This window comes from Prionailurus bengalensis, chromosome B2, assembly GCF_016509475.1.
Source record: "Prionailurus bengalensis isolate Pbe53 chromosome B2, Fcat_Pben_1.1_paternal_pri, whole genome shotgun sequence".
Classification (NCBI taxonomy): domain Eukaryota; kingdom Metazoa; phylum Chordata; class Mammalia; order Carnivora; family Felidae; genus Prionailurus; species Prionailurus bengalensis.
The window spans coordinates 38,250,164-38,320,875 of record NC_057349.1 but is presented as its reverse complement, the minus strand read 5'-3'; the positions used below and the strand labels follow the sequence as shown (position 1 = coordinate 38,320,875).

General features: G+C 50.9%; 1 protein-coding gene, 1 long non-coding RNA gene and 1 other non-coding gene across 3 annotated transcripts; 1 reads left to right on the top strand and 2 right to left on the bottom strand.

Moving 5' to 3' along the window:
- The first annotated feature begins 12,614 nt into the window (after positions 1-12,614).
- Positions 12,615-55,068, top strand: LRFN2 (leucine rich repeat and fibronectin type III domain containing 2). The gene is made up of 2 exons (XM_043591321.1): positions 12,615-14,035; positions 51,487-55,068. Exons 1-2 carry the CDS (start codon positions 12,636-12,638, stop codon positions 52,463-52,465), a joined length of 2,379 nt encoding a protein of 792 aa, XP_043447256.1. The 5' UTR covers positions 12,615-12,635; the 3' UTR covers positions 52,466-55,068.
- On the bottom strand, positions 37,863-37,966 carry LOC122490686. Its single transcript, XR_006299223.1, has one exon. It is a non-coding gene; the product is annotated as a U6 spliceosomal RNA (small nuclear RNA).
- Positions 55,069-64,933: 9,865 nt separating the features above from the next.
- Positions 64,934-66,442, bottom strand: LOC122489487. Its single transcript, XR_006298925.1, has 3 exons — positions 66,250-66,442; positions 65,951-66,083; positions 64,934-65,589 (listed from the first exon to the last, which is right to left on the bottom strand). It is a non-coding gene; the product is annotated as an uncharacterized LOC122489487 (long non-coding RNA).
- Between the last annotated feature and the right edge of the window lie 4,270 nt (positions 66,443-70,712).

Sequence of the window (70,712 nt, the reverse complement as noted above, 5' to 3'; positions counted from 1 at the left end):
AGCCTGTCAGCGCTTAAGAAGGCCGGCACTGTAAATGGCAAAACCAAATTGAATTCATATTTACTGCCCTTGAATCTGTGGGGTTTATTGCTTCCAATGGATTAATCTCTCTCTTCTCTCTCTCCTCTTCCTCCTTTTCCCGCCCCCCTCCTGCTTCCTCCTTGTTTTTCTTCCACTTCCAAATGGCCTTATTATCTGCCAACTCATTGGGAAAGTTGACAGGAGAGAAGGGCACTCTTTCTGAGTGTAGATAATTTTCTATCTGCGCCTCCAAGTGCACTCTCCACAGCCCTGCCCTGCGGCCGGGGAGGCTGACCTGTGTGGCAGCTTCACGCAGGCCCCCTTGTTCTCTGGCTTCCTGAGTTTGGCTGCTGGAAGGTACCAGCAGGCGGTGAGAGGGCAGCATGGGAGAGAGGCCCTTCCTTCCTGGGCCCGCTCTGTCCCAGGCTGCAGTTTGTCAGTGAATGTGTCCTCTACACAAGCCCCACAACTCCTGTTGCCCGCCTCTTCTCCCATGGCTGTAACACATTCCTAAAACTGTCCCCTGCCTTTACCCCTTCAGGCCTGGGGGACAAAAGGGTAAAATCCTCTCTGTTGCCAGTGTCTGGGTGCTACACCACCCTTCCAAGTCTCCCCTAACCCTGCCCACACCCCTGTACATTGTCCCTTCACTAAACTCCCTTCAGGCAGCCCTTAGACTCTGTCGGCCGTTTCCTCCAAGGACTCTGAGGGATAATGTGTCCCTGCCCCTTGTCCCCAGAACTGGGAGGACACAGGAGAGCATCGTAACGAAGGGACAGGCAGGAGGACCTTGTTCCATTCCCTTATCACAAAGTGGGAGGAAGCCTTTTTTCTCTTAATGCCTTTTTCTTAGGCCTTCTGTCTGCTAGGGAAATTGTGGGGGTTATAAGACAGCAAAAGTAGCCCCGACTAAGAAGTCCTCTTGCTTTTGTGTGTCACTTTATAAGTCGAGGTTGGTCATCAGCTGAGGATTCTGTTCCAAGTGCAAGGAAAGACCAGACAGACCTTGGAGGTGAACATGGGATTCTCTAGACCCATGTTCCTCCTTGCGGGAAGCAGGCCTGTCCCCGCCACCACAAACAGGCAAGATGAAACAGGCAAAAAAAAAAAGAAAAACCCTCCCATCAAGAAGCCAATTTGATTGTCTAAATTCTTTCTGTTTTAATAATCAGAGGTGTTATTAGAAGCCCGAGATTAAATATGCCATGCTTGATGTCCTGGTGAATGCATAATAACAGGGCAGGGTAATAACCACAGGCCTTTGTAATGAGACCTTCTCAGAGTAGCCTGTGAACTTGAATGATACTCTGCCCGGGGCTGCCCGGCTGAACCCCAGCTGCCTACCCACCAGGCAGGGCTGCTTCTTGGAGGTCTGGCCTTCACCTGAGCCCCCAAGACTGGGGTGAGGAGAAGGGTAATAGAGGGAACAGAAGGATAATGCTAAGGCTAGCTTCAAGTCCCAGAGACAGAACTGTGAGCAGATGCTTGGGATAGAGACACTAAACATAGCCCTGCCCTCAGGAAACCCAGTCTGAGGGGGGAGACACAGCCTTGTCCTCAGGGAGCCCAGTCTGAGGGGGGAGACACAGCCCTGCCCTCAGGGAGCCCAGTCTGAGGGGGGAGACACAGCCATTCCCTCAGGCCAAACTGATTTGCCACCAAAGCTCCGGCAAGGTGAGCTGTGGCCCAAAGTAGATCACCCATTGTGTCCAAACCATCTCTAGCATTGATGACAGGGAATCCCAGGCCACCCCAGTCTGAGTAGGGAAGGCACAGTCTGAGGGGGGAGACAGAGCCCTGCCCTCAGGGAGCCCCAGTCTGAGGGGGGAGACAGAGCCCTGCCTTCAGGGAGCCCCAGTCTGAGGGGGGAGACACAGCCTTGTCCTCAGGGAGCCCCAGTCTGATGGGGAGACATAGCCCTGTCCTCAGGAAGCCACAGTCTGAGGAGGGAGACACAGCCCTGCCCTCAGGGAACCCCAGTCTGTGGGAGAGATACAGTCCAGACTCAGGGAGCTCCAGTCTGAGGGGGGAGACACAGCCCTGTTCTCAGGGAGCCCCAGTCTGATGGGGAGACATAGCCCTGCCCTCAGGGAGCCCCAGTCTGAGGGGGAGACACAGCCCTACCCTCAGGAAGCCCCAGTCTGATGGGAGACACAGCCCTGCCCTCAGGAAGCCCCAGTCTGAGGAGGGAGACACAGCCCTGCCCTCAGGGAGCCATAGTCTGAAGGAGAAGACAGCCTTGCCCTCAGGGACCCCAGTCTGAGGGGGGAGACACAGCCCTGCCCTCAGGAAACCCAGTCTGAGGAGGGAGATATTACCTTGCCCTCAGGGAGCCCCAGTCTGAGGGGGGAGACACAGCCCTGGCCTATGGAAGCACCAGTTCTGAGGGCAAAACATAGCCCTGCCCTCAGGGAGCCCAGTCTGAGGGGGGAGACACAGCCTTGCCCTCAGGGAGCCCAGTCTGAGGGGGGGAGACACAGCCCTGCCCTCAGGGAACCCCAGTCTGAGGGGGGGGAGACACAGCCCTGCCCTCAGGGACCCCTGGTCTGAGGGGGGAGACACAACCCTACCCCCAGCAAGCCATAGTCTGAGGGGGAAGACACAGCCCTGCCCTCAGGGAGCCCAGTCTGAGGGGGGAGACACAGCCCTGTCCTCAAAGAGCCCCAGTCTGAGGGGGAGACACAGCCCTGCCCTCAGGGAGCCCCAGTCTGAGGGGGAGACACAGCCCTGCCCTCAGGGAGCCCCAGTCTGAGGAGGGAGACACAGCCCTGTCCTCAAAGAGCCCCAGTCTGAGGGGGAGACACAGCCCTGCCCTCAGGGACCCCAGTCTGAGGGGGGAGACACAGCCCTGCCCTCAGGGACCCCAGTCTGAGGGGGGAGACACAGCCCTGCCCTCAGGGACCCCAGTCTGAGGGGGGAGACACAGCCCTGCCCTCAGGGAGCCCCAGTCTGAGGGGGAGACACAGCCCTGCCCTCAGCAAACCCCAGTCTGAGGGGGGAGACATAGCCCTGCCCTCAGGGACCCCAGTCTGAGGAGGAGACACAGCCCTGCCCTCAGAGCACCCCAGGATGAGGGGGAGACAAAACTCTGCCCTCAGGGAGTCCCAGTCTGAGGACAGAGATATTGCCTTGCCCTCAGGGAGCCCCAGTCTGAGGAGGGGAGACACAGCCCTGCCCTCAGGGAGCACCAGTCTGTGGGAGAGATACAGTCCTGACTCAGGGAGCTCCAGTCTGAGGGGGGAGACACAGCCCTGCTCTCAGGGAGCCCTGACCTCAGGAGCCCCCGTCTGAGGAAGGAGACACAGCCTTTCCCTCAGGAAACCCAGTCTGAGGAGGGAGATATTACCTTGCCCTCAGGGATCCCCAGTCTGATGGGGGAGACACAGCCCTGACTTCAGGAGCTCCAGTCTGAGGGGGAGACACAGCCCTGCCCTCAGGGAGCCCAGTCTGAGAGGGGAGACACAGCCCTGCCCTCAGGGAGCCTCAGTCTGAGGAGGGCGATTTAACTTCTACCGCTAGTGACCTTCAAGTCTGATATCCTCATCAGATATCGACCCTAAATTATGTTCTCCAGCTGGAGTGAACTTTAATGCTATCCAGTCATTGCCTACCCTATAGCCTGGATGGCTTGAAGAAGAAAAGCCAATTTTAATTTTAGCCTGAGCCAAACATAATGAGGAGAGTAAATCATGGTGTGAACCTTCCCTAGCCAAATGGAAATGAGTTTTGGATTATCTGCCGTTTTGAATTATCCACCCCACTGCTCCTTTCATTAGCCCAGTCCCAGAGAGGACCACACACGGAGGTTGCTCCTGGAGTGTGGGGACCAGGGAAAGGTCAGGGCTCTTGGGGGCAGGGTGCTGTGAACCCAGGGGTGCTCTGTGATTTACAGCAGGGAAGGATTGAAGGGTTAAGATGGCAGGGACTGGGTCCTTGGACATGAATTTGTGGCAGGGAGGCTTTGAGCAAGGGAGAGAGGACCAGACAGGCCCTGGTGCCCGGAAAGGCATCCCTGTGGATCCATACCCTCCATATTCTCCCTCTGAGGTACAAAAGGGGTGGTCCACCCAGCTTCCCAGAGCAGGACCCTTGCGTGAGTCTTCAGGTGACAGAATCCAAAAAAGCGTTTGGAATGGGGGCACGGGGTATTTTAGAGAAAACATCTCGAAAGTCAGGACTGAATCAAAAGCAAAAATCTCTCTGTGTGAGATGAGAGCTCCCACACACTCACCTGAGGGCCGGAATAGAGGCTGACAAGCAAGAACAGGGAGGGAGGTCGAGGCCTAAACTGATGCCGGGAGCCGCCAGCCCTGTGGGCTGTCTGTGTCCCCTAGGCAGGGACGGATCACCGGCAGCCACAGAGAGGGGCACATTTGCAGTGGACGACATGGCAGCAAAACAGCATTTGTTTCCATCAAAGCCGGACAAACAAGCTTGCTCCCTCTCCCTGCCTCGCATGCCATTGGCTCACAGGCAGCCTGATTCACATCCAGGCCCCCGTTCCTAAAAGCAGGCCCTCCTTCACCCACACAGCCCTCCATTCAGGCAAACACACCCGTTCCCTCACTCACTCGCTCACCTCCATTCATGCAGCACCCCCTCACTCACACACGAGGCGCCTGCAGGCGCCTGATCAGTCAGACATGCCAGTTCCCGCACACACACACCCCTCCGTTCGCGTTCCAACCCCGGCATCCACACGCCACACGCGTCCACCCATGGGCCTCCGTCATCCACGCTCCTTCACACAGTGGCTCGCACGGGTCTTGAGACCAGAGGGCTGGCCGTGAACACGCTGGGTAGAAGACAGGTGCCCTTCAACCGTTACCGCCAGTCCTTTGTGTGGGAGCTAAGATCTTCCTTCACCAAGTTGCTAGTTTTCCGTGTGTGTGTGTGTGTGTGTGTGTGTGTGTCTCATTGACGAGAATGTGTGTGATTTTCGTATCATTTTTTATTTCCATGTAGCTGACATTTCCACAGCGGCCCAAGCTCAGCTGGTACCTTATATATGAGAGTAATCACTAAGGAGTTTGCCTCGAGCTGGGTTCCCCAGAAGTGGACCCAAAACAAGGATTTGAATGTAAGTGCCTTATTTGGCTGGTGGCGTCAGGACACCCAGGAAAAGGAGTAGGAGGTGAGAGGGGGAAGGGAAGACAGCCAGTATCGAGTGAGAAGAGCAGGTGGCAGCAAAGGGCATCTGGGGCTCACCCGGGACCACTAGGGGACAGAAGAACGTGCCTCAGCATCATCCCACCCCAGGAGGGGAGGAGCCGAGGTATGTATCCTCCACCCCTCTCATGGGGAAGCATTGGTTGGAAGCTCCCCTCTGGGGGGCATTGCTTCTCCAGCATCAACAAATCAAAATGGACGGGGTGGCAAAGGTGCCCCGGGGTTCAGCTGGTCATGCTAGAGCACTCATTCATTCAGTCCACCACTCATTCATTCTCTCATCAAGCATGTCCCACATGCCTGCTCTGGGCCAGGTACTGAGCTTGCTCCTGAGGATTCAGAGCTGAACAAAATATGGTCCCTGCCAAGAAGGGGTTCCCAGGTGAACGGAGTATGAGACAGAGAAACACGTAATTACATTGCAACACAATAAAAGCTATCATGGATGCATTAACACGGAGGCATAATGCTGTCATTGAGAACAGAGAGGAAGCGGTTCTGAGCTTAATAACTTACTTATGCTAACAACTGCTTATCTTGCACAATAGAAGTTTAAACAGAGCCTAAATGGGCTCATTCTGCCCTTTTGATGTTTGAGACATTATTTCCCTCTTCCATTCCCGTTGCCTGTGCTATCGCAGACCGCATTTTAAAAATAGTTTGTGCAGAACTTTGGGGGTTCCGGATGTGGCCTCTGCCTCCATAGGTTTGCTTGGGGACACCGCGGCAAAGGATTTTGCCCATCCTGCGTGAGTGTCTTTCTGTAGCCAAGAAACTAGGACCTTCGGAGGGGCTCCCCTGGGATTTGGCTTTCTCTCTCTCTCTCTCTCTCTCTCTCCTCTCTCTTTCTCTCTCCTCTCTCTTTCTCTCCCCTTCCCCCCTTCACACTAGAAGCTGTGACTCCAACATCAAAACGGGCAGTGCTGCCTGAGGTCAAAGATGCTGCCTCTCCTTTCAGACTGGGCACTCTGAGGTCTCAGCTCTCTCCAGCACATACTCCTTAAGCTTGCTCCCTCCTCTCTTTCTCAGGATTCTAGAAGGATCTCTCTACAGGGCAGCATCAGAGAGGGGGTTTGGGAAATCAGCTCTCTAATGCTAACTCATTTTTCTTCTCCCTAGAAGAAGCCCCGGTCTGTTTTCCTGAGGGCCTGGGAGGTAGAGTTGCTGGAGATGGGGCTGACAGGGCTTGAAAGCCTCACACTGGAGCCAAACGCGGGGCTGGGGGCAGGGCCACCACCTGTCAACTCCTAGGCCAAAAAAAAAAAAAAAAAAAAGCAGCCCCATCAGCTCTTGTCTGGAAGTCAGGTTTCCTTTCCCCATCCCCTTGCTCCAAAGCAAGTCCCTCCAGGGCTCGCCTGGAGTGGTATGATTTATGGGGAGCAGCAGGTGCCCCAGGAGGGGGAGTCTGGGAAGAAGGTGCAAGCAGCGGCCTCTCCTGACAGATCCGAACCCCTCCCACTTTTATTAATTCACACTTTCCTGGCTGGGAGCACCCTGGAGGGGCCATTTCTTTTTACCTGAAGCCGAGGCAGGCATCTTACTTGATTTACAGGCTCCAGGGGCGGGTGGCTCCTTGGCTGGTTGCTAAGGTATCTTTTAAATGGAAATCAGGGTGGAGAGATATCACATATATCGTGCCAGCCATCTGCTAAATGTTGCCTCTTCTGTCTGGAACAGCTCGAGGTGGTTCTGACAGGGAGGCAGGGCCCAGGGGCCGGAGGGAGTGGGGAGGAAAGTCTGTGGTCTCACCATCAAGGGAAGGAACAGGAACTTTCCGTTTCTGCCGCCATGTCCATTAGTTTTCTGATTTCAGCCCTCATCTTTCTTTTTCCCTTTTGTTTTAAATATAAAATCCCATCTGGAGATTCTGATTACAAACCATCAGCCTAGTTCCACACGCTATATTTATTGCCAGTATATTTAAGCGTGTGCATGCATGTGTGTATGTGTGTGTGCGCATGTGCGTCCTGTGTGTGTGTGTGTGTGTGTGTGTGAGACCCACTGACGTGAAGCCTGACAGGTGGGTCTTTCTGAGCCAGTTAGGGCTCTGCCTCTGGGAACACCATCCCTAAGCAGGAAACACAAGAGCCCCAATTTAGTCAAACAGCTGGGCCGTCACAGGTTACTAAGCGATCCCATAGTGGCAGCAGCAGGATTCTCTATGTACACCAGGCACATGGAAGCCTCTGGAGGGACCTGCTCCACTCCAAGGACAGCCTAGAGCCTGACAGTCCTCAGTTCAAACCATGGCTTTGCTCAGGGTAGCTGGGAGAGTTTGGGCCGGCCCAAACCTCTTTGAACCTCAAGTCCCAGTGGTTAAAACGGGGATAGCAATACTTGAGGCCACAAGGTACGGGAGGGTGGGTTGTCTCCTGCACAAGGTTATCCAGCAAAGGGGCCCTACAAATGCCCTGCAAAGACACCTGTTCCTACTTGCACAGGAATACCTTAGGGACCAGGGGCAACACTCACCTTGCAGAGTTGCTGGGAAAACCCCCCGAAGAAACCCAGGCAGGGAGGAGACATTGTTCCTGCCCAGAGTTGTGCAGATTCTTGCAGGCACTGCCGGTCCTGGGTAGAGTGTTTCTCCTCCTCTCCTGGGTCCTCTGTCTGCGTCTCCAGGCAGCCCCTGCCCCGCCCCTCCCTCTCTTCCCCTCCTCTCCCCTCCCCAGGCCCAGGCTCATAGACATTCTGAGCAGAGGAGCTCTTGCTCCTCTGCAGATAGATTCCTCTGCATGAAGGCTGATGCTGACATTTGATACCAGCATCCATGTCACTGCTTGGCTTCTGATCCCCGTGCACCTCTCTCAGCTTTGCTCACAAATAATCCCATAGCCCCTCCTGACTGCTTTCATCTGCTCGCTCCTTTGTTCCTGAAACCAAATCTCTACTCCTAATCTCTCCCTCTCTTAGCTCCCCTCTGCCACCTGCCCCATCCAGACACGCTTAGAGGGACCTAGTGGCTCCTTCCAGCTCAAATCCCTGCTCAGGAGAGGGAGCCCCCACTCTGGGGGTGCGCTAATTACACGCATCCACATGTTCCCCTTGCCTCCCTCCCGACTTGGGGTTTAAGCTGCTTTTTGTTGGGCTATGGGAGTATTATAAGTGATGGTTCTCGGAATACAATTTTAATTAAGATTCAATAGTCACCTTCTCTGTCAGTAAGCTTCCATGCTGATTACTTAAAATATATTTACCCAGCTCTATTATGTCACAGATTTGAATTCATTAGGCACTTGTTAATCCTTAACAAACTTTTAAAAAATAAGGTTTGGTTAACATAATTTACAAAGACAAAACTGTCTGAAACAATGGGTCCTGTGCAGGGTGCACATCCCAAAGTGCCCGGGGCTTCCCTGCTTGGGGCCACTGCCACCCTCTATCAGAGGGCAGGTGACAGGACCAAGGATGGGCAGGCCCAGAGGATGCCGTAGGATGGGGTGGTCTGTCCACATTGCACTGATGCAGCCCAGACAGCAAGCCTTCTAGGGCACAGGGCAGGGTCAGAGAGGGTAAAAGAAGGATCCAGAGGGGCAAATCAAAGAGATCTAGCACAGGCCACCAGCAGGCTTGGCCCTGGACTCATAGGAACCTGACAGACATTACCACTTGTATGTACGCCGTGTTGTGTAAATGTTGGAAGTGCTGCTTAACCTCAGGTCACTTCAGCGTTTACTGACAAGAGCTTATAAAGAGGAAGCCTTTCTCTTGGGACCATAGGCTTGCAGCACACTACCCCCCTCTCTACACATGTACACATGCATGCCTCCAACTTAACCAAGGAGGGACATCCTTGGGTGTAGCTGTCCCTGGATCCCCAGTGGGTATAAGGGGTACTGTTCACCTCTACTTGAGCAGACACAACAGCCAGAGACATATGGACTCCCTGACTCCATGACCATGGTGAGTCATGCTGGGCAGCGCAGCTGTTGGTTGCCAGAAGTTGTTTCTGAAGTTTCTGCCGTGACCGCACCTCTCCGTAAAGATAGTCTTCTCAGCTGACTAACCAAATGAACCCTAAACAGTGTTAATACAGACCTCGGAACCTCAGTGACAATGCCAGAAACTGGCTTTGCTCAGTACTGTACTTCATTCATTCATTTAATTGATATTTACGGGGCACTTACGATGAGTTGGGTGTGTGCAAGGCACTGGAGGACAAGATAGGTAAAGTCCCTGTCTTTTGGAGTTTACGGTCTATGAAGGCAGATAGCTGAGTAATTAAGGAATTATAATGAAAAGTGCAGTGAGCATGTATGTAGGACAAGCATAGAATAAGGAGCACATAGCAGAAGGGTTTAATTTGGTTGAGGTTGTGGAGAGGCTTCCTGGAGTAGGTGGTGTTGAAGCTGAGACCCGGAGGTAGAATAGGAACTTGGCCAGGCAGGAGTGGAGTTAGGGAGAGAGGCCAGGAAGAAACCAGAGCATGTTGGAAGTCCTGGAGGAAGATCAAGCATGGCATTTATAAGTGAGAGACGTTGAGCCTAGCTGGGAAAAGAAGAGCGATGGAACAGAGGGTGGTAAGAGATAAACTAGGGTAGTGGCCAGAACCAGCCCTTGCAAAGATTTGTTCTTGTGCTAAAAATATAAGAAGAGGGTCAGCGCAGATGGAGAAGATTCCTGTTTGTTTTATCAGGCTCCAGCTAAGTATGAACCTAGAAAGCCCAAGCTCATTTGAGCACAGGGAAGGTGGCAGGTGGAAATCTTTCACATGCAGACACCTCTGGGCTGGATGTCTCTGGCGAGACCTGGTTCAGGGTCGGATGATAACCCCTCAGGTCTGTAAAGCAGGGACTGGCAGGGTGGATGGCTGCTCATGGAAACCCAGAGCAGAACTGTGTGGAATTAGGCGTGTTGGCAAAGGCTTGATGAGGGTGATTGTAATGAAGAAGATGAAGAGGGGGAAAAAATCCTCTACAACAGATATTGGCAAACATTTTCTGTAAAGGGCAAGACAATACATATTCTAGGCTTTGCTGACCACATTATATCTGCTGCAACTACTCACCTTTGCCATTGTAGTGTGTGCCCACACGCACGCACGCACACACACGAACACACACACACACAAGACATAGCCATAGATAATATGTAAATGAATTGAACATGACCATGTTCTAATAAAACTTTATTTCCATAAACAGGTGGCAGGCTGGATTCGGCCCTTGGCTATAGTTAGCCAACACCTGCTCCAACAACACTGTCCAATATGGTAGCCAATAGCCACATATGGCTAGTGAGCACTTAAAATGTGCTCTAAGTATTAAATACACACCCAATTTTAAAGACTTAGTGCAAATAAAAGAATGTTAAATATCTTGTTAATAATTGTATGTATTGATTACATGTGAAATAATATTTTGAATATAGTGGTTTAAATAAAATATATTATCAAAATTTATTTCATCTTTTTCTTTTTTACTCTGTATATGTCCGCTAGAACATTTGAATTACATTTATGGCTAGTAAATTACATTTCTATTGGACAGCGCTGAGCAGAAACAACACTCTCCAGATGGAATATAGATTAAGTCTTTGGCCCTTGAAGGGTCTTAGGTGGGAGATTTACCCTGAAATAGACACAATAATGAAATTCACATCTTCACAATAAAGTAATATCTAATTGGAGTAGGTTTTTAAATTTACCATACAGCCTTTCAAATCAGCTGGCTGTTTTTTCTGTGTCTGGGCTTCTCAAACTGGGAGCTATGGAGCCCTACTTCCTCAAGATATTAATGATCGTTGCTCTCCAAAAAGAGTATCTTTAGCTAAAAAAGGCAAAGCAATGTAGAATTAAACATTAATCTATTTTCTTTACTGCAGCAGAATTTCTCAACCTTTCTGCACTTGCTAATGCATATAGAGCTTTTGCGAGAGCAAGAGAGAGCAGGCAATGTGTCCCCAACTCGGTGGCCTTAGAACGCCTTTCTTGCAGAACCCTAGCCTGCACTGCTAGAAGGCAGTTTGAGAGCGCTGGTCTGCATGAGGCTACACAACCCGTGTGCAGGGATTTTCAAAAGTCCAACTCCATTGATGTTTTCAGCACTACATAAATGGAGCCACAGCTAGTACAACATGGAATAGTGAGAAAACTCTAAGATTTGGAGGCACAAAGACCTGAGTCAAAGGCCATTTCTTCCTTCCCTAGATATCCATTCATGCAGAAGCACAGACTATGTGCCAGGCACTACTTTCGGCCTTTGAGTATGTAGTGGTGAATAAAAACAAGCCCCTACATCTTGGGGCTCTGTTGCCAGTGCAGAAGACAAGCATTAAACAAGACAAGTAGGTAAAATAAATAGACAGGAGGTTAGATCGTGATCAGTTTCAAGGAGAAAATACAAAGTAAGGAAAAGGGATGTGCACGTCAGGGTGGGGCGTCGGGAAGGAAGGTGACTTTTGAGTGAACACCTGAAGGAGGCTATTCAGCGGTGGACAAGTTCTCATCTATATACACAGATAAGCCCTTCCTTATAACAGATGTTTCCAAAGCCCAAATGAGATGATGTACCTGAAGGTCTGGCCAGAGGACCCAGCACAGAAGAAGTTCATGCCTTTGCTTCCTGTCTCACCCCTCTTCTGCATTTCCCAAAGATTCATCTACTGTGTGGACTCTCCATGGTGAAACTTACCTATAACCAGTTCCCCAAAAACCCCAATAACCAGTTCTCCAGGGGTCAGCTCTCTCCCTGTCCATGTCCTTGTTCCTAAGGAATGCTAAGTCTAAACCAATTAAGAAAGTAACACTGTGGGGCACCTGGGTGGCTCAGTCGGTTAAGCGTCCAACTTCAGCTCAGGTCGTGATCTCACACTCCGTGAGTTCGAGCCCCATGTCGGGCTCTGCTGTCAGTCCAGAGCCTGGAGCCTGCTTCAGATTCTGTGTCTCCCTCTCTCTCTGCCGCTCCCCACTCACACTCTCTCTCTATCAAAAAAATGAATAAACAACAACAAAAAAAGAAAGTAAAACTGCTTCAAGATACATCCATAACACACTTTTCAAATCTGATGATTATTACTTGAACCACTGGTATGGATTTTTCCCTCCATTCATTCCACACATTTATAGCGCGCCTACTGTGTTCCAGACACTGTGCTAGACGTGTGGGATACAGCAATTCACAAAACAGATCAAAGTAATCTATCCCTGTGGAGCTGACATTCTCGTGGGGGAGATAAGAAATATTCCATAAATATAATTAGTAAGTAAATTAAATAGTCTGTTAGAAGGTGATGATAACTAAGGGCGCGGGGGGAGTGGAACTGTATGAAAGGGATTGGTTGGGAGAAGAGGTTAGACCTCGCACGAGCACAGGCCATTCTCTGCTGCCCCCCTAAGGCAGGGGTTGGGGTGACCAGTGAAGCTCTGGTGGGGCATTAGGAAGTGGCCTCTTGACCCTGACCTTGTGTCCCTCCCTTCTAGGCACCACGGCCTGAGTGACCAGACCATGGAGACCCTGCTTGGTGGCCTGCTGGCGTTTGGCATGGCGTTTGCCGTGGTCGACGCCTGCCCCAAGTACTGTGTCTGCCAGAACCTGTCTGAGTCACTGGGGACCCTCTGCCCTTCCAAGGGGTTGCTCTTCGTGCCCCCTGACATTGACCGGCGGACGGTGGAGCTGCGTCTGGGTGGCAACTTCATCATCCACATCGGCCGCCAGGACTTCGCCAACATGACGGGGCTGGTGGACCTGACCCTGTCCAGGAACACCATCAGCCACATCCAGCCCTTCTCCTTCCTGGACCTCGAGAGCCTCCGCTCCCTGCACCTGGACAGCAACCGGCTGCCCAGCCTCGGGGAGGACACCCTGCGGGGCCTGGTCAACCTGCAGCACCTCATCGTCAACAACAACCAGCTGGGCGGCATCGCCGACGAGGCCTTCGAGGACTTCCTGCTGACACTGGAGGACCTGGACCTCTCCTACAACAACCTGCACGGCCTGCCCTGGGGCTCCGTGCGGCGCATGGTCAACCTGCACCAGCTGAGCCTGGACCACAACCTGCTGGACCACATTGCCGAGGGGACATTCGCCGACCTGCAGAAACTGGCTCGCCTCGACCTCACCTCCAACCGGCTGCAAAAGTTGCCCCCGGACCCCATCTTCGCCCGCTCCCAAGCCTCCGCCCTGACTGCCACGCCTTTTGCTCCACCCTTGTCCTTTAGTTTTGGGGGGAACCCGCTGCACTGCAACTGTGAGCTGCTCTGGCTGCGGAGGCTCCAGCGGGACGACGACCTGGAGACCTGCGGCTCCCCCGGCGGCCTCAAGGGCCGCTACTTCTGGCACGTGCGAGAGGAGGAGTTTGTGTGCGAGCCGCCTCTCATCACCCAGCACACGCACAGGCTGCTGGTTCTGGAGGGCCAGGCGGCCACGCTCAAGTGCAAGGCCATCGGGGACCCCGGCCCCCTCATCCACTGGGTGGCCCCTGACGACCGCCTGGTGGGGAACTCCTCAAGGACCGCCGTGTACGACAACGGCACCCTGGACATCCTCATCACCACGTCCCAGGACAGCGGCGCCTTCACCTGCATCGCCGCCAACGCCGCCGGGGAGGCCACGGCCATGGTGGAGGTGTCCATCGTCCAGCTGCCGCATGTCAGCAACAGCACCAGCCGCACGGCGCCCCCCAAGTCCCGCCTCTCGGACATCACTGGCTCCAGCAAGACCAGCCGGGGAGGGGGAGGCAGTGGGGGCGGGGAGCCGCCCAAAAGCCCCCCGGAGCGGGCTGTGCTCGTGTCTGATGTGACTACCACCTCGGCCCTGGTCAAGTGGTCGGTCAGCAAGTCGGCGCCCCGCGTGAAGATGTACCAGCTGCAGTACAACTGCTCCGACGATGAGGTACTGATTTACAGGTGAGCCGGGGGCTGTGGCAAAGGCAGGGAGGTGTCTGGCAGGAGAGGGAGGAGGAGGTGACGGGGAGGGTGTTGAACTGTTCCCACCTACACCCCTTCTCCCCAGAGGTGCCTGTGGGATTCTTGCGGCAAACTGTGTCCTCTGTGCAGGTAAGAGGACATAAAAAGAACTTCAACTACCTGCCTGGGGGCAGCCCCAAGAGACACGTGTCAGAAGGACCAGGCCTCCGAGGGCGTGTCTGTGATAGGTGGGCATGTGGCTCTGAGCCTCTGGACTTTCTGGGTTTTGAGCCCCAGGTGGGGGACACACAAGAACAATGAGGGGAGCTCTTGGCCAAAGGATCTTACTCCTCCAGGGAGGAATGAATCTGGCCTTCAACTGGACTTGCATGTATCGTGCTTAAGGCTTTGAGGCCAGAAAGAGTAGAACTCGGATCATGGCCCCACCACTTGCTACCCATTTAATTCTCCTGGGCTGCCTCAGTTTTCCCTACCTGTAAAATGGGGAGAAGCCATACCTGACTTAGGTTGGACATTTGAATGCAGGTGATCGAATCCAATTCAAACCGGCTGAAAAAAGAAAAAGGGGAAATGGAGACATAGTGTGTTGGCTCAGGTACTATAAATGTCAGGAAGCTGCTTCGGGCTCAGCTAGATCAAAGGACCCACCAACGTCCTGTATTCTCAGAGTTTCTTACATTCCCTAAGTTCCATTTTCTTCTGGTTTGGCTCACCCCCACGCAGTCTCTTTCCTCTGAGCTTCCCTCTGTCCCTTTCCCAGCTGGTCCCACAGAAGCCCTGGATGAGCTCTGATTGGCAAGAGCAGGTCACAGGAGCCCCCTGGATATTAGAGGTGGGGCCATCTTGCCCACCTGTGCTGACATCTCTGGGCATGATCTCCTTTAACTGGATATGGAGACAATGAAGTTGACCTTGTAACTTTACGGTGAGGATCAAGGGGTCATTTCCTGGGCCTGGTAGAAAGGGAGGTTAAGACTAAAAAACTGCAGTTGAATTGCCCCTCAGTCATTCAGAGGGAGGGAGAGAGGAGCTCACAGAGGGACAGATCGAGGCCAGAGGGTCCAGGCTCTGACCTCGGATGAGTCCCCATCTCAGCCAGCCTTGGTTTGCAAACTGAGAAGCATATGGCCTAGTATCTTACTGCTCAAGGAATGCCTGGTTTCTCCTGAAACCCTGTGTATTTTATTGCGTGCCTTTAAAATGATTATTCTGAGAAGGGATCCCATAGGCTTCGTAGACACCTGAGGGTCCATGGTGCAGGAGAGGTCAAGAGCATTGAGATTTCTTCTGGCCTCTGTCTCAGTTGCTGAGTCTCTGGATCAGGATGCCTGAGAGAGAAGAGCTCACAAGGAAGGCATTCATTCACCAAATGGAGTCCCGGAGACTGAAGGGGGGCGCGTCATGGAAACTGATAGAAACCAGGGTGCTTCCCTGACTGGCCTATGCTTGGCTTGTCTGGACAGCAGCTCCTCCCCTCAGGATGTGCAGAAGGCAGCATTAGACCCTATTAAATATATACATGTGAGCACATATAAAGAGATCTATAGATACATCATTAAGCCTAATAATACACATATGTAATTTTCTAATGATAAAAGTAATAGTCTATAGTAAATTTGAAAAATACAATGACAAAGAGAAATGAGAATTACCTGTAATCCCACCACCTGAAGTTAACCCGTTTTCTTTCTCTACATTTTATCTCAATTCGAAATGATATTTATGGCCAGTCTAGTTTGTACTTCTTAATTCTTTGCACCCAACATTATACTTGCTTAGTTCCCATGGTAGTAAAAATATTTTCCATTTGCCTCTACCACAATTTCTTTAACTCATCTTCTATTGTTGAACATTTGGGTTTCTCATTTTCAGCATGGAAAGCAGTGCAGCGATGGCTCTTTGTTCACAAATAGATTTGTGCAGGTTCAGTGCTTGGCATATTTTTCTAGGGGTTGAATGACTGGTTTCATGAGTAAATTATAATCTTTACACATTCTGTGTAAATATTTATCGACCCCTCCCTATGGAAGGGGACAGTGCCCATTTCGACCACACCTTCGCCAATGATTGAATATATAATTACTTTCATCTTGGCCATTTTATAAGTAAGAAATGGAACTTGTTTTAATTTGCATCTCTTTGATAACTTGTGAGGTTGACCTTTGGAAAATAAGTATATTTCTTCACTTGTGAATTTATTACATGGTCTTGACTTTGGTGAGAAGTGTCAAGGTGAAAGGCGACCAGCTCTGAGGCTTGCACCGGCATAGGGTTGCACAGGCAGCACGCCCCTATCATACCCCTCTCCGGGGGACCCAGAAAGCCAGGCAGGGACACAGGAGGGGTTGGGCCTCTGCTTCTGAAGTCACTCAAGATGGGAGTTCAAACTGCTTGCATTTGGTGATTGAGAACCTGGAGACACTAGGTTCTTAAAAATAAATAAAATGAATCTTTCAGAAACCTTGGAAGGGCGCCTGGGTGGTCCAGTGGGTTGAGCGTCCGACTTTGGCTCAGGTCATGATCTCTCAGTTTGTGAGTTCGAGCCCTGCATCAGGCTCTCTGCTGTCAGTGCAAAGCCCGCTTTATATCTACTGTCTCCCTCTTTCTGTCCCTCCCTGCCTTTTCTCTCTCTCTCTCTAAAAAATAAGTAAACATTAAAAAAGAAAAGAAAAGAAAAGAAAACTTGGAATAAAAACAACAACAACAAAAACTGCTGACTTCCTCTGAGCTCAGTCATGGGGACCAGGGGAGACAGAGCTCAGAAAGATTTCCAGATAGTGCGGGCACATAGTAGGTGTTCAGGGTACACGTGTCACTATCATTATTAGTAAAAGTAATAATAATGGTGAGAGGAAGACCATTATCTTGTCTGTGGCGCTTGGGGGAGGAAAGAAAAGCGAGGGCTGAATACACACTTCGGTCTTTAACAAGAAAGATTTCTAAAATTGGAAACAAAAAGTTCAGAGTGAGTCTGTAGTCAGTTGATAGGAGCGGCCCTCGCTGGTCACCTTGGCTGTCTGCTCACTCTGTGTCTGACACGTGGCTTTCCAGGCCGTGTCACATTCAGGGCTCCCAGGCATACTGCGAGACGTGGAAAGGGCCGAGAGAATTAGGAAACTCTCCCAGGCTCGGGCAGCCAGAAAGAAGCAGGACTGATTTGAACTGAGGCCGCTCCTGGAGTCACTGCCAGACTCGGCCCTGTGTTCATGCCGCCCAGCATCCTAACAGCAACTCTGAGAAAGAAGGAGACTCCAGGAAGGAAACCGAAGTTTTAGAAAATGAACTGTCCCCATAAGAAAGAAAAGACACCGGTGGCTGCACGGTGGCTTCTGACGTGCACCAGAAAGTGTACAAGAGAAGGGAAGAAAGGCCTGTATCCAAAGATGAGGAGGAGAAGGTGCTGTGTGGAGAGAGCTAAAGACAGTCGAACGGGGGCTTTTTAACCCCTGTTCTAGCAAGAAGGAAAAATGACAGCAGTCTGCAGGTTGGGAAGGAGGTTGCAGGGAGACTAGACCAGAAGCTGCGGGCCAGCCTGGCCTTTTCGGATTTGCCCCCACTCTCCCCAGCAAGGAGACCAGCAGCACAAATAGCACAAATCTGCGCTACGAGCTTACTTGTGCCGCGCGCCGTGTTCTAAGGGCTTTATGCACATCGATTCATTTAGTCTTTACTATCCCCGGGAGGTGAGGGCTACGATTATGCCACTTTGCATGTAAGAAACTTGCCCAAGGTGTGACACAGGGGTAAGTAGCAGAGACAGAATTGGGATCCCAGTCACCCGGGTAGGAAAAGCCCTATACCTTGCAGAAGGAAACAAAGAACGTGAGTGCTGGTTCCCAGGCCCTGAGGGTCACATTCAAGACTAAAGGAACGCTAGATGAGGTTCTCGAGCTGTGGGAGTGGTCCCGAGGCAGCATGGACAGAAAGAGAAGTGCCTCAGATGGGGAAAGGGCGGATATTCCGCTTTTCCAAGAATAGACCGCGTAAATCATAGGATGCTAGGCTGGGCATGGAGTCCCTGCCAAGTTCTAGAAAGGATTTCACAACAGATGGCGGCAAGCCCTGAGAAAAGAATGCTGATTGCCAGGCCCCAGCGTGGATTCACATGGGGAAAATCCTGCCTAATTACTGATCTGTCTTCAGGAGACACTGTGGACCCGCAGCTCTCAGACCCACGTGCCTCCAAGCCATTTACGAGGCTACACTCCTCGGTTGACACCCTCCTTGTACAGCGATTCTCTGCTAGACCATACCCCCATGTGGCCCCACAGGGAAGAAGAGTCGAATCTCTGGGGTGCTGAGTGCCCTTGGAAAGCATCCCAGGAGTTTCCATTGGCTATGACTCACAACCGTAAACAGAGCTCCTCACAATTTTATAGGACACTTGACAAAATCTCACACTGTGTTTGGGACAAAATGGAGACACGTGTGCATGGTGAAATGGGCTTGAAACTGTTCAAGTAACCAGACTGATAAATTAATGTGAACATGCAACAAAGCCTCTACCATGTGCCTCAATTTCTGCCCCCATTTCTGTTCCTCTTGATACATTTCCCTCTTGTCATGGATAACAATGCGGAAAACGTGTCTTCCCTTTGGTTCAAGGATTCTATTGAACAAGCACAAGGTGAAGAAAATCTGGCTCAACTGGAATTCTGTGCAGCATGGGCTCTGGAGTTTTAGTTGATCTCAAGGACACTATCGCCCCAAAGTGATGGAGCCACTAAGACTCCTATGGTTTTGATTGTGTTAACAGAGATAAAAGGCTCAGCTAGGGAGAGATTACAATTCTAACCACGGAATCATTCGAGCTGGTCAGAGCAGCGATGTAGAGTGTTTAGCACAGGGTGGCGCAGTCTTAAGAATCATTTTACCAATTGCAATGTGTCCAGAGATCAGTTGATGAGAGTGGGATTCTAGAAGCTCGTGTGAGATGGACGAACGTTACCTTGGAGAGGAGAGGACGTAGAAAAGAAGTCGTAACTCCCTGAGCTTATTCAAAGAACTCAGGAGTAAAAGATTGGAAAACACACGCACAAACGCACACGCATGCATATGCACTTACAAAAGTAAGCATCAGCCCATTACAAGAAAAAAGCCCGACGGCAGCAGCTTGATGTACTTTCTCACTGCTGTCCATCTGGCTGCGAAATTTAGTGTTGTATCCTTCTTCCTCTCCAGCATGTGTTTTCACGTGTACTCATCTCTGTACCCCAGCTCCTAGTAAGTCCTGGCCCACCCACAGCTACTGAATCAACCTTCAGTGAACTGAACAGAATGGAAATGAGCATTAGAGCCGCCCAACAGCAGAATAAGTAAGAGCTGCCACAAAACAGCAAGCTGCCCATGCCAGAAAGGTTCAAGCAGAACCTTGCTGACTTCATGCTGGGGACACTGGGTGGGCAGCCCGACGTTAGGTGAGTATGGAAACATTTGACTTAAATGACCCCAGCTCTGGTAGTCTACGACTCTTTTTAAGATCTTTTTAATCCCATGATTGAGGCAGTATGGTTATCACTCTCGCTAAATACACCGGCTTTTACCAGTTGGGGCCACTATGGCATCTTACCTCCCAGGGTTGGGGTGTCCTGTCTCATAGGGGTGTGAGCCCCAGGGCCTGAAGTCACAGACAGGCTTTTTGGCAGAGACTCAGATTGTCCAACAAGAACTGGACACAAGTCATTGATGGGTCGCCACCGACCCACACCAAGGGCCCATGGAAGCCCTGGGATGCTGTGAGCAGTGTCTGAAAACATCAGGTTCTATTCCGCATATCAGGAAGGGGGAGCAGCCATGGGTAACTCAAACCCAAAACATGGGTAACTCAGGATTTGAATTTGACTATGAAATAGGGTCTTGCTCTTTTATCAGATAATTAGCTCCCTAGTTATCTAATGCTTCCCACTGACCTCCCAAGGCATTTGTCTTCCCTGCGTACACACGGCTGAGTCCCATAGTGCCCTGGCATGTTCCCTGTGTGACTGGGGAGGGCCGACTCTCCCATCTCTATGCCCCAGGGCCTGCCCTTTCAAGAAGTATTCAACATTAATGAGGGCAGTGTCAGAGCCAGGAGGGGTCACAAGGGCAAGAGGCAGGGTGGCAGGAGAGGAGTCAGAAAGAGGGAAGCCTCCCTTCCTGTTGGAGAAGGCAGCAGCCCATCCAGCTTAGCCTCATCCCTGATGTGACATGGAAAGTTAAGTGCCCTGCGTGCCATTATCAGCCCAAGTGACATTCACAAACACTTGTCTCCAAGAGTCATCGAGAACATCTGTCACCAGGTGTGATGTTGCAACTGTCCCCAGGAGGGCCAGGGGAACAGCAAGCATGCTTCTAAAACACAGTGTGGAATTAGCCAGCCTTGCCTCCCTGCTGTTTATTATGCCATGGTCATCAACATGTAGGGCAAGTGGAGGATGATGAGAAGAGAGACCCCAAAGGTGGGGCAAGACAGCAGCCATTTCATTCCCCACCCCCGTTCCATCTGCAGGCCCCCCTTTCCATGCCGTCTTCTTCCATGAATGTCAGACATGACACCACCACCCCTATCCTGGGGAGACTGTACCACCCTACTAAGTTTTGCAGTGCTGGGGCTGGGGGCATCTTCTACTGTTGTTCTGCCTTCCATCGAGGCAAAGGATAAGAGGGCCAATTCCATCAGGTCCCACCCCATCAGGATCTTATCAATCGACACTTGAATGGAGGTCCGTTCCCTCCCCATGATAATACAGCCATGTCCACCATGAGATGGAGGGAAATTTACTAATGAAGCCGAGACCTTGTGGATGGGGGAGAAACTGGTAGGAGAAACAAGTGTTCCCTACACAGAGGGGGAGCCCGGGTCTATAAAACCCTCCCCCTGGATGAAGAGAGGTTCTTTGACTCAGCTGATTCCCCAGACACCCAGCTTCTACTGAAAGTTTTGACTGAGCTCCCACAGGTGAAAGAAGAAAAAGATGTAAAGGAAGAAACAGGGGTGCATGGGTCGGGGGAAGTTCCCTAGCAGCTTGCTGGTCAGGACCACAATCAAAACCAGCCTGCCTTGGATTTTATAGTTTTCTAAGTTTCGTTCACACTGTTAAGTTACTGAAAGCTGACATCCACAAGGGAGGGATGGACAGGACAGATGCTCATTTTATAGGTGGTGAAACTGATTGTCAAACGAATTGAGTAGATTTCCCAAGGTTGCAAAAAATTAGACTAGAAGTGTGGTCTCCTTTCTAGTCCCAGGTACCATGGGACTAGTTACCATGCTGTGGGGCACATCTCACTAAGAGCACATGAGTTTTTGTTAAGACTTGGGCTGAGGAGTGGCACCTGTAACTTCTCTTTCTGGGAAGGATGGATAACTCAATGGGAGTCTGCTGGGATTGTCTCTTTCAGCTTTAGTTGTTCCACCGTTCTTTTTTTTTTTTAATGTTTATCTTTGTTTTTGAGAGAGAGAGAGAGAGAGAGAGAGAGAGAGAGCATGAGCAGAGGAGAGACAGAGAGTGAGAGAGACACAGAATTCGAAACAGGCTCCAGGCTCTGAGCTGTCAGCACAGAGCCTGACGTGGGGCTCAAACTCATGAACCATGAGATCATGACTTGAGCCAAAGTCGAACATTTAAATGACTGAGCCACCCAGGCGCCCCCATTTCCCCCCACATTTCTAAGACCTAGTAGGGTTGAGGGAAAATGACAGGAGTGCCAGTAAGAACCTTGGGTCCCATTCAGAAATAGCCACCTGGGACCAGCTAACAGAAAATAGGGCAAGATGAGATAAGGGCAGGTGAGCCATTGTGGAGTAACTTAGTTGCTAGAGGCATCCCAGAGAAAAACAAGTCTGGAGTCAGAAGTCTGGAGTGGCAATTAGGATGAAAAACTAAACTTAATATGACTTAAACTCACTAGGGTTTATATGTCTCTCATGTAAAAGAAGTCCAGTGGAAGAGAGTTTAGGTCTGGTCTTATGGGCAGCATGGCCACCAGTAGCACAGCTCCTTCTAGCTTTCTGCTCTGCCATCCTCAGCACATGGTTTGTGTCCTTAAGGATCACCTCGTGGTGCAAAAATGGCTGCTGAAGCTCTAGCTGTCACATCTCCCTTTTTAAAAATTTTATTTTATTTTTATTTTAGAGAGAGATAGAGCATGTGAGAAGGGGAGAGGGGCAGAGGGAGAGAGAGAGAGAGAGAGAGAGAGAGAGAGAATCCCAAGCAGGCTCCATGCTCTGTGTGGAGCCCGACCTGGGGCTTGATCCCACAACCCTGAGATCGTGACCTGAGCTGAAATCAAGAGTCAGACAGTCAACTGACTGAACCACCACCTAGACGCCTCCACACCTCCTGTCTACACACGGCAGGAAAGATGAAAACCAGAGAGCAAGAGGGCAAAGGGGAGGAAATTCACAGAAGCCCCAGCCAATAACTTGACCACACCTATCTGCAAAGGAGGCTGGGAAATGTAGTGTTTTAACGTTAGGCACAATGTACTCCCATTACTATAGAGAAGATAGGGAGGCAGCTAGGATTTCCAGAAATTCAGTTTGCACCCCAACTCCACCATTTACTAGTCCTGGAACCAGGAGCAAATTGTTTCATTGCCCTCTGTCTCTATTTTCTCACCTGTACTTGGGAACAGAGATTCCCCTCTGCATATTTCCTGGGATTGTGGTGCAGACTGAATGAGATCGTGTATTTGAAAACACATCTTTCATTTTGTACTGTGCAGTGCTGGACACATATAAGTATGTATTGTTATTAGAAACCTTCCCACTTTCCCTTCTTGCCCCTCTTCTTGGCCCTTTTCTCCAGGCTGTCTCTTGTGGCTCCAGTCTTCAAAACCTTATTCTAAGAGAGCTGTAAAATTGAAAAATGATCTAATAGGGTTTTAAGAGATAAAGGTATAAGATGTAAACCCTCTCACAAATTTTTGCAGTTCAATTGGGAATTCTGAAAGACCCAAAGGAATGAATCTCTAATGGTGGAATTTCAAAACCCACAGCAGACTTGTGCATAGGGAAGACATTTTTCAGGGGTGCCTTCCAAGAGTATTTCAAATCATATCGCTACCTTCTCATCCTTTCTTTCTTGTGCTGCACAAGAAGATGACACCACCGAGATTCAAAAAGCTTCAGGGCATCTGCTCAGAGGTGACTACTTTTTCTACTTGTCATTCCCTCTTCATTCTCAAAAAGCTTTGGCTGGAGACATCTCCGAAGATAGAAATAATTAGCAGGAGTAAAGGGATTATCCAGACTGCCTTGCTTCTGAAATATGGTTTTCCCCCCACTGGTAAGGAAGAACCAGAGAACCAGATCCTTGTTAATTTTATATACCTTTGGTTACTCAGTGGGTGGAAGAGGGGATATCATTTATTTCACACCAGCAAAAAAACAAAGAAGGTTCACAGAGGGAGGGGCTGTGTCCGGAGGAGTGTCTGGTGCTGGGGGTCAGTGCTGGTGGTGATGGCCATCAGAATGCCTCCAAACCCTCATCTGACAAGACTCTGCCCAGGTGGGTTCACAGAAGCCAGTTCCTTTAGAAAGAACCAGGGGTGGGGAAGGGGTGAAACCCAGGCGTCCTGACCCCAAGCCCCGGGTTCCCACCTCCCCAGTGTTCCTTGACCTTGGCTGCACGCTGGAATCTTTTGGGGAGTTGTAATCTCTCTCCAAAAGATTCTGAGTCAGCTTGGGGTGGCGCCCAAGCATCAGTGTTTTTAAAGCTCCCCTGGTGACTCTGACGCGCAATCAGCATCATGCCACATGCCAGGGAAATCAGGTGTGTGGGCAGCACCGGTGGGCAGAGCCACTGTGCATCCCACGGCTGGGGGTTGGTCTCTGAACTTCCGGTGAGGGGAGAAGCCAGAAGACCTGGTCATCTCACTTCTCGGAGACTTTGCTTCATCCTTAACATTGAAATAAAAATCCCCGAGAATGGGGTTATCTCCCAAGAGGTAAAGTGTGAGAAACACAATGGAAACTCAAGCACTTTGCACGCTCTAGTTGCTGGAGTAACTGTTCTTGGTCTCTCAGTGGAGCCTGAATGACAAATACAAGGATGGGATCAGGGGCCCCAAACATGGGTTCTCGTTATCTCCCCTCCCTTTCCTTCTCTGAGCCTCCGGCTTCCCATCTGCAGAATGGGAATAATACTAACCATCCTGCGTACCTCACTACGTGGTAGCGAAATGGAAGGAGATGTCAAGACATGAACAAAGAGCATCTTCATAAAGCGCCAAGTGCTTCTAGTGGCGGAGATCGGACTACGATGGATTAATCAAACTCAAAGTTGGAGAGTTTTTGTGTAACAGAATCCCAGAAGGAGGTAGTTCAAGGCTGCTATGGGAGCCCCCTGGCCTTCAAGGACTGAGGCTTCTTCTGTAGGTCAATGGCATAATCCTTAACATGTGGCTCATGTCTCCTGTGCTCAGGGCCTCCCCGCCTGCCCAGCCCACAGGTAGAGCAGGCACCACCTCCGAGAGATGTCCCAGGAGGACTGAGCCCCAATTGCCTACAGTGGTAACCTGCTTAGTGGAAGCCCCTGTATGGACTTTCTTCCCCATTTCCTTACTCACCACAGTGTCCTGGGCCCACCTCCCAGATAAACTACTCGCGTTCAAATCCTTATCTCCGGGTCTGCCTCTGGGAAACCAAAACTTAAGCACCGCCTCCTGGATGGGCCAGCCCCTGTAAAGAGGGTAAAGAGCCCCCCAGAAGTCCCACCCAGTGACTCTGCTGAAGGCTGAGAAAGGTAGTCCTTTGTGAGGCACGTCGCCTCCCCAAACAAAATCAGGCCTCTGCCGGGAAGCTCGGAGAGGGGACAGGATGATGGGGAGGCTACAGCCGCTGCAAAGCTTTGGTGGTGAAAAGCTTTGGTGTCATTAACACCTCTTGGCACCTGTCCACTCAATCCCAGAACCCAGTAGCCAACATGTAGCTGAGGCCAGCCTGGGAAAGAAGATGATCCTGGCTGTTTTTCTGCCTCTTTGTGAGTGCTCTTTTTTCATCTCTGGAGACAGTGAGACAGAGAGAAATAAAGAGGGATGTCTTAGTTCTTGCCAATTAGGCCTATGGTCTGGCATGTGTGTGTGCGATGGGAGTGGGGCACCCTGTGGGTGACAGGAGGGCTCGGGACATGAAGTCAAATTAATGCCCATCATCCTCAAAGTCGCCAAGGTGGTGGGGGCAGGGGGCGAGTGGGCAGAGGCACATGAACCACAGACTGCGGTGTGCCAGCCCAGGGTGAAGGCAGGGCCACGGAGACTTTGCAACATGGACGAACGAGCTCATTTACTATTCACGAGGTAGAGCTACTTCTAGCTAGGGTGGGCTCCCAAGATGGGCTCCGACTCGTTCTCTGGCTGCGGGGCTGATGCTGTGGGTGGAAGTGCTGATCCAGATGTGGGAACTAACTTGCACTGCCTCGTAAAGGAGATAAGTGTTGGGAAATTGAACATCACAGGGAACTATTAAACACTTAACCTTGTAACATGGTAATTAGTTAGCGATGGTACCGAGTTAAGAGGCCTTTCAGTGTAGTAATTAGCCGCCTAAAAGGTTAAGATATAAACGAATGGCTTCGTGAACTTTATCCACTTGAGCTTTTTCATGAGCTAACTGAAGTGAATTCACTTGCCTGGGTCGGGAGGGTGTGTTCCGGGAGGGGGGCGGGGAGCTTCCGGGAACAGGTGGAGTGGAGTGTTGGGTGTATCCTAGAAAATAAGTGGAATTCGAGGCAAGAGGGTAAGGCAAGCTATTTTAGGTGGAACTAGTAAAGACAGATGCAGAGGCAAGACCTGGTCAAGGACCTACAAGGGTTGCTGGTGTATTAGTCAGCTGCTGCCACAGTAATGCTGCATGACAAAGAACCTCCAAATCTAGGCTGCTTACAGCCATTAACATTCATTTTCTTACTCCTGTGTCTGCAGGTTTGTTGGAGTTTGGCTGGTCTTGGCCAGCCTGGGCTGGGCTGGGCTGGGCTGGGCTATGGTTTAGATCCTCCCTACATACCTCATTCTGGAGCCCAGCTAGGGGTGGGAGCGGTTCAGAGTATGTTCTTCATTCTTTTCGCGATGAGAGCAGAAATGCAGGAGGGCAAGCCCAACAGAAGAGCCACACGCCAAGCCGCTGGTGACACCACACGTACTAAATCCCATTGGCCGAAGCGAGTTACCTGGCCAAGCCCAAAGTCAAGGGGCAAGGCTTGTACTTCACCCACCATCAGGCCATGGCTAGACGGGGATGAAACAGGACTGACAACTCAATCCAGCACACATGGCCTGCCTCATGGAAGAGCCGTCTCTGGGCAGGTTCTCAAACCTGAGCGTGCATCTGAGTCACCCGGCACATTTGTAGGCACCCAGATGCACGACCCGACTGGGTTTCTGACTCAGCTGGTCTGGAACAGAGTCTGACAATCTGCTGTTGTAATACATTCTCCCAGGGTTGCCAATACTGTCGGCCTGGGGACCACACTTCAAGAAGATCCAGTCTAGAAAAATAATAGGAGGTTTGTTTACAGAGGATCAGAGAGGTCAGCCTGTGGGTGGCCTTGAATGCCACACAAAATAGCTCTATGTACTGAACCCTTACTACCTTCCAGTTACTGTCCTAAAAACATTCTGTGTGTTCTCTTCGTTGGTACATTAACCCTGTGAGGTGTGGTATTGCCATCTGACAGATGAGGACTCTGAAACATGGTGGGTGATGTGACTGATAAGTCCCCACAGCTTGGGGCGGGGTGGGGGGGGGGTGGAGATAGAACTTATGACCAGTGTTCTGTCCTGTCCTGAATGTCAGCCTTTCACCTGTTGACAGTGGGGAGCCAGATCAAGTTCTAAGAGAAGGAATGACCTGCGGTCGAGAAAAGTCTGGATTTGGAACTGGATGGTCTAGGCACAAACCACACTTTGATGGTCGATAGCTAGATTTTCATTTATTCAATCAACAAAAATTTATTGAGTTTTGGGGTAGACTCTGTCAAGACCCTAGGGCTAGAACAAGATAGGCAAAGTCCTTACATTCTTATGAGAGAGGGGGACAAAACATTTTATATGTGCACTAGGAAGACAAATAATTAGTATGAGGGGACACAGACTGAAGGGCTACTGTTGTATATGAGTGGCCAGGGATGGCCCCTGTAAGGAGTGACATTGGAAGAGAGACCTCAATGGGAGGAGAAAAACAGTCCAGCAAGGGAAATAGCATGGGCAAAGGCCCTGGGGTAGGAACAACTGGCCTTGTTGGAGGAGCAGCAAGGATTCTAGTGCATCTGGAGGAAGAGTGACAGTAAATGAGATTAGAGGACTGGACAGGGCTGGGTCTTGGAGGGCCTCACAGACTGTGGTTAGGCCTTGGATTTTATGCTGAAAGAGATGGGAGCCACTGGGGTATTGAACGTGGGAGAGTGATGTGATTAAGAAAGAAGATCCAGGCTGCTAGGTGAAGAATAGACCTCAGGTGGTTAGGGGTGGAAGCAGGGAGACCAGTTACAAGATGGTTGCCGAGGTCTTTGCTATGTCTTGAGACCTTCCTGCTCCTTAAGGTTCACATCCAGAAAATGGGAGGAGCATCCCTTCTGTCTTTTGCCCTCAGGCTCTGTATGAGAGCTGAAGGAGATCAGGGTGTGGGCAAGGGAGTGAGTAGGAAAGACTCGGGCAGGGAAATCAGGTAGTGATTTTTCTGGCGGAATCCGTGGGCCTGCCTCTGCCTGGCTGGGGGACCAGCACAAGCCTGGAGTGGAGAGGGGTCCCGTCTCCCCCTGCAGAGCAGACATCTCACGCATCACTGTCCCAGCTCTGGGCTCAGCGTCCCATCCCCCACCCTCTCCGCCCCCAACCCTCTCACTCTGATAGGGAGTAATTATTTATGTTCTTGTTTAATTAGCTCATTAGGCATGTGCTGCAGTATTTCTGATAATAAATCTCCTCCTCTAGTGGCTCTTAAGTGCATTTTCACTGGTGCCTGGCCGCGGCGACGGACGCTGCAGTTGCAGATGTGAGGGGAGCTGCTGGTTGGGGCTGGGTGACCCGCGTTCTGTCCCCTGGAGTGTGCGTGGACAGGTGGGGAGGCTGCCGAGGCCCTGGGCATGGAGACAGGATCTTGGAAGCTAAGGCGGTGGCAGCAGCCGGCACTGAACGCCAGAGAGATATTTTTACCACCCGTCAAAATGCCACCGTGTGTGAGCCAGTGCCAAGGGCTGCCTCCCAAGGCTGCTTTCCTCTCCTCCCCCAGCCTTTGATTGTCGCTCAAAGGAAGGTCTGAGTGAAACAGAGAGACTTTGAAAATTCCCGGGTTGGGTAGGCTGGTGCCCAGCAGTTCTTTCCCTCTGGCAGGGGCTGGAAGGAAGCTTCTGTCCTACAGCAAAAGTGAGTGGGTGGGAGTTGCCTTCCTAAGGCACAAGTGCCAGGATTTAGACCCAAACCCCACTCTCCCCCATTCTGTCTAGAGTCCCCTCCTTCACAGAAGATCAGAGGGCCTGAAATTCTACCATTAGAGATGCATTTCTTTGTACTTAGCACAGGCAAAAGCCTGGGTGATGCTGACATGGCTTCCTCCGGGACTGGTCAACAAAGGATACGGGCATGATGGAGGGCACAGTGGAGGTCCCAGCAGGAGGAGGAAGCAGGGGGTCAGGGTGGGGTCGTAAGGCAACCTCAGAGCCCAGTTCCGCTGCGTGGACATATTGCCCAGGACTCAAAAATGCCCAGAGAGAGGGAAGGGAAGCCAAGTTCTTGCGATGGGTCCAGCTATTTATCTGTCACAATTCTCTTGGACTCTGTTCTTCTATCTTTAAATGAGCTTTGTTCTTGTTACCCTGACAGATTGAAAAAGGTTCGGAGTTAGAAAGGGATAGTTCAAGGTCATCCAGGCCAGGCCTCGCCTTTCTTCGTGAATCCTCATGATGCCCACCCCTTCTCCCACCCATCACCCCCGCCTCCCACCACACCGTTAGGATGTTACCTGGTCCCATAGGGGAAGAACTTCCACATAAGAGAAACTATCCCCTCCTTTTTTTCCCCAGGAGCCCGACTACTGTTGGGAGCTCTAGCTAAAAATGTTCCTGTGACAGGCCCCCCAAATTCATCTGCCTCCACCTCCTGCCCTTACCTTCTGCCTTCACCCACATCAGGAATAATATGAATTCTTGTTTCAAAATATGTCCATGTGATGTTTGCAGATAATTCTCAGGGCTTGCCTGCCTAATGCCATTTTTTTTTTCGGATTCAACATCTTTTTTTTCCTGCCTTCTTCCGTTCTTGCGTTTCACCTTTAGACATTGAAGAAGTGTTTAGTTTATGCTTCTAATGTCAGGTCTGGGCCACTCACAGGACCCCCCTGCCCTCCTGAAATTCACATTTCCGAGGGAGGCAGACATTAAAGCACTTGGTACTTGAGGAGTAACTGATTCAGTTATTACAGTTGGGATAAGTGCTGTGCAAGCACATGTGAGAGAGTGTCCTGGGAAGGTCAGGGAAGTCTTCCTGGAGGAGGTGATTCAGAAGATCAAATAGGAGCATGGTCAATGAAGAGACACAGGAGGCGATTTAGGTCAAGGGCCGCCATGCTTGTCCCTGGAACAGGAAGGGACCTGGGGTGTATTCTGTACTGTGTCTCCTGCTCCCCTGCCTTGGAAGCGTGCCAGGTTGTGCCCTCCCTCTGCGTGTGTGGGGTCCAGTGGGCAGTGTGCTGGATGTGGCCTGGCCAGAGCAAAGTAGACTGAGGCAGCCCCTCCTGGGTTGGGGGTACCCCTCATCTGAAGGCGGCCTCGGCCCTTTCTGCTCCTATGGGCCAAGTCCCACCCAGACTGGAGGCCCCTAACCTAGCTGCCCGTCTCACGTTGTTCTGAGACCACCACAGCCCCTCCTCCGTACGAGGCTCTTTCCAAGACAGAATGACCCAGGGCTGTGTGGCAGCTTTGTGGGCACAACCAAGCATCCTGGGGTCCCAGGGCCTCTAGCTCAAACCTTCCTGATTCCTGATCTTCCATAAAATATATGTATTTTTTAATTTACTTGTCTCATTTTATGCACTTTTGTGTGGCAACTCATCTTATATGTTGGTTGGAAGTAAGTGGATTATAAATCACAAAACCAATGGATGGAAATTAGGTCAAAAGTGCCAAGTAAGTACAAGTGGTTTTTTTTTCCTCCAGTAATGATGATGACAATAAGAGCCAATCTTTCTTTTTTTAAATTTTTGAGAGAGAGAGAGAGAGAGTGAGAGAGAGAGCATGAGTGTGGGAGGGGCAGAGAGAGGGAGACACAGAATCCGAAGCAGGCTCCAGGCTCCGAGCTGTCAGCACAGAGCTCAATGTGGGGCTTGAACTCATGGACTTTGAGATCATGATCTGAGCTGAAGTCAGATAGATGCTTAACCGACTGAGCCACCCAGGGGCCCCAAGAGCCAACCTTTCTGAGAAAGTACTATGTGCTAGTTATGATTCTAGTGGCTACCATGTATTAGCTTATTTAATGTTTCCAATACATCGATGACCAAGGTACTGTTATTATCTTATTTGTTTGTTTGTTTTTTCTTTTACAGATGAGAAAACTCAGGTGCCGAGAGGTTAAGTAGCTTTCCTGAGGTGTTCTGCCTGGGATTTGAACCCAGGCAGGCTGGCTCCAGGGTCTGGACCTCAATGCCTTAAAAATCTGCAGCTAGCTTGTGAGCGCTTGCTGTATGCTCCCCACTGTGCCAGGCATGTACGTCATGACCCGAGAGGCAGCCCTTACTAATATGCTCACTTCACAGGGTAGAAATCTCCAGGGTCAGAGAGGGTAGGCAAGCTGTGTGAGGTCTCCCATCTTGGAAGTGGCAGAGCCAGAATCCAAACCCAGGCCTGCCATCCTCCAGAGAGTTCCTGACCACTCTTCTTCCTCCCCAGACATGACTTAGGGTGGAGAGGGGTGACATGGATGTCTTGGAGTTATAGGTAGTATGTTCAAAATTAGGGCATCTTGCTGGCTCAGTGGGTAGAGCATGTGACTCTTGGTCTCAGGGTCATGAGTTCAAGCCCCATGCTGGGGCTTTAAAGCTTGCTTTAAAGCTTGCTTTCTTCTTTCTTCCTTTCTTTCCTTCTTCTTTCTTTCTTCTTTCTTTCTTTCTTTCTTTCTTTCTTTCTTTCTTTCTTATTTCTTTCTTTCTTTCTATCTTTCTTTCTTTCTTTCCTTCTTCTTCCTTTCTTCTTTCTTTCTTTCTTTCTTTCTTTCTTTCTTTCTTTCTTTCCTTCTTCTTTCTTTCTTCTTTCTTTCTTTCTTTCCAGCTTACCATAAATAAATAAATAAATAAATAAATAAATAGAAAAACAGAGACCAGTGACCGCATTTCCCTTCTAGATCGCCCCCTTCCCAGCCACCTACTCTATTAACAAACCCAGAACCATCAGCCCGCTCTCCCTCAGAACCACCACGAGGAGAAAGGGGAAGTGTGAGCCAGGCCAACACATCCCAGCCACCCAAACATGGGAAAGCAAGCGGGTGCCTTAGGGAGGGGTCTCAGCTGGGCAGGTGGCAGAACTTCCAGGCAGTACTGGTGACGTCTCACAAACAAAACCATAGCTTCTGTGAAAGCAGAAGGAGGCCCGTGCTGCAGAAAGGGCCTGGAGGATTCCGTGTGAGGCCTGAGAGCTGAGGCGTGTGTGCCTTCCGCCTCTTCTCCACACTGCAGAAAGTGATGGCCGGGCCCTGGGGCGTTTTAATTTATGGCTTGCCATTTGAACCGTGGCTGATCGGCCTCCCCATGGCTGCCTCCTCCCAGGACTGAAATGAAACGCGGGTCACGGGTTCAACCCTAGTGATGGGGTGTACTCAGGAGAGAGGGAGGAGATTTATGGCTTGGTCTCTACCCTTAATGAGCCATCATCCCCCAGAGCCACGGTGGCCACTGCCTTCCCGGCCGGGTGAAGCCCAGAACCAGTGCCAAGGGGCAGGCAGGGGTGCGGGGCTGGAGGATGGTGCCATGAATCTCTGACAGCCACGGGGCTCCCTGGCTCACGGACATCCGGTGGAGGGAGCAGCCAGTGGATCACAGTTGGGCTATTGACCTTGAGTCTTAAGCAAAGTGAAGAATAAAAGGTCATATTTATTCCGTCAGAACCACAGGAGCCATAAAATATCCGAATGTGAATCAAGACAGCGATAAATCACTCATCGTTCTTGGGAATTTGGCTGATCTGTCTTCTGGCCTCGTCACCCACTGGGCAAGCTGGGGAGAAGTGTGTTCAGAAACGGGGGACTCCAGGGATCCCAAACAGTGCTCTCTCTGGAATGCAGAAGTGCCAAGAATCACTGAGACTCATGGGTTCCTAGAATGTAAGATGTCCCTCACTGCAAATACGACCTTCTTAAGAGGTCTTCCTGACCACCTCCCCACAGAGACAGAGTGTGAGTGGGGGAGTGACACAGAGGGGGAGACACAGAATCCGAAGCACGCTCCAGGTGCTACACTGTCAGCACGGAGTCTGACTCAGGGCTTGAACTCACGAACTGTGAGATCATGACCTGAGCCGATGCTGGACGCTTAACTGAATGAGCCTCCCAGGCGTCCTTTACTTTCTTTTAACCCAATAGGCTTTTCCTTTTTGCCGTAGCATGGTCCACTTTATAACATATTCATTTGCCAATTATGTTTATTATTTATTTTCTGCCCTCACGCTGCCCAGAATGTCAACTCCTCGAGGCAGGGACTTGTATCCCCAGTGCTGTATCCCCATTGCCTCCAGCAGCGCTGGCATATAACAGGTGCTCCGCAGACATTTCTTGGATGAATGGACCAGCCTGAAAAGACTGATCTAACCGTAACCCTTCTCTGTGCCCAGGAAGACCAGAGTCCCATCCGGGAACACAGGACTTGCCCCGGGTCATACAGCCGTTAGGGGTTGCAGGACTAGAAAAAGAATCTAGGCATCCAACTCCTGGACCAGAGATGGGGTTCCGCGTGGTCTGAACTGCACTCACACCCATAAGAGGACGTGCTTGCCCGCCACATTCTGCTAACTACCTATAAGATCGGGAGCTGGCAGTCCAGGGTGGGCAGGCTGGGGCTTCCTTGCTTCCTGTCTTGATTTTTTTAAAAAGCAGGAAGTGAGGGGGGTGGCGGGGGAGGGCTCAGTCAGTTGAGCATCTGATTCCCGCTCAGGTCATGATCTCGCGGTTGGTTAGTTTGAGCCCTGAATGAGGCTCTGTGCTGACAGTGTAGAGCCTGCTTGGGATTCTCTCTCTTTCTCTCTCTCTGCCCCTCCCCCACTTGTGCATGCATGTGCTCTCTCTCTCTCTCTCTCTCTCTCTCTCTCTCAGATAAATAAATAAACTCAAAAAAAGGTGATGAATATACTGATAACTGACTTCCTAACCCAGAGGGGGTCCGATAATATGGGTTCCATGGGTGTGGGAGGTCAGGGAACTCTAACAAGGTGGCTGGGCGTACAGCAAGAGGTGTTTAGGGAGTACCTTCGCCTGGTGGCCGCCACCGTGCGGGCTCCTTCACCTGGATCGCTCGTTGCATTCTGACTCCGCGCCGTGAAGGAGTATAATAATAATAGCCAACATGCACTGAACTATGCGCCAAGTCCTGTTCTCAGTGCTTTTAGGTATTCATTCATTTAATCTGCCCGACAGCCCTATGAAGTGGAGAGCTTTCTATTATCGTCCCTACGTTACAAATGAGAAACCGGAGGCAAATATGCCAGGATATAAATGCTTCCATTCTGGGTGCTTGGGAGGCATCAGTGAACAAAACAACACAAGATCCTTGTCCTCCTGGGGGAAGCGGGCAACCAACACAAGTACACAAGTTCATTATATAGGTAGGGGGAGGCAACGCGTGCTGTGCAGGCAGAGCAGAGCAGGGTAAGGGGCTGGCGGCAGTGACCGAGTTGCAGTCTTAGGGCAGCCGGAGCAGGCCTCCCTGGCAGAGGCTTGAAGGAGGTGAGCCAAGTGGAGGTCTGCAGGAAGTGAGTTCCAGGCAGAGGGAACAGCCTGGGCCAGACCCCCAGGCCAGAGCACCTCTGAGGAGCAGTGAGGGGCCTGGGTGGCTGCAGTGGGGGAGTGAGGGGCAGAGTCCAGGAGATGGGGCAGGAAGGGAGCGGGGTCAGATGACAGGAACCTTACAGGCCCCCTCAAGGACACCGTCTCAAATGCTCTGACTCATTCAAAGGGCCGCCTCACTTCAAAGCTCACAGGTGGGGCGCCTGCGTGGTTCAGTTAGTTAAGACTCTGACTTCGACTCAGGTCACGATCTCACAGCTCATGAGTTCGAGCCCCGCATCGGGCTCTGTGCTGACAGCTCAGAGCCTGGAGCCTGCTTCGCATTCTGTGTCTCCCTCTCTCTCTTCCCCTCTCCTCTCTCTCTTTCTCATAAATAAATAAATAAATAAATGCTCACATGTGCTCACAGGCTCAAGCCAGCACCCTCCTCTCCTCTCTGTTCACACACTGAGGGTGCTTCCACACTGGCCAGTGGACACACACTCACACACACACTGGCCAACAGACACACACTTACACGGCTACCCCTCCCCCCAGAGCTCCCCGGAGCTTCATTTTCCATCCTACCTGTATGTGTGGAAGAAGGACGGGAGGGGTCCTCATCAGCCTTGCCCCATCAGCAGCCCAGCCTGGCCTCTCCACAGCTGGACCAGGTGAGGGAGGAAGGCAAGCCAGTTCCTGGGCCTTCAGACCCATACACCCCAACAAACAGTGCTGGAGAGACTCCCAGAAAATTACAGACGGAAGTCTGTGATGTACTCACACCCGATTGACTCACGTGATTACTCCCATATGAGATCGCAGACCCACATGGCCATCCTGCAGGGACACCAAAGTGCATTTAGTGGCTCTGTTCTGTGCTCATTGTCGGCACAGGAGCTGCTGTCCCAGGCCCGGGGAGGGGTGGGGACGGAGAAGGTAATAATACTGCTGCTTTTAGGGGCACCTGGGTGGCTCAGTTGGTTGGGCATCCGACTCTTGATTTTGGCTCAGGTCACGATCTCACGATGGGTGGGATTGAGGCCTGCCTCAGGCTCTGCACTGATTGTGCAGAGCCTGCTTGGAATTCTCTCTCTCCCTCTCTCTGCCCCTCCTCCACTCGCTCGTGCTCTCTCTCTCTCTCTCTCTCTTTCTCAAAATAAATAAACTTAAAAAAATAAATACTGCTGCTTTTAGGTAATCCCAGTTAGAACCAGGACGGGGCACCTCTAGACCAGGCTGGCGTCACCTGAGAGCTTCTGGCTAATGAATAAATTCCACAGTAAGGTTCATCTTCTCAGCGCCGAGACCCTGGCCCCCAAGATGACCTACCGGTGCCCCCAGACAGTTCACCTTCTGCCACTACAAGAGCTCCTGCCTGGAGATGGGTTAGGTGGTGTTAGTGTTCTCTATGAAAAAGATGTTGCTGCTGCAAAGATGAGTAGACAGACAGACAGACAGGGAGAGATGATAGACATGATAAAGTAGGTAAGCGTTCACTATATTTATACATGATGTAGTGAGTACATATTGCATGCCAGTGTTTTGCACATACTATTTCTAATCCTTATGTGGCTCTGCAAATTAGATTTGCAAACTGCCTTTATGAGCAAGAAGCCTGAAGTTCTGGGAAGTGAAGTAACAGGGGTAAAGATTAGGCGGCCGGTACGTCGGGAGTCAGAAGTCAAGCTCACGGCCCGGGGTCGCTCCTGTGCCAAATCCTCTGTGCGCTCATGGTTGGGAACGCGGTGCCCAAGCTCCCGCCCCTCTTTGCTGGCCGTACCCCACCCGCCCTCCTCCTGCTCCGCCTGGCTCCGGTCACCCTCTTCTGGTGATATTCTTGTAGAGTTCTAGAATGTCAGAATTGGACATTGAAGCACAGAGAAGAAAAGTGCCTTGCCCAAGGCCCCACAGCAAGTCCATGGCAAAGCCAGGGTTAGAGCCTTGTCCACGCAGTCTGGACCTGAGGCTATTTGATGGCGGGGGACAGCTCTGTTCCCCCACCCCGCCTCCCACTCGGCTGCGCAGAGTAGCCTCCGCACTGCGTCAAGATCTGACTCCAGAGGTCATTCTCTCCCTACCCCTGTTTAATTCCTTCCCGGCCAGCCTGCTTGTGAGAGGCAGAGGTGTCCGGGGGAGGATCAGCAGAAACACAGCCGGGAGAAGTGCTGAGCGGGCTCCCTCCGCCCACCGGCTGGAAAGGACATCTCTCTGCAGGACGAGGCCGCAGCAGAATGATGCCTGGCCAGCCAGGTGTCTGGCACGCCACTTGGTCGTGGGGTCCGGCTTCCAGGCACGCAGCTCAGAGCAGCCCTTAAGGAAGCACCAGAGAGTCTCCAGATCACTGATTCGTGCACCGGTGCTGAGTGTCCCTGTTATAAAAAACACCACCTCATATCCGTGACCACCTTACCACTTAACATGCTGCGTCCAAGGAGACACGTCTTCCTAGGTTTTCCCAACAGTCCAGTTGCAGTAGTATCGTTCCCATGTGACAGACAAGAAAGCGGAGATTCTCAGGAGCGAGACCTCCTTGTCCCCGATGGCTCAGCTAGCCAACGGCGAGGCCAGAAATGGAACCTGATCTTCAGACGGCAAATCCGAGCATTTTTATTACACACACGTGTTCCAAGCACTGTACCCGGTACTGAGCAAATATTGTATTTAATTTTCACAAAGATACCGTACGATCGCTATTATTAACCGATTTTGCAAGCAAGAAAACCGAGTGGGGTTCAGAGATGTGCTGTGAAGAGGCATACGTACATTGCATGGTCAGTGAGCTTTCTTCCACACAGCACAGATTCGACCTCGGGATTGATACAGTTCCCTTCCTCGGGGAGCTTCTCATCTGACACAGAGAGGGGATTATTACTGGGGGAAAGGCAGGACCCCAAAACTCACCCATGAAATAACTGAGGGTTTCACATCATCTTGATTTCTTCTATCAAGGGTCAGAGCTGACTTCAGCACTGTCATCGAAACAAAACCTCGTGTTTACTGTTCAGGCATCCTGCCCAGCACCGAACACGCTTTACCTCATTTAATCCTGACAATATTCCTACCAAGCAGGTACTCACATTCCTATTTAACCCAGGCAGAGGGGGTCACACAGTCTGCCTAGAGTCACACAGCGAATCAGTGGCAGAGCGGGACTTGAACCCACGCCCAACTGACCCCACAGCAGATACTGTGGACCACTGTGTGTTTCCTTCCGCAACCCCTTTCACACATCTGGTTGAGGCCAGGTTCTGTTCTGGAACTTCCCTGTTCTTCCACCATTAGGACGGATACAGAAGTGCCAACAGATGGCCCCAGGCCCCTCTCCCCAAAATGCCGCCCACCATCCCTGATCTGTCAGGGCAACCAAGCCCGTGGACACTGGAGCCAAGACAGCCCTGCAGACGGTGACTGTCCCCCTGAGTGTGTGTCAGCCATACTGATATGGCAACTATATTTCCAACAACCTCTCTCCCTCCTACCCTCCTGGCAGAATTTGCTTTGTGATGGCATTTTGCGGAGGGAAGGGGGGGCACTGATTTTATTGTGCCAAAATATGCGTAACGTGAAATTGACTATTTTAGCCATTTTCAGTGTGCAGTTCGGTGGCACGAAATGCATCCACACTTGTGCTGCCGCCGCCCATCCCCCAACTTTCCGTATTCCGGACCGTAACTCCGAGTCCATCAAACACCAGCTCCCCTTTCCCTTCCCCCCAGCCACCCTTCTACTTCTTGTCTCCCCCCATTCTCAGAACTTCGTATAAGTGGAATTGTGCCATTTTGGTCCTTTTGTATCTGGCTTATTGCCCTGAGCGGAATGTCCTCAAGGTTCACTTACAGTGTAGCGTGGGGCAGAATTTCAGAAAGATATGGAATGCGTCATGAATTTTTGCATCATCCTTGTGCAAGGGCTTCACTAATCTGTGTATCATTCCAACTTTAGTATACATGCAGCTGAACCAAGTACTGTGATAACATTTTTTAAATGTTTATTTATTTTTGAGAGAGAGAGAGAGCGTGAGCAGGGGAAGGGCAGAGACAGAGAGGGAGACACAGAATCTGAAGCAGGCTCCAGGTTCTGAGCTGTCAGCACAGAGCCCAACGCAGGGCTTGAACCCACAAACCAGGAGATCATGACCTGAGCTGAAGTCAGACGCTTAACCAACTGAGCCAGCCACCCAGATGCCCCGCTGTGATAACATTTTTAAGAAGGCTGGTGCCACAGGTGACTTTGCCGCTGGGTGGTGCCACCGTGAAATTATGGATCTGCCAATGCGGGGAACTGATCAGGGACATCACTGGGTGGCAATGACCTGGGTCTGCCAGTTAGCTTTTCCAGTGCATTTTGGACGCAGCTGGTGGGGAATCTTCGGTTTGAACACTCCTGTGTTTACAGTGAGGTGTAATTGGTCTGACACCTTCTGCGTTTTTTCTGTAAGTGATGAATTGTTAGTGAGCAAGCTTTCTCAGCTCCTCAAGGAGATGAAAGGCAACTATCATCGTCATCTTCACGGGGGTAACCAGCCGCCCTGGGAGGGGGCAGCCATGCTTATCTCCACTGCATTTCATTTTTCATACCCACACAGGAGGTTGTCCTGCTATCCTCATTTCACACATGAGCAAAGAGGTTCGGAAGGAGAAAGTGATCCGGAGTCCCACGGTCGGGGGCAGAACCGGCCCTCAAAGAGAGATTTCGGTCTGATTCCGAAACCCATGCTTTTTCCTCTGAGACATGCCAACCCAGTCCTTGGGGGCTGGGAGCGAAGGACAAGTAAATACAGGGAGAAGTTCCCCATCCACAGAGACCTGGATCAAGAGAGACGGAGAGAAATTAAAGACCCAGAGAGAGAGGCCTGACACGGGCGGGAGAGCTTGCTGGGTCAGCTGCGGTGGTACAAACAAGTCTGCAATGGTAGAAACGCTGCTTCCAGGGAACAGAATGGAACAACATGACTTAATAGCAGCCTGGGGGAAATCACAGAGCGTTTCCATTGACCGTGCGGAGCCACGGATGGGATGCAGCTTCCAGAAACTCTGATGCAATCTTGGGTGGGAATGGGAAGAGGCTCAAGAGAAGTAGGATGTCCCATTGGGGTAAGGTGGGGTCTGACTCCGTTCTCTGTGCTCAGACCACCCAAGAGAGAAGGGCCAAACCCACCCTGGCATGCTACTGAAGGGGAGCAGCTGGGTTGTACGTGGAACCCGGGGCCCTGAGGAAATTGGAAGGAATGGGAATGTTAATTCTGCAGAGGCAAAAAGCTCAGCGTGGGATGGGAGAGCAAAGCCCAGTTTGAGGAGCACTGATGTGTCCACACAAAATAAATAAATAACGCCTTGTTCTGAGTGTTCCCAGGGGGGTGGCTTGGGGCCCATAGGAAGAAGGCCCAACGTGGGCCAGGACTCTCCTCCACTCAGGGTTGTGAGAAGCTGGAGGGGCTGCCTGGCCTGCCCCTGCGGAGTGGCGAGCACAGTGCTGATAGCCAGAACAGTCTGTTGCAGAGGGACCCATGCCCCTCTCCAGCAGCGCTCCTGAGGTCTGTGTGTGGAGACGGCAGGGGAGGCTGGAAAGACCAAGCTGGGCCAGCGGCCACCATCAGGTCTCAGATGGCTGCCTCTGAGCTGGGCTGCATGCTGCCTAGCTGGCCGGAACTTGATCTCTCCTTCCCCATTGAGACCAGATGACTCCTCAGTTACCAACTAGCATATGCTGAGTGCTCGCTATGGACCCGGCACTGGTCAGAGCACAGGTGCTGACTCTTTAGTCCTCATAGCAACCCTGTTGAACTGTAAACCTCCCTCTTTACGGAGAGGTTGAGCGGCTTGCCCAAGGTCACACAGTCGGTAAGTGATGGTGCTTGGCTTTGAACCCTGATGACCCAGTATCAGCACATTAACCCCTCCAAGAGGAAGAGCTCCATGGAGCGGGGCCAGCCTCCCCCAGTGACACTGTAGTCTCAGCCAAACCCGGGGCCTGGCGATTTCCCATACCCTGACAGGCAGCCAGATCTGCCACACTTCCTGAGTCAGAGAGCAAAGGAAGGGCCTCCCCCGGGTCAGACCCTCACCTGTCACCAGGTAAGCCCTTCCTCTGGGGAGGGGAGCAAAGAGGCAGCCTGCTGGAGCTTGGCTCACTTTGGCCTGATTTCCGGCCATCTCTGCAATCACTCAGCCAGGGTTTAACTAACACTTGTCACCACCTGTCTTCTGGAAAACACTCTTGGAGTCACGTGGTGGGTGGGGGCACATGTCCTGCAGTGAGTGTTGCAGGCACGATGCCTCCCTGCCAACCCAGCCAGGACCCAGGCACAGCCCAGGTCTTCAGCTTCCTAGCTTGTGTGAGGTTTGTTAGGCACAAATCCCCGAGGCCTGCATTTCCACCGTCAGAGATACGTTTCTTTTGGTTCAGCATCACCAACTCCTTTATATAACAATCCCTCAAGAGGAGCTTACTCTGTGCCAGACACCGACCTAGGTTCTTTGTGAATCATGACTCGTTAAACCTTATAGCAACCCTATAAAGCAGAGCTTATAAATGCCCCATTTTACAGAAATGGGGTATTTTTAGGAAACTAAGGCACAGACAGGTTAAGAAATTGCCCACGGTAAGTTATTACAGCTGGGAAACGGCCGAGCCAGCATTTGAACCCAGCAGGCTGGCTCCAGGGTCTGCTCATCACCACTGCCCTCGGCTGCCTCTGAAGCTTCTCTTTCTTTCTAATGGTAGGTATTCCTGGGAGGGGTGACATCTATCGTCGGGATTGGATTTATCAGGGATTTTTCTTAATAGAGACTTATGCAACAGAACTGTAACTAACAGGCGGAAAGTGGAAAAACAGGAACAACGATGTAGAAACAGAGGACGGGGGGGGGGGGGGGGGCTCAAACTTCAGTTTGGCGAGGCAAAGAGAGCACTCTGGGAGCACACGAGCTTGAGCCCAGCCCAGGGAAACCCCAGAAGGATCCCAGTAAACCCTGAGGTCAAAGGAGTCAAGAAAAGCTGGAAAAACCAGAAAGAAGGGATGAAGCTTTCCAAAGTCACCGAGAGAGCTTGTGGGGAGAAAGAGAAACACAGGCATTCTATTGAAACCTTTAGGAGTGGCCTCTGAACCGGACAGCGTTCCCTGGGCTGGCCCCATCCATTTGGGGTACAAGGGCTCATGCAGGAAAGCACCTGTCTCCTGCTGGAGCACGTAACAAAGCTGTCCAGCATGCTCTGGAAGAGCAGCATCCTACTGCCCTGTCTGGTGTGGAAGCCTCTAGCCACATGTGACTAGCGTGACTGGGGACCTGAATTTTTTTTGTCTGATTCCATTTTAACTAATTTGAAGTTACATTTAAATAGCCACATGTAGCTACTCTTTGGTGGTGCAAATATAGAACATGCATTTCCTTCACCTGCCCAACAAATGTTTTTAAGGGCTGACTTTGTGCCAAGTGTTGTTCTAAAGGCTGGGGAAATATCAGTGAACAAAAGAGGCAGAAAAAAAAAAAACAACCCTGGTTTCCAGAAGGAGAGCTGAGATTCTACTGGAAGGAGAGAAAAGATAATTAAGAGAAAGCGTAGGAAGGGGCGCCTGGGTGACTCAGCTGGTTAGGTATATGACTCTTGATTTTGGCTCAGGTCATGATTTCATGGTTTGTGAGTTCGAGCCCCACGTTGGGCTCTGCACTGACAGTGTGGAGCCTGCTTGGGATTCTCTGTCTCTCTCTCTCTGTCTCTCTCTCTCTGCCCCTCCCCCACTGATGCGTGCTTTCTCTGTCTCTCAAAATAAATGAACATTAAAAAATAGTAAGCATAGTAAGTAAGCCAGTGACAGCATCTTTCTCTCAGGCAATAAAAGTGGACTGGGGTAAAAATGGAGCAGAGTAAGGGGCATGGGGGACCCAAGATAGAGGTGAGGGAGAGCCTGTGGTGTTAAATGGGTGATCAGAGAAGGTAACATTGGAGCAGAATTGAAGGAGGTGAGGTAGTGGGCATATGGACACCTGGCGGAAGAGCACTGAGGCAAGGTCAATGGCCAGTGCAAAGGCCCTGAGGCAGGAGCACCTTTGGCAGGTTTGAGGAATAGCAGGGAGGCCAGGCCCTGGTGCAGAGTGATCAGGGTGAGTAGGAAGAGAGGAAATAAGAGAGGAGACGTGCAGATCACATGGGACCTGTGGGCCATGCCAGGACTTTGACACATGAGACAGGCCTCACTGGGGGCATTGAGCAGAAGAAGGACTTGATCTGACTGGCTTGTAACAAGATCCTCTGGCTGCTGTCTCAGAAGACGCAGGGGGAGGAGAGCCAGAGAGTTCACCCAGAGGCCAAATAAACAAGGGCTTTGATCCCCAACCCTGCCTGCTCTCCCAAGGGTGGTGGGAATGGGTAGCGGGGGGGGGGGGGGTGGTGGGGAGCTTTGCCTCAGAACCTCAGTAATCTTGAATGTGGCTTCTTTACTTGCGGAGGGCCTCAGGGCACCCGGAGGGGGTGGGGGGCCTGTGTTCTCAGCAGTGGCAAAGGCAGAAAGGCAGAGACAGAGCCTGGTCCCTGGCCCCTGGCCCTTGTCAGAAGTTAAGAGGCTTCTGATTCTTGGAGCCCTCACCCAGTCACGCCAGCTCCATGATAATCCCATTCTAAAGAGTGGCCATGTGCCTTCCCCTGCTTTCACTCAGGGCCAGGCATTTAGGGAAGACCGGCGTCTGGCACGAGACACCAGAAGAAGGGTGGCTATCACTTGCATCGGTACTTCCAGTAAATTCTCTGTAACTATTCTCTGATCCCTAGACCAGAAACAACAAAGCTGAGACACAGATCCTTCCTGCCCCATGCCACTCTGTCCCACAGAATTTGAACACAGCCTCAGAATCCTTCTCGAGCCCGGCATTCAGCCAACACTCGGGATTGGAACACAGCACTGAACGTATTTGCGAGCCTTCCAGAACCTCGTTCCTGGCTACTACTTTGATGACCCTATTTCCTGTCACTCTTCCCTCCCACCACTCTATTACAGCCATGCCAGCTTCCTCACTGTTCCCACCTCAGGGCCTTTGTACTGGCAGCTCCCTCTGTGAGGAAACTGCCCACAGATACCCGCATGGCTCCCTCACAGTCCTCAGACCTCACAGGAGCATAAGGAAGCAGCCAGACAACCCTCATCCCTCCCTGAAATCCCACCTCTACCTCTAATTAGCTGTGCAACCTCGGGGCAATTCAGTTACCTTCTCTAAAATGGGAGCATAATTGTGAAAGGAACTTCTCAGGGCTATCATGAAGTAATGTGAGAGCGCTGAGTTCAAGCCTTGGCTAGGTACACATGTTCCCTCTGTGAGACCTGGGGCAAGTCACTTCTCTGCACTTCAATTTATTTATCTGTACATGGAGGATAATAATAGTACACCTCCCTCCCAGAGTTGCCATTAGAATTAAATCAGTTAACGTATGTAGCATACTCAGAACAGTGTTTGACATACGGCGAGTGTTCGATAAATATAAGCTGTCGTGGTAGCAATACACGATTTTTTTTTTTTATTATTGCTGTCAGTTAGCCTGACTCTTAAGACTCACTTCCTGCCAAAGTCGGATTCTGCACGGTCCAGTTCAAGGTAATTCAGTATAGGGAGGCTCATGCTCCATGGTCTGACGACCTGGGCTTACAGCACTGGCTCAGCCATTTTCCAGCGGTGTGCACTTGAGCAGGTGACCCGTATGCCTGAGCCTCAGTCTCTTCGTCTGTAACATGGGGATAATTATTCCCACCGAGAGCACCCGTACACGGAATCAAAGAGACCGTGCCTGTCAAGTGCCCAGCACGTGGTAGGTACTCCGTAAGTTGTATGCAGGATAGAAGCGGCCCGGTCTCCTTTCCACCTTGCGGTTTGTGCAGGATGCAAACAGGCCCCTTTGGGGGCTTGCGGAAAGAAGGAGAGGCTGGGGAGCAGGGACGCTTGCCTCGGTTTAATGAGGCTCTTTCATGTGCCCCGAGATCTCGCAGCCGGCCAGAGAGGTTGGCAGGCTGGCACTTCTCTGAAGAGCCGGGTAATGAGGGTGCAGAGCTGGGGAAGTGGAGTAAGGCAGCTTGACGTGGCTTCTCCAAATTAGTGCTGGGGCTCAGCGGGCAGCCGTGGTCCATCACGGACGAGGGGACATGCACCTGCAAAGAAGTGGTGCTGGGGGAGCTGAGGGGCTGGGGGCTGGAGATAAAAAGAGGTGCATTTGCTGACAACTCCAAGAAAGCAGAGATTGTGTTTCTTGCGTCGATACCAGCACCAGTGTCTTCCTCTTCCACACATACACACTCAACCCTCTGGGCCGTCACCCATGTACGCGGGTAGCAAGCCCGCCAGGCCCTCCCTGTCCCATCTGCAGAGTCTGCACTAGTCAGGAGAGCCTAAGGCTGCTGCAAATGGCTGCAAACACAGAAAGCCTCAAACGCAATCAAAGTTGATGTCTCGCTCTCCTGAGAGTCCAGGGCGGTAAACCGGGTTAGTCGGGAGGCCTTCTTAACCTGGAGATGCGGGCAGCAGCTTCCACCACCCCTCGGGCCTTGCTGTCAGCCGCCTGGTCGGGTCGGGTCACCACACCCCGAGTCTGGCCGCAGAAAGGAAAGAGAGCGCGGGGCAGGCAGTCCCTCTCGTTTAAGGCCTGGTTCGGGGCAGGGAACACATCCTGTTTGCCAGATTGTACCACTTGGAATCCCCTAACTGCAAGGGAGACGGGGGGGGGGGGGGGGGGGGGGGGGGGGGGGGGGGGGGGGGGGGGGGGGGGGGGGGGGGGGGGGGGGGGGGGAATGTAGTCCGGAGCGAGCCCAGGGAGGAGGGAGTGGGTCTGGTAGTCAGCTCGCAGGCTTTGCGCTGAGGCCCAGGCAGAGACTCAGGGTGTCTCCCATTTGTTCCCGGATGCCCCCAGTGCCCTTAACGGGAGCAGTTAGGAAAGAGCAGGCCTGGTCTGCAAATGACTCTGGGAGAGGTCACACGGGAGTCACCTCAGAAGTGTCAGGGGACATGCAAGAGTGTGTGAAGGGGGTGAGGCCTGGGCCACAGAGGGGCAGAGCAGTGACTAACATTGCCTGGGACCAGAACCCCTTACGTACTATATATATGTGAACACCCCCCCCCCCCCCCCCCCCCCACACACACACTCAGCTCTCAGATGGTACTGAGACACACAGACGTGTTCCACACACTTTGTTTCATACACGCACACACGTGCCCGCACTGACACACCCATACAGATCCCTAAAGGTTGCCAGGAGGCCACGCGGTGAGCCTCAAGGCTATAGAAAAATGCCTCTCTGGAAAGACCTCCGCAGGACCAGCCGGTGTCTGAGAGTCACCATTAGCCAGCCGTCATATTTAAATAAGATTCGCTTGCATTTGTCTAGACCTTAACATTTAACATAGCGCTCTTTCATTCACTCAATCGTAGGGTAAATATTTACTCAGCAGTGACTCTGGGCCAGATACCATGATTGACAGTGGGGATAGAAGTGAGTAAGACATAAGACGTGGCCCCTGGCCTCAAGGGAGCCAGGGAAGAGCTCTAAGGGAGGAATACAGGGAGGGTGCTGGGAGAGGAGGGCAGGGGCAGCTCTCGGTGGGGGGGGGGGGGGGGGTCAGACGTGACATCTGGGTCAGGCCTCAAGGGCCGTGGTCACCAGGTGGAGAAAGGCGATTTCCAGGAAGAGGGGCTTGCTAGAAGAAGGGGTCAAGGCAGCTTATGTGGGGAGTGGGGAGTCACTCAGAGAAAGTGGCAAAGTGCTTCCCGAAGCTGGAGTTTCCACGAGGTTAGGCCAAGATGTGCTGCCGCCGGCAGGAAGCCATGATGGTCTTTTCCCAAAGTGCAAGGGGAAAATGATAACAGGCAGAACATTCTCGTCATGGAAAGGTTACCTCCTGTGCCACATAGGATTCAGTCAGGATTTATTGAGAAGAATAAAGCACGCTTTAGATCTAAGAGGGAATTCAGTACAGGGGTTGGGCTACACAGGGGTTGGAATTGCTGGGGAGGGGTGTCAACAACAGGGCACAGTGAGGCACCCAGGGATTGGCTACAGCTACTACCACTCATCCACCCCCACCCAGTGGTGGGAAGCACTGGAGACGGAATGACCAGAACCTGAGATCCAAATCTATCTGGCATGAACCAGAACCCCAGGAGCTGGGATCACAGAGCAGGCTCAGGAACTGATGGGAAACCACCACCAGAGGCAGAAAAAGAGGAAGAAAGAGCTGGCATCTCCTGTTCCTCCCACCCTCCTTCCAGTGCCCCCATTGGCCAACTGCTCCTGGAAGTCCCGGGCCAAGGAGCCTGGGAACAGGCAAGGGAGCCTGGGAAATGTAGTTCCTTGCCACACAGAGTGGGGACAGGTGAAAGGAAGACAGACCTGACAGCAAATAGTGGAATAACTGGCATGCTCCTGTGATTCCCTCCTAAGCCTCCGGCATCAGCTGTAGACAACAGCTATAGATATGTCTGGCAGTATGAAGCTGAATGAACGAATGCCAAACGAATATTAATAGGGAAAAAGAAAAACAACCCAGGATCAGCCACTTACTCCTGTTTTGTTTTTCCTGGGTAAGTGCTTGGGGTTGCAGCCTTAAATTGTGCTTTAGAACACGCAAGCTTAGTTACATTTAATGTGTTGGGGCAACTTAACTTAAAAGAGCAATTCATGTTTTCTGCTAACAGAGATGTCGCTGGTTTCCGTGATGGAGAGAAATCTATGAGGATTTCAGCATGTGTCTTGTGCAAGGAGGGCTGTGACCTGATGGCTGTGCCAGATGTAGTGCGTGGCCTCTCCAGATCCCCTCTTCTATACTGCTGTGTGCCCTGGAAGGCTGACCAGTGTGCAGCCACGAGCCCCAGCTTTTGGTTGGGGTCAGCCAAAGAGAGCAACAGCAGAAGGTGGGGAGGAGGGAGGAGAGGAGGATACTTATTTGGCCGGTCCCCGTGCTGTAAGGTTGCCCCTGGCTGCCTCTGTCCCTCAACCAAATTTTCTATTCCAGTGTGTCGGCCCCAGAGGACATCTGGCAATGTGTGGAGACATCTTTGGTCATCACAACTGGAGATGCTACTCATGTCCAGTCAGTAGAGGCCAGGGATGCTGCAATCATCCTACAGTGCCCGCAACAGCCCCGAGAACAAAGAATTTTTGGCCCAAAGTGTCATCAGTGCCGAGGCTGAGAATCCCTACTCAGGATCAGTCCCTCTCAAGCTAGTCATAGTGAGGGATTTGCGCTGTTTCCCAATCTGTTGGAGACCAATGCTTTTATAAGAATGTAATGGAAATAAGTTATCACAAAAAATGATCATGCACGGGGATGTCACGCCGATGCCAAATTGCTAGAAAACTTTCATAATGCTTACTCTGAATTTCTGTACTCTCTGTTCGTGGACCTGTGGGCCACACACAGAGTAGCCCTGCTCAGCCTGCATGGGTCTTTCTCCTTCCTGGATCTGGTGACCTCCCCTTGATATGCTCAAGGCTAGATTGAGTAACAGCTTGGCTGCTATCAACCCTGGGTTATGACATGTTCCCTTGCGGTCCCCCATCCCCAAATCTACCCCTTTGTAATGAGGTCCTTGTAACATATCCCTCTGTGTGCCTTCTGCCCCTAAAGAACCCAGCTGATTCCGAGGTGTTTTCCTAAAGACCGTGGGCAGAGTCAGAGGGTGTGTGAACGGAAGGACAAGAGTGTGATGGGCAGTCCGGTTTGGGAGTCCAGCTCGGGAACTTGGCCTGTCTCTTGTAGGTCATGGGCAGCCCTTGAAGAATGTTTCAGTGGGCAAGGGGCATCTCCAGAGTTGTTTCAGATGGAGCACTCTGGGGATGGCGGTGCTGAGCATGGACTTTAAGGGAGCACGGGTGGAGGCAGGGAGGCCGTTTGGAGGCTGCTGCATTCAGGCACACCAGAGACGGTAGGACCTAAGCAAAAGTGTGTGTGTGGAGAGGGAAGGCAGGGAGAAGTCCAGAAGGAGAACCTGCCACCACAGTGCCCGTGGGGCATGGACAGCAGTGAAGGGGGACCCAGGCTCTCCACCTCTCACCGGGAGGATCGGCAGTTGATTGTGTTGTGGGGCATGAGCAGGTAGACAGGGCCACCCGAGGCAGAGATGAGTTCAGTTCTGTCACTAGAGTTTGAATAGTGCCCATTTCACATGACTTTCTCGCGCAGTTCATCTCCCTGACTGCCTGGGGTGGGAAGCAGTCTTGCTTAGAAGTGTGGGCTCTGAGTCCCCAAGGATCCAGATCTGGCCTCATTTCCACCACTCCCCCGAGGGAGGGGAAGCGACAACTGCTTAACGTCCCCCTTCCCTAAATTGGGAATGATGATAATGACTCCCTCCGGGGGCTGTCAGGAGGGTTAAGTGAGATAATGTGCGCAGACTTCCAGGCACAAGGTTAGTGTTCGGCAATTACCGTTTTTTTTGGCAAAGGCGGACTTGACTGCCAAGGCTATTTGGAGCCAGCTGGCTCTGGCTCTCCTGTAAGTAGACACACACACACACACACACACACACACACACACACAGGAACCAGGAGCTGCTTCCCTGCTCTTAATCCTGGAAGGTGGTCCCTTTCCTCCCGCCTTGTTGCTGACAGGCCAGTTAAGGTGCAAAGCTTTTCCAGCCCAACCCCTCATCCCTGGTGCCAAGGATCTGCCTCGCCCTATCGCACCTCTGTCAACAACACAGCCCTTTGGGGCCTCATCACCTTCTGATCTTGCCTGATTTGGGAAGCAGGGACTGGGGGGTGGTGGGGAGAGGCCAGGCAGGGTCCTGCCCAAAGTTGCCCTGAGGCCTCAGGAAAACAGGGCAGTGGCAGAATGGCTCAGTAGTCAGGAGTGGGGGCCCTGAGGCCCAACTGCCTGGTTCAGATCCCAGCACTGTCAGTTCCTAGCTGGGCGCCCTTGGGGAGGCAGCTTAACCTTTCTGTGCCTCTGGTTCTTGTCTGTCTAATGGAAATGACAATTGTTATTATGAGTATTAATCCCCTTAAAGATCTCAGAACAGTGCCTGGCACATAGTAAGCCAGCCCTCAGCGTTTTTCTTTATTATTAATCAGCAGTAGTGGTAGTCTGCTTTCCAGGAGGAGACAGCCAAACTCCGATAGGATTTCTGGGCTCATGGTCCATCCCCCGTGTCCTGGGATCGTTGCAAAGGTTGAATGCCATACTGAATGCGGAAACCCTGTCACACAACAGGTATTCAGTAAACGAGCTGGGCCATCCCCTCCTCGAATGGACGTGCTCTTACATCACTCATGTCCCAGCAAGGTGCTGGGTGGCGCGAATTTGGAGCCAAATGCTAGCTGTATATGTTTGCCTCTTACCTCAGCACCTCTTCCTCCCTGTCTGCAGAGTAAGGATCGCAGGAGTGGCCGCCTTGGAGAGTTGCTGTAGGACTAAGGGAGTTAATAGAAAATAGGGCCTGGCCTACAGTTGACACGTAGTGTTGGCTCTTACTGTCGTCTGTGTTCTGGGTGTATATAGCTCCGGCCTCTCCAACTTACATCATTAGCTTCGAGGGGAAGCGAAGTGGGGCCTGTGTGGCCCTGGTCACATAGGACTCCTTGGGCTCTGCCCAGTGGGTGGCCCAGTAGACCAGAGATCCTATTGGAGGAGGAGTGTGAGCCCCGGTGGTGTTCTGGGCGCTGCTCCAAGGAAGGGGTGGCTGACAGGCCACAGGCTGGGGCGGGCTTTTCAGTGAGATGAGGAAAAATGCCCCCATGTTTATCACATGGTAAGGAGCAAGCCCAGACTATGGGCCTAGAAACTAGTGTTAAAGGCCAGTGGCCCCTCCTAGCAGTCCTAGCTGTGTGACTTCAGGCCAGTCACTTCACCTCTCTGAGTCTTGGCCATTCCTCCTCTGTCATGACAGCACCAGTCCCTACCCTCACAGGGTTGCCGTGATGCCTAGGTGAAACAGATAGACCTAAGGGGCTGGCCTGTAGGCCTGGCAATTACGCAACTCCCCCTCCCCCCCCCCCCCCCCCCCCCCCCCCCCCCCCCCCCCCCCCCCCCCCCCCCCCCCCCCCCACCCCCTACCTCTTATAGCTATGGGCCAGGGGCGGGGCTGGGGACAAAGTTTCCTCCCCTGTGGCTTCCCCATCAGCAGAGCAGGCTGGGAGAATGAGGAGGGAGGCAACGGCCTCTGGGGCTGCCCACTGACGGGATGTCAATAAATGCCTGTCAGCTCTGATCCTGCATGCCGAGTTCCCTGGTGGAAGTTTTCAGGCTCCGGTATTTCATATTTGAGATCTCAATTAAGCTGCCTGGCTCTGGTTTGAGGGGTTGACGGGTGCTGATGGAGCCCTTGAGTAGTAGGGGACTGGAGAACAGAGGGCCCTTTGGGAGGAGGGGCGGTGGGAAAGGCAGAGAGGGACGTGGCCCCTCCAGGCCGAGGTGAATCTCTCTGCAGGAGTGTTTATGGGGTGACACAGGCATGGTCTTCCGAGATGTCACAAGGCCTGATACCCAGTCAGGGCCTTAGAGATCAGGGTGTACCTCCAGGCTGCCGGAGGGGCCAGGCGGGAGAGGCCCAGGAGAGTGGACGGGCCCCAGCATGGGACACTGCTGCCCCACCAGAGCCTCCCAGAGCCGAAGGACCAAACAGGCCTCCCCAAGCAGAGAATCTCTTTCCAGGTCTCTCTGGATGAGGCTGGCCCGCTATGCCCATGACGCAGGAATCATCCCTTCTCTCTGGGAAGCAGAATCGCCCTCCCATCTTCAACGTCGCGTGGTGCCCCTCACCTCTGTCAACACCCTCTCCCGCTTCCAGTTCTCTTCTGCTTAGACCCTTTCTATCCGGTTTGCAGCGGCAAGCATTCTCCCTGAACAGCGCAGGCCCAGGGAGGGGCTCTGGCAGTGTGGATGAATCTCCAGGACACAAAAAGGGGTGGAGTCCCCGGCGGGCTCCAGCAGGGCCAGGGTGGGCCTGGCGCCCACCACCTCCCAGAGTCTGAGGGAACCATGAAGTCAGGCTGGGGGAGGGGGCTCCCTTGGTTTAGTCTCTGCTTCTGCAGACTTTAACCTCTCTGCCTCTCCGTGTCTCTCCCTCTGCCCCTCCCGTGTTTCCTCTCCCATCTCTTTCCCCGAGGCGTCCCCCTTCTTCTCTGTACCTCCATCTCTTAACCACCCTCCACACCCCTCGCCTTTGTATTTCTACACCTGGTCTGCGTGTGCACCTCTCGCTGACCCCTCTACCCCCGAAACTCTGTCACTGCCTTTTTCACCGCCGCCCCCCCGTCCCTCTCTGGCTCCTTATCTGCACCCCTCACCTCCCATCTCTCGGACTCCTTCACCACTTCCTGTCCACTTCCTGTCACCTGCCCTCCCTTCCTTTTCCTGTCTCTTCACCTGTCCCTCTCTCCTCTGCTCCACCTCATTCCCTCTGTGTCCCTGTGTCTGTCTCTCCCTCCCCCTGCCTCTCCTGTCCTCATCACTCTCTCTATTACCGCCTCTGCCGACCCTCACCGTCCTCCCCCTCTGCGTCCACCCACCCAGGATGATCCCAGCCTCCAACAAGGCCTTCGTGGTCAACAACCTGGTGTCAGGAACCGGCTACGACCTGTGCGTGCTGGCCATGTGGGACGACACGGCCACGACGCTCACAGCCACCAACATCGTGGGCTGCGCCCAGTTCTTCACCAAGGCTGACTACCCACAGTGCCAGTCGATGCACAGCCAGATCCTGGGTGGCACCATGATCCTGGTCATCGGCGGCATCATCGTGGCCACACTCCTGGTCTTCATCGTCATCCTCATGGTGCGCTACAAGGTCTGCAACCAGGAGGCCCCGGGCAAGCTGGCAGCTGCTGCGGTCAGCAACGTGCACTCGCAGACCAACGGGGCCCCGCCGCCCCCTCTGGCCAGCGCGCCCAGCGGGGCGCCGGTGCCGGGGCCACCCAAGGTGGTGGTGCGCAACGAGCTCGTGCACTTCAGTGCCAGCCTGGCCCGAGGCAGCGACTCCTCTTCCTCCAGCTCCCTGGGCAGCGGGGAGGCTGCAGGGTTGGGACGGGGTCCCTGGAGGCTCCCCCCGCCTGCTCCCCGCCCCAAGCCCAACCTTGACCGCCTGATGGGGGCCTTTGCCTCCCTGGACCTCAAGAGTCAGAGAAAGGAGGAGCTGCTGGACTCCAGGACTCCGGGCGGGAGAGGGTCTGGGACATCGGCCAGGGGCCACCACTCGGACCGAGAGCCGCTGCTGGGGCCGCCTGCGGCCCGGGCCAGGAGCCTGCTCCCCTTGCCCCTGGAGGGCAAGGCTAAGCGCAGCCACTCCTTCGACATGGGGGACTTTGCCGCTGCGGCTGCGGCAGCCGGAGGGGTCGCCCCTGGTGGCTACAGCCCCCCTCGGAGGGTCTCGAACATCTGGACAAAGCGCAGCCTCTCTGTCAACGGCATGCTCTTGCCCTTTGAGGAGAGTGACCTGGTGGGGGCCCGGGGAACATTTGGCAGCTCCGAGTGGGTGATGGAGAGCACGGTGTAGGCCCGTGGGGTGGGAGGTGGGGGGGGGGAGGCTCCTCCTCTCACCCTTGCAGGGTGGATAAAGGGGAAAGAATCTATACTGGCAAGTCTTTGTGGAGTTTCCATGGTGATGTTTACATCCAGGGACAGTCTCGTCTCCCTGTCAACGCCCCCACCACCACCCACACCCCCTTCCAGGCCTGTCCCCCCCCCCACCCACCCAGCCGGGGTGTGCTCAGGGAAAGCGGACTCGATCGCTAAAATGTCGGACTGAGCCCTGAGTGTTTGGAAAGGCGGACTCCCTCCTTTCTAATCACGAATGTAGCGTGTAAGCAAGCGGCTTTGGATTGCTTATGGCTCCAGTGTTGTTTTTATTCCTCAACTTATTTTTCCCACTTCCCAGACTCCTCCTCTTCATTCACACAGATCACGGAGAATTTACTCTTCGTGCGAGAGCGGGTTCCCAGCAGCCCTGGTAGTGGGAGATTATCTACTGTCAGTTGACAAGAGAAGGGAGCGATTCTGGTCCCACACTTGTTTGGAAGGAAGACTAGGGCATCCCCTGCTCAGACTCCTCGTTATTCCCAACCACCTGAGCACTGGGGAGGGATGGGCCCCCACCGCCATGCCTGACCCAGCTTCCTCTGCTAAACATGATGCCCCACAGCCATCACATCAGCTTAAGCCAGAAGGTTAACTTCTAGGACTTATGTGTGGGAAAGGGAGAAGGGCTTTATGAGGCCTAAGGGCATAAAGGATGTTAACCTTTGGAATTGCTTTAGGATTTTTACCTCTTTCAGGGGAAGCTGGGACAGAAAGTCCCCATGAGCCTGTGACAGGCCAAGAGGGTTTCTGAGGAAAGCAGAGTGGGATGGCCAAAGGAGCATTGGACTTGGAGTCCAGTGCTCTCCATTCGGGTTCTGGAGCCACCACCGGAGAACCAGCTGATCATACTGGGCAAGACCCTTTTTCTCTTTGGACCTCAGTCTCTTAATTCGCAAAATACCAGCTCTTGGGATTCCCTTTAAGTTCTAAGGACAAATGAACTCTTCCATGCCTCTAGATGTTATGGTTTCCAGATCAGCAGTACCAACAGCACAAGCTGGTAGAGCCTCGCTATGCTTCCCCCTGGACACAGAGGAAGTCTTCTAGAGGTTTTGGAGGGGGAGAATCTGAATCTTTTTAGGATGGTAGCGTTTTGAAGTTTGAAGAGGTGTTTGCAAACATCTCATCCTTAGCCCTCTCTCCCTTTCCCCCAGAGCATAAAGGACTTGCCCAAGGTCACACAGTGAGTTAGTGACCAAGCCAGGGCAGGTGCCAAGGCCACTTCCTGGGGTGGTGTTTGCGATTCATTATGCTGTCTACACCCTGGCTCGGGCATTTCTGTGTCCAGAGTCCATCCCTTGTCTGTCCCTGAGGAAGGTGGCTCAGGGTGGCACATGGGGGGACGCCTTTCCTGGATGACATCCTTGAGGATGATCCATCCGTGGAAATGACATATGGCGATGGGAAGGGTACATGGGCTCCTTTCCACAAGGGGCATTAACCTCCACACCCCAGACCATGTCAAGAGGGGGCAGAGGACATATGGCCACGGAGATACTGCATGAGAAGCATCTCGAGGGCTTTCTCCTACATCTCTGTCTCTCCTGCTCTCCATCTTTCAGGTCTCTCCTCATTGCCAACATACTACCTCTCCCTCGGTCTCCCCAACCCATCCTTTGCTCTTCTGAGTCTCTGCCATTGATCTTTAGCCTCTTTTGTTCTTCTCCCTTCTTCCACTTGCCAACCACACCACATACAACATCCAGGTGAGTCCCCTTCTGCTGAAGGGTTCTAATAGGCTCAGACCCGGAGCTGATCTGGCAGCCCCCAAACCCACCTGGAACACACAAGGAGCTGGTGGGGAACTGTCTATGCAGGATTGCCTTCTGGCTCCAGCCCAGGAGCCTCCAAATCCCTTGTCTTTGTCCTTCTCCACTGACTCAGATCCCTCCTGCCTCCTCTCTCCTCCCTTCTACTCTCCTGTCTTCATACTTGTCCTTCCTGTGACTCTCTGCCTTCCCTAGTCCCTTTCTGGTCCTGACAAAGTCATTAACAGCCCAGGCCAGTCTCTTCCCGAGACAAGTTAATTTTCCAGGCCAGTCCCGGGGCCAGAGCACATGTCTTCCCCCATCACGGTGGCAACCACAAAATTGGGTGACTAGAAAGGAAATCTCTCCTTCCCTCCCTCTTCCCCTGCCCGAGTTTTTCTTCTCTCCTTTTTCTCTCTGAACCTTTCTTCTTCAGTCTTTCTAAATGTAGCCATTGAGGAATTGAGCCCAAATACCACCTTTCTTTTTGCCTTTGGGTTCAGACACCCAGAGGGAAAATGGTGGACACCGGAAGAGGAGGAACCAACTGTCTACTCCTGTCAGTGACCCCAAGCTCTGTCGTGACATGATATGTACTTGCACTTCTGTTTGTCATGTTTCTGACTGGGGCATTTGGAAAGCAACATCCCTGTGGTCAGAATATAAATGCCAACTTTCTTTGCTTAAAAAAAATGTACAGTAAAATGTACAGTCTAAAAAAACAAAACCAACCACACTTCTTGGGAGAGAGAAAAAAAAGAACATTCTCATATCTGTGAATGTCTGCTGTTCATTTCTCTGGAAACTGCGGTTTTCCGAAGGTGGCTTTGAAGTGACATTTTCTCTTGCACCTGTGTTTATTACTGCCTGGTGGGAGCCTGCTCCCTGCCAAGTTCGTGTATACGATGGGAGCCTTCTGAAATAAGAGAGAATGGGGTCGTCCTTCTGAAATAAAGAATGGTAGAGGGATCTGGAGTGAAGCTCCAGGCGAAGAAGGAATGGTCCGTCCGCAGCTATTCTGACTGTCCCACCTGGTACCTCTCTGTATCTCAAATACCAGCCCTGCCTCCTTTTTCCTGTACTGTGGCCACCACCACACTTAGCCACCAGGGGTGGACAGGTCCCTCCACCCATTTGGTTGAGCCCTGAATGACACTTTTTCAAAAGGGTCTTTTCCTGGGAAACTGGAACAAGGAACCAAAGCATAAACTCAAAGTATAAAAACGAATAAACTTCTGGAACACAGCTTCCCAACCCTAGCTTCATCTAATGGCTAGATTAGCACTGTCAGATAGGAATACGGTGTGATCCACAGTCATTTTAAATTTTCCAGTAGTTGCATTAAAGCAAGTATAAAGAAACCGGTGAAATTAATTGTCATAATATATTTTAGCTAATCCAATATTTCCCAAATATTATTATCTCAATGTGTAATCACTATAAAATTATAAATATGACATTTAAGTTTAGTTCCCCACCACCACCACCAAAGTTTTGGAAATCTAGTATGTTTTTTACACTCAGAACACATCTCAGTTCAGACTAGCCATGTGTAAAGTGCTTGAGGGCCACCTGTGACTAGTACTGGTCACCATATTGGACAGTCCAACTGGACATATAATGATCGACTTTCAAGCACAGCTTTGGGAAGGGGAAGGAAACTAACAGTTATTAAGCACCTACAGTTTCCAGGTACTGTGTTGGTACTTGACAGGCATTTCTTACTGAAGCTTCCCAAAGTAGGTATTATTATGCTGATTTTACAGATGAAGGGCCTGAGCCCCAGAGGGGTTAAATAACTTGCCCAAGGTCACACAGTAAGTCTGGCTGAAAAGCCTTCGCTCTTCCCATATCATCGCACTGCCTCACCTGTTCTCTCTTCCTCCCTTCAATCCGTTATAGATTATATTTTAGAATGATGGAAGTACTCAGATTTACCGCCTAATCTGGAAGCAATTGGTTTGGCCTCCATGTCTGGTAAAATTCTCAGAATGTTGACTCCAGGCAAAGGTCCCTTTGTTAAGTGGTTTCCTCTGAATTCGCACTGGCCTTTCTGGCCCTTCTTGGCCTGTAATGCATTCCCTCCCCTGGCCAGGAAGATCCCCCCAGGCTTCAGAAGGTCTTGCTCAGATCATCCTTGTGATCACCCCTTCTCCTGCCCTGGTGATGTCTAGGAGGTCCCTTGCTTAATAACCTTCTACCTCCAGTCTCACCTAGTCCCCTCTGCCCTGAAAGCCTGTTAACTTCATCCTAAAATAGAAAGCCTCACAACAGCTCACTCCAATGACCACACCCATCTTCCCACCTCTTCCTCTTCCTAAACTCTTAGTCCCTACCAGGAGAATGGCTTACCCACCCAGATCCTTCTTCCTGATTGAGAAAAGCTTCAGTTCTCTGATCTTTTGGAAAGAAGAGGTAGCCCAACCTAGTTCTTAAGCTTTCTGACCAATAGTCCAACCCCCCTTTCCCCAAATTCTTTTTTTTTAATGTTTGTTTATTGGGGCTCCAGTGTGGCTCAGCCGGTTGAGTATCCAACTTTGGCTCAGGTCCTGATCCCACAGTTTGTGAGTTCGAGTCCTGTATCAGTCTCACTGCTGTCAGCAAAGAGCTCACTTCCAATCCCATGTCTCCCTCTTTCTGTCCCTCCCTTGTTCATGCTCTCTCTCTCTCTCTCTCTCAAAACTAAATAAAACATTAAAAAATAATAAAATAAAATAAAATAAAATGTTTATTTATTTTGAGAGTGAGAGAATGCGCCCATGCACCAGTAGGGGAGGGGCAGAGAAAGAGGGAGAGAGAGAATCCCAAGCAGACTCCGAGATGTCAGCACAGAGCCCGATGTGGAGCTAGATCTCACCAACCGGGAGATCATGACCTGAGCAGAAATCAAGAGTCTGACACTTAACTGACTGAGCCACCCAGACACCCCTCCCCAAATTCTTGATAATGATGCATTCTTCAGTTTCCCCTCAAAGGAGATGCTTTCATTTTGCCATCATAACACTGTTGAAATTCCAAGAGAAATGACACACACTTTTTTTTTTTTAAGGGATATAATTTCCAGCCAGGTAAAAGGAAGGTCATTGTCTCAGATTTTCTCCTTCCAACACCAGTAATAACTTCTCTCCCACAGTCTGTAGGTACCGAATTTTCCTAAGCAGGGCCTGAGTCCTTCTGTGTCTTCTATTCTCTGTTGTCTGTCTGTCTGCAGTGAGGGTCTGAGCCAGGCGGGGCTTCCTCTGTTCTCGCCGCCATTGTGATAGCTACAAATTGCTGCTGGTAAAATCGACACCCTTCTTCAAAAGACAAGACTTGGCAGACAGCGGGCGAAAACCCAACGCATGGTTTTAAATAGCACACCTCGATCCTCAAACCCAGCCGCTCCCTGCGATGCGGTTGGCAGCAGGAAGTTTGTTGTGACAAGGCTTCTCACGGGTAAATACCTGAGGTTGCTACCTTTGCGTAATAGAATCAGACCCATCCATGTTGCTCTCCCAACACCTAAAAGGAACACGGCTCCCTTCACAGTTTAAAAATACCTGTTTTTGCCTTAAACCCAAGATCTTAGTGATCTGATCTTCTGTGATCTATTTAAGTTTTCCCACCTCACAGCTGGTCAGTGTTTTACTACAAGACTCAGGGTTTCCCTTCCTTGCAGCCTCTGGCAGAGGGAATTGCTATGTTTCCCAACGGACCGCAGAGGGGAGCCCGCCTTTATGTCTCAAGCTACCCTGTGATGCCCATCATGGCCATTTAGCATCTTCTGACGGGCACAGCCATCTTGCCCCGTGGCCTCATTTTGGACACTTGGCATCTTTCTGCAGCTCACCAACTCTAGGCAAATGGGTGCAGATTTCAGGCTCCTGCCTGGCTATTTTCTTGTTCTTGTTGGGATCATTGAGCCTCTGGTTCCTTCAGCCAGCAGTCGAATGTGAGCGAGAGCCAGGATTCTGGGCCCGCATCTGGAGTCTCTGTGGGGCTGGGGCAAGAGAGATCTGATTCTCTAATCCCTTTCTGAGCTGCCGGTGCCTCCTGCAGGCACCCGCTTGGTTTCTTAGTGATGAGGGGGTGAAGCTGGAATTTCACCCATCTCCATGGGATCCCCAAACCCATCTGGTCCACAGCCAGTCAGCCCACTGACCAGCCTCCCACGGCCTCAGGCCGCTCTGTCCAGCTGCCCATTTGGTTAAGTGACGATGAGCACACCCCCTCTTCTTTTACCACCTCCTCTGTACCATGTGTTCATGGGTGCTCCCTGGCACACCCAGCAGCGAGTCTAGCATTTATACACGTTGCGGGAGTGAGATATTTTCCCTGGACATCCCCTATGCTGTATTCAAGATAGCCCCTGTTCCTTGAACCGTTGTTACCTCTGCTAGCTGAACTTCCTGATGCTGTTCCCACGTTGGGAAGAAAAACCTCAGAGCCTCACACCTCCATCACCGACTGGGTACGTCCTGATACAAAGCAGGTGTCTCATTCACTGTCTGAGAAGGAATATTATGAAGAAGGAGTTGAGATCTCAGTTACACCCAGTAATCCCTGTTACATACTTTCCACCCATTCCTTTGGGGATATCTGGAGGATTACAATTCTGCCTGTCTACCGAGGATGGGCCCATTGCCTTACCTACCCAGACTAATTACGGGAAAGTTTTATCCCTTCATTAAGTTGACACAAGGTTAGCATTTTCCAAGTGGATATTGAACTGCAAAATTAAATTGCTAATAATAGCCGACATTATTGAGATTTTCCTATGTGCCATGCACTGTTCTAAGAGTTTTTTTTTAATATAATCTCAATTTATCATCAAAACAACACAGTGAAGTAGGTATTATTATTAACATTTCTGTTGGAGAAGCTAAGGTAGAGAGGGGTTAAATATCTTGCCCAACATCACATAGTTAAGTGAGTGGCAGAGCTGGATAAACATTCAATAAATGGATTTGTACCGAAGTTACCTGCAGAGCTGCAGAGGTGAATAGAAACACAGTTTGCTGGGTTTCATCTCAAAGGCCCGAACCCTGGCATGTGAACCTTGAATTCAAGAAGACTGAACCCAGCAGAAAAAGTGAGAGAGGTGGAGAAATCAGTGCTGCATGCGTTCAACATGCATTTGCTGACCTGCTGTGTGCCCCACACTGTGCCTGGTTTTAAAAGAAAGCAAAATAAAAGTAAAGGACACTGTGCATGCCCTTGAGGGCCTTCTATGTTTCCCTGAGGGGCAGGGACATGAGCTAGTTTCTGGATCTCTGATTTTACAAGATGGGTCTGTTTTCATTTATTTTAAGATAATGTATAGCTTCGGGGAACCCACTATCCAGGAGGTGATGGATGGATGAATGGATGGACGGATTGGCCAGAACCACATGCCCAAGGTGGCACTTCTGGCTGGAAGCGTTAGCTAGATTTTAAGTTCCAAAGGAACTTGACATGGCGGGGGGTGGGGAGGGGGGGCGCGGGAGGGTGACTGGCTCTGTGCCAAACAGGTGCCCAGTCAGGACTGAAATCCTGTGTCTTATCAAGCAGGGGTGGAAGGAGGCAAGTGGCTCTCACGGGAGCTTTTAAACAGGGATGGGGGGCAGGATGGAGAGAACAAAGAGAGGCAGTTGCAGAGAACTGGGTGTGGGGGTCCTGAGTAACCCAAGGCAAGTACAATTCCATTCTGTGGGAGTAGCTGGATTCAGAGCCATTTCTTGGTTCTAGTTTCCTTTCTGGTAAAGTACCAATGGTAAGTATGGACTTTGGTAAGTACACCTCAGAAGTACTGTGTAGTTCTATAGATCACACTTGAGATTGGCTATTATCATAGCCATTATTATTAATGATATGCATCATTGAAAACATTAGTATAAATTACAGAGAATTAGTGATGATATTAGGTATCTCAGACTCAGAGAATCTCAGGGCTGCCAGAGCCATCAGACGCCATCCACTTGAGCCTCCCTCGATGGGTATTAGAATCTTCTGTTCGATATCCATGGAAACTGTTATTAATCTTATTACAAGCAAGACTGTGCATGATGAATTTCAGAATTCACCCCGGCAGGAAGTGGCTCCCTGTACTCCAATCAGATCAAGGCCCGATGGTTATGGCTCTGTGTTCCTGGTGGGCCTTGCGGAGCCATCATTCCTGCCTTCATAAGAAATCCAGAGGCCAGACAGAAAGCAGCTGTGGCCAGAATAGTGGTAGGAAACTGGGTAGAGAGCCGGGAACTTAGCTGGGAAAATCTCGGAGGGGGAGATGCTGTCCCCTTGACAAATCAGCCCTGGTCTCCATGACACTGAGAAAAGGCAGGAGGCAAGAAAGGGGCAGGAAACACATGGGAGCCTCTGCAGCCCCTAATGCTCCTTCATGTTCCAAGATCCTCAGTCCCAACAGCAGCAAGGAGGACCTGAAAAATCTCTGACCTCACCCCTGGGCTCCCTCACTTATCACTTCCCCAATCCCTGCTCACTCTTTATCCTTGTTCCAAGTCTGGCATAAAAGCCAAAATCTAACAATGGGACTCTGGAATGACATAAAGGCTACCACCAAGTCCTCCCAGCCACCTTCTCCATTTCTCTGGGTTAACAGACATTTTCTCTTATAAGATGTAAATGCTCATGGGAAGACTCTGCCAGATGCCAGGTAAATCACCTAGGGACAGTACTTGAGTTAGGGGTGAGTTCTTCCCAATGGGATGGTAGGAGGACCTGAAGCAGCCCACTGACCAGCCCTTTCCACCTCTCCTTAACATACAGGTCCCCTCCAGCACAAACATGGTCCCCTCCAGCACAAACATTCTTCCTCCCCACTGGAAGGAATTTTAGAGAAATACTCCACCTCATCCAGCAGTGGATGGCTCGGCAGGCCCCTTGGGTAGAGCTGACACTTCACAGTTACTTGAGGGAGAAGTGAGGTACAGCAGAACATGTGGCTGGGGATAGGGTGACCCCCACGCAAAGAGCCTGGCTTCCATGATGAAGGTAAATGGAGAGGACTGTGGGTCACTGCAGAGGGAGGATGTGGGGAGGGCCCCAACAGCCATCAAGTAAAGGAGTCTAATTCTTCCTTGATCCTCACATTTTTTGCAGGGTTCTGATGAGACTCTGCCTTCTGAGGAATCCTGCAAACAGGGTTAGGTTAGTTCAGCCTTGGCCAGTATCATTAGGGAAGCAGAGCTTGGGACTTTTCTGGGACTTTTCCTCTTGAGCTCTAGAGCCCTCCATCTCCCCTGAGGTATGGAAAATGGAGATTTGTGCCAGGTATGAGAAAACAAGATACTCTTGCCTGAGCCCCTCCGCCTTTGGTTTGGGGTAGAAAACAAGATGGAGGGGGCTGAGACAAGAGTATCTGATTCCAGGGGTGGTCAACTGGGCTTTCTTCCCTACATCCAGACTTGTTTGCAGAGTGGTGGGGGAGAAAGCCAAGTGGAGACATTTGAATACATACAGTCCACAGCAGGGCTAGAGAGGTTGTACAGCATCCCGCTGTTTCAAGTAAATTCTTTCAGATGGATTACCATGACTTCCATTCCTTTTTTTAAGTTGATTTATTTATTTTGAGAGAGAGAGACAGGCAGAGACAGAATCCCAAGCAGACTCTGAACTACCAGCGTGGAGCCCTACTCAGGGCTCTAACTCACGAACCATGAGATCATGACCTGAGCCAAAATTAAGAGCTGGATGCTTAACCAACTGAGCCACCCAGACGCCCCATGCCTTCCATTCCTTACCCCCAAACTCAGATTTACACATCACTGCTTTCCCCAGTTTACAGCTTTTCCAACCTGAAGATGTAAGTTATTTATTTGGGATTTTTTTTCCAAGTTCTTATAGAGCTTATCGAGCAGAAGGGGTTCTCAAATGAAACCTTCAGACCCCAGCAATGGTGTTCCCATCACACCATACCCTCCCCCCACCACACACACACTCACTCGGCCATTACAGTGATGCCCACCTGTTGCAGAAAATAGAAGTGAAGGCTGAGAAGGCAGCCAGAGAAAGAAAAGAAAATATCCACACAGCAAGAGAACAACCAAGTCTGGGAGAGATACAGAAGGATATAGGGCTCTTGAGAGTTGCAGTATGAGTCTGGGAAGGGTGGCTCTTCCAGGAATGTTCCATGAGCATGAAGATCTCTCAGCCCTCCAGTCCCACCCTGGGTGGGATAAGGTCAGAAACCGCTATTGGCTAAGCAAAGGAAGGGGGGAGGTGAGAGGGATCAGGCAAGCATGAGTAAGGAAGAGGTGAGGGGCAGAAAGGAAAACTTGGGAGGACAAAGCTGTATAGGTCCAGCTCATCTCCCATCCACATCTAGAAGAGGGCACAGAGCAAAGGCCTGGGATGGGCCTCCACCTGGAGTGTCCCTGTAGGCCCACTCCCTAGTGAAGCCAGGAGGCAAGCAGGGGGCCCCCTGAATCTGAGGTCCTTTTCGGGATTTGAGCGTTTGTGCTGTATATGTTTTGATGCTCTTTTTGTTCCCTGTGGGAAGGCAAAGACTCCTGACCCAATATAGGAACAGAGGCCCATTGGGACATCAAAGCTTAGTGAAGGAGGAAAGGGTTGGCTTCTCCATGAACACTAGAGGCTCTAAGGCATAGCCCCACCATCAAATCCACTTGTCTCTTCTGGGTCTTCATGAAGGGATGGACACCAAATGACTGGAGAATGGCTGAGGGTGATGAGCCCCTGGCCTTCCAGATTATTCCAGGGTAAATTTATTGAGGGGAGAGCTGTTGCACAGAAGAACAGAAGTGTTTCAGAAAGTTTTACAGACTCTGAGTTGGCCTTGAAGTAGCTAGGGAAGGGCAGACTCAGGACTCTCCCTTCTTGGTTGTGAGGCACCATAGATAGCAAAGTTCTTCGCAGAACACAAAGGACTGTGCAAGCAGGGAAGAGGGAACTCATCTTACTTGCCAAACAGAGGAATAAGCATCCATGTGCTATTTCTTATAATCCTCACCCATGACACACAGGTTGGATCACCCATTTTACCACCTAGAAAACTGAGACTCAGAGAGGATAAACCACATGCTGGAGGTCATAGAACTAGTTAGGGGAAGAGCTGGGTAATCAGTCAATCACTGGAGGTGCCCCAAAGTTACCTAACAACAGCAAAGGACATTAGAATCTCAGTGAATCATCTGGAAGGATGATGCGAGCCACAGGGGTTAAAAGAGGACATGTAACATTAAAAAATGGAAGACATGGAGAAATCTATTGGACAGATATTTAATGCCTTCTCTGTGTCTGTCCCAGTGCCTGTGTGATGAAAAGTAGAAGGCTGTCCTCAAAGTCCTTAAACATCCTGACAAACTGAGTGAGGCCTATTGGCTTTTTTGTTCTTGCTTTCTCAAATGTGGGGGCTGGAGAGAGGAGTAAGCCAGCAGGCCCAATGGGGCAAGTGCACTGCATACCCTCTCCTTCAAGGGAGTGGAGTCTTTTTCAGTATTCTCATCTGTAAAATGGCCATGGCGTCTCTCTACCTCCAAGGATTTCTGTGTTTGTAAATCACAGAGCTCTATGTTGATACACAAATAACCCAGAGCATTTGAGAAATCACCAATTCATGATGATTAACGACATGGATCAATGATAACACTGTTATAAATTACAGAACACTAATGATTATGTGGGTATTAGGCCCAGAGTCTTGGGGCTGGAAAGATCAGAGGTCTCCAAGTAAGCCCTCCTCTGTTCATCAATATCCCTGCCAGGTGGTTATTCTGATTACAAATGATTCCATACTTTTAATTTATAAGTCCTCCAAGGACAAGAACACATGAACTCATTCCCTGTGCTCCGACGAACCCAGTGCTTAATGATTATGGCTCTAGCTTTGTACAGACTCCACCATTCCCGCTCCTTAGGAGACCCCTGAGTCTTTACTGAAGACAACTCCCAGAATATTCTGTGGTCATCACTGGAGTAGAAAAGCACAGAGAAAGGGCCCCAATGTGGGGAGTCTTAGGGATTGTTCCCTTGCCAGATCAGCTCTTGTCTCCGTGGCATGTGCGAAAACAAGACAGGAAGGGGGGCAGGGCACTGGGTGACATCCGAAGCCCCAGCAAGTGAATGTTTTTTTTTTTGCAACGACTTTCACTACCAACTGTGAGATCCAGCAAAGCTGCCCACCACCTGCCAGGTACACAACCCAGGCCACTGACAGGATGCCTGTACTCTTGGGTCCCCACTCTGAAGACAACCCCCTCTCACCAGTAATTTCTTATTAATTCTCCCATTATCCTTAATCAAGGACTAGGAGAATGAAGTTTCAAAACAGTAATGAAATCCCAGGACCTCAATATGAATCACTATTTAGCCCCTTCCACATCCTTCCTAATGGCCTGACATTCTGGCAGATAAATTTGTCCCTTTGGTTCTTGCCCCATTACCATGTAGAAGCTCAAAGAAAACCCTGCCGGGTGTCTAGCAAATCGACTGGTGTCAGGTCCCTCCCTGACATACTGAGGAGCATTCTTCAGAGGAAAGGGGGAAGAGCCAGGGATATCCCTCAAAATCCCACCCACCCCCAGCCTCCCCTCATTGCCCACGTGTCTGTGGCACAAGTACCATGCACCTGTTTGGATGGAAAGGAAAAAAAGGACCATCCAAATCTCCTGAACCCGCACACCAATCACGAGTCCTGACAGTCAAGGTCGTGAAGCCTTTATTGAATCTGTCTACCTGACCTGAGGTCTGCGGGGCTCAGTCACCTCTGCGTGACTGGCCAGGCCCCTTGACCCCACAGGCCTTCACGGAAGGGCGGTTTGAGGAACAAGATAATGCACAAAAGAGGGAGGATATACTCATGTGAAGAGCCAAGTTTCCGTGTTGATGGTAAGTGGAAGAGCCTTTGGGTCTGAGCTGAGCTCTGAGGAGGGCAAGGGACCCATCCTTTTCACTGCTACAAACGCCTACAGCGGGGTTCCTGCTCACACCCGGCCCTCTCTCCTGAGGAATCCTGTGAGCCTTGACTTTGAAGGAACCTTAACCCCCGAGGGCTGTGTCTTCTCCTGCCGCCTGGACCAAGCTCAGATCTCCTCAGTGAAGGGAGAGTACTCAGTACCCTGAGGGGGAAACGGGTGTGGGCAATGCATGGACCAAGAAAAGAGCCCCAGGTCCTGCTCGCAGACCCTTTTCCAGATAGCTAACACTGGGGTGAAGCCTGGGAAGGCAGGAGCCTGGGAAGGTCCTGCTGGGATGGGACTCTTGGAAGGTGACTTTCTAGTGGCTAGATGACCGCGTGCACAAATAGCCTCCACACTCTTGGTTATGCTTGACTGATGATCGTGGGCAGTGACCAGTCCTGTGAAAGCAAAAGGAAATGAGAGGAAACTTGATACACAGAGAGGCGGCCAAGTTAAAACTGCAAGCAGTGTGTGCCACACCTGTTTTCAAAAGACACTCCCATTCGCGTGGAGGTTCTGACTTAGGCGTTACTATAACGTCGCGTTTCAGGTGAGAGCAAATTTCGCAAAGGGTTCCCTGTTCCCCCCACCCCGCCCCCGCATCCCGAGCTTAGATGGGAGCCCCTGGCCCTTGCAGAGGAGGTCTCCTGACCCCAAGCTTCCACCCCTCACGCTGGGAAGGGAGGTGAGAAACGGAACATCCCTCAAAACCCGGGGGGAGCCAGCCTACGAGAGGAGAGGGGCGGCCGGGACACTCACCCCGGCGCCGGGGAACACGGGGCACGGGGCCGGGCGGGGCAGGGCGGCTCCGCTAGGCTAGTCCGGGTCCTCGGAGTCCTGCGCTCTTTCATGGCCTGCAGGCGGCGAGTCCTCCTGAAGGGAGAATGGAATCCTGCCACGGGAGACCAAACACAGAGGTAGAGGGAGAAAAGGGGGCGGAGTTGCAAGGGTGAGCCCGAGGCGAGGGGAGGGGCTCAGCCCTGCAGCGCGGGAGCCACGCCCTGAGGGGACAGAGCTGTGGCCCTGGGGACGCCAAGGCCGCAACTTCTGCAACCAACCTGAGGTAAGGGAGGGGGCGCCCAGTTCCCCACATCCTGGGTCTCGGGGTTTTTCCTGCATCCTTAAGGCAGTTCTGATCTTCCCTGGATAGGGAGAGTGCGCATAAGCCGGGTTGTCATCTAAGAAGTCAACTCAGAGCGGTCGCGGAGAAACTGAACCAAGGGCTGCCCGAAATTAACCGCCAACTGCCGGTCTCAAGCCGTTGGCCACGCCCACCGCCCCTCCCCCGCAGCCCTCCTCCAATCAGAGGCCAAGCTCCTCCCCCTGCCCGCTCCCGCTCCCCCGAAACTCCGCAACCTGCCAAAGGTCCTGGGTTTGGCAGTTTGCGGACCAGTGTAGGTGGGGGAGGGCCTGGAATCCGCGGAGCGCGGGGACTGCCTAGGAGCCTTGGCCCTTGGAACAGGTGGTAGCAGGGTGGAAGGGGACGGAGCCCCTGGGCCTCCTGCTTTATATTTACCAGGCCGTGGAATCCCAGGATTTCTGTGCTTCCTGAGTTCTTACTTCCCTTTTATCTTACCTCAGAGGAAAGCACCATCCAGAAGGCACTTGGCCTGAGGTCTCACAAGAGTTAGAGGCACAACTGCAATTCAGACCCTACTAAGGCCAATTTCTGACATTTTCCACCCAACCAAAGACCCTCTACTAGAGAGAAACGCTTGACCGGGCTCATCCAGCTCATGGGGCCTCAGAACCCTGAAGAAAGCTTTGCCATTGTCTCCTGCTTCCCCTGTCCCCTTCTGCAAGGCCTGGGGGACCAGGTTCTCACTCAGACCCGCAGAGGCTGGTTGGAGGGGAGCTCGTCTGTTAATATTTCCTGGGCACTTATTTTGAAAGACTCCCTCCTGGAAAGTTCAACATGCATCATCATACCTGAGCATCCCAGATTCCTTTGTAAAAAATTGACAGAATTCACATAAGGTTCACCATTTTAAAGTGTACAATTCAATGGCTTTTATTACATTCACACTGTTGTGCAACCATTACCACTATTGAATTCCAGAACATTTTGTCACTCCCCGCAAAAGAAGCCCCATAGAAGCCAAGCGGTCACTCCGTATTCTTTGCTTTAGCCTAGAGCAACACGTAAGCCGTTTTCTGTTTTGACGGATTTACCTCTTCTGGACACTTCGTGTGAACAGGATCACACAACATATGATCTTTTGTGTCTGGCTGTCTTTTACCTAGTATAGTGTTTTCAAGGTTTCTCCATGGTGTAGCATGTACTAGTACTTCATTCTTTTTAAGGCTAAAGAATACTCCCCTGCATGATTACACCTTATTTTGTTTATCCATTCCCGTCGATGGACTTTTGGGTTGTTTCCACTCTTTGATTTTCATGACTAACTCTGCTATAAACATTTGTGTACGCGTTTTTTTGTTTGAATGTATGTTTTCAGTTTTTTTGGATATATGCTTGGGAGTGGAATTGCTGGGTCATATGGCAATTCCGCATTTAACTTTTTTTGAGGGATTGCCAAAATGCTTTCCACAGTGGCTACACCATTTTACCTTCCTACCAGCGATGCATGAAAGTTCAGGTTTCTCCTCATCAATGCTGGTTATTTTCATTAAAAAAAAAAGTTTATAGCCATCCTAATAGGTGTGAAGTGGTATTGCACGGTGGTTTTGATTTGCATTTCCTTTGTTGTTGTTTGTTTGTTGCATGGCTTTTCTGAGCTAGTTTTGTAGTTTGTATCCTATGACAGTTTGTCATGTGTGGCCACTAAAGTCTGTTCTGTTAGATTTATGGTCAGCTAGTGATTTCACAGAAATTTCCTTAAATACTTGGAACTAAAAACAACAACAACAACAACAAAAAAAAACAAAACCTCCCAGTCTTAGTGGATGGTGCGTGTGTGCATGTGTGTGTGTATGTGTGTTGGGACATGTATTCAACACTCAGCTAGACAATTTACAACTGTATCTCAGCCTTTGCTTCCTGCTTGTGCAGAGCCTGAAGATTAGTCAGAGATAAGAGCTTAGGGCCTTCTCAGGTCTTTTCTGAGCCCTGGGTATTTGCATGGCTTTCTGGATTCCCAGAAATGTGTGGCAGCATTCCAAAATCCTTATTCTCATTCCCTAGCGTTTCTCTTCCAGGCTTTTAAGTTAGACTATTGTTTTCCCCAACTGTTATTCCCTGCCTGAGGAAGCAGCAGCTAACACATTTGACTTTAAGTATTTTTGACAAATTCTCCCTGGGTAGCTGCTTCAACCCTGGGATCATTCTGAGGTAGATGAAATAAAGTCAGCTGTTTGAGACAGCTCTTCCAGGAGTCACCAGACAGGTCAAAACAAAAACCACAACTGTTTGCGAATAAGGTCTTTTCTGTTCCCTCTGGTTCCAGGTATATACTGGGAATACCAACTGTTGCCTTCAGGTCACTACCAAGTTGGGGAGTGGGAGATGGTACCAGGTAGGTTAAAATATCTTATTTATCGAGGCTCATGTGTTTTTCTTGAATAATCATTCCTGTGCTTGCTGTATGACATTGATTAGATTCCCCAAAATGTTGATTCTCACAGTTTTTGCCAGATTATTCATTGCTTCTGTGGAGGAACAGATTTCTGGAGTTCCATACTCCACCATTTTTGCCGACATCACACTCCCTATATCCATTTTAGGTAACTACTCATTAGGAGCTAAGTTCCCGAGAAGTTTAGTAACTTGCCCATGTTGTATCCAGTAACACGAAGAAAAAGGATTTGGAAACAGATCATCTGACTCTAGAGTCTGTTATATCCAATTGTAGCATTTGTCCACTCATTCAAGAATATCAATAATTCTACATCTACTAAGTGCTAGGTATAGTTCTAGAAATTCAAGATTACCTCATAGTACAAAATAGCAACTATTCGGGTCCCTGAGAACTTGTACTTTTATGGAAGGAAGGTCATGACAGACATTTGATAGATATTTGATATTAGAACTTCAGAAGTGCTATGGAATAAAGAAATTGAGATATTTATTTTATATAAGGACTGTTATGGGAGTGGGGTGTGTATAATTTTTTAACATTTATTTTGTCTTGGTTGCAAATTTTATAGAAAAGTTGCAACAGTAGTACATGAATTCCTATATATGCTAAAACAGATCTATTCATGGTGAACATTTTGCTACATTTGCTTTATCTCTCTCTCATTTGATAGTAAGTTGTATTACATTGTGCCTGTTTACTCCTTCATAATTAATTATTTCCTAAGAATTAGGAAATTCTCTTATACAAGCACGGGGTAGTTATCAATAAGGAAAGTTAGCATCTATACAATAGTATTATATAATCAACAACTTATATCCTGAATCTAAATTATGCTATGTCCTCTCATTTGACTTATTATCATGTACATTCTTTATCTGTGGTAATAGTCTTTGTTCTGAAATCTACTTAGTTTCATAGTGGTATAGGTACTCCGGCTTCCTTTGGATTAGTATTAGCACTGTTTATCTTTCCCCATTTCTTTACCTTTTTAAAATTTTTTAAATGTTTATTTATTCAGAGAGAGAGATAGAGAGCAAGTGAGGGAGGGGCAGAGAGATCCAGAGACAGAGAATCCCAAGCTGGCTCCACACTGTCCGTGCAGAGCCTGACACAGGGCTTGAAACCGCAAGCCACGAGACTATGACCCAAGTGGAAACCAAGAGTCAGACATTTTAACCAACTGAGCCACCCAGATGCCCCTTCCCATTTCTTTGCCTCAACTTATCTGTATCTTTATATTTAAAGCAAGTTTTGTGTAGGCAGCAGTAGTGGGGATTTCTTTTTTATGCATTTGAGCAATCTCTGCCTTTTTATTGGAGTGTTTAAACCATTTACATGTAATGAGTTATTGATATGGTTAGGTGTAAGTATATCATCTTGCAGTTTGATTTCTATCTGTTCCATGTCTGTGATTTTTATTTTCCTCTTTATGTTGCTTTATTTTAAAGTATTTGAACATTTTACTCCATTTTCTCTTTTGTTGGCTTACTATCTACAGTTCTTTGTTTTTGCCATTTTAGTGGTTGTTTTAGGATTTATAGTACACATCATTAACTTGTTACAATTTACTTTCAAGTGATTCTATACTACATCATATATATTATAGGAATCAACTTCTCCATAGTGTATTTTCATTTCATCTCCTAGTAGCCTTTATGCTATCTATGCCATACAGTTCACTTTTACATATATTATAAACTCCACACTACAATGTTTTCTCTTAAATGTAACTAACTTTAAAGGGATTTAAATAATAAGAATAAAATCCTACATATTTATCCATAAAGCTACCATTTTCAGTGCTGTTTATTCCTTTGTGAAATTTTATATTTCCATCTGGTATAATTTTCCTCTGCCTGAAGGATTTCTTTTAACAAATCTTGTAATGTGGTTCTACAGGCATGAATTCTTTCAACCTCTGCATGCCTAAAAATCATATTTATTTGCATTAGTTTTTGAAAGATGCTTTCACTGGGGATTGAATA

Coding starts and splice junctions, on each gene's coding strand:
- LRFN2 (XM_043591321.1), top strand. CDS start 12,636: ATGGAGACCCTGCTTGGTGGCCTGCTGGCGTTTGGCATGGCGTTTGCC. Junction 14,036..51,486: donor GATGAGGTACTGATTTACAG/GTGAGCCGGGGG, acceptor CCACCCACCCAG/GATGATCCCAGCCTCCAACA.